This window comes from Lissotriton vulgaris, chromosome 3_1 (genome assembly GCF_964263255.1).
Source record: "Lissotriton vulgaris chromosome 3_1, aLisVul1.2, whole genome shotgun sequence".
NCBI classification, from domain to species: domain Eukaryota; kingdom Metazoa; phylum Chordata; class Amphibia; order Caudata; family Salamandridae; genus Lissotriton; species Lissotriton vulgaris.
The window spans coordinates 343,731,088-343,803,176 of record NC_141689.1 but is presented as its reverse complement, the minus strand read 5'-3'; positions in this window follow the sequence as shown (position 1 = coordinate 343,803,176).

Here is a 72,089-nt window from a genome sequence, read left to right as displayed (position 1 = left end):
GCACAACAGTGTTTAATTAGTCAATATACAATAAAAATAATAACTGCCACCCTTATGAGGATTGACTTTCATTGAAGATGATGTCCCCCATCCACACCTTCTGCCATTGAAAACACTCACTGTAAGAAAGGTCAATACCTGATACCAAGGTAGACAGGAAATCTGGTACTGAAGGCACTATCCGTCATCCGCAATAGCAGGCTATCCAGGGACAAAAGTCACGGATGCTGTGGGAAATTGTTCCTTTTTGCGTGACTAAGCACATTTTCTTACTGAATTGTATTGGTGATTTGTAGACTCTGCACACTGGGACAGTGCTGTCCAGTTCATAATGTATGTTCTCTGACCCATAAAACTTGTAGAAATTAGGCAGTTCCATGATTGGCATATTTAACTCTCCCTTAAGGCCATAGTCAATACAGAAACTACAGCCATGGCATAGACAGTTAAATGCCACCTGTGGACTCTAGCGGTTGCTGGTGAGGCTACTGCTGTGTGTTTGTGTGTTGTTTTTACCTTAACTGTGTACACGCTGATTATCTAGTGTGCTTTTAAACTTTTTTATTGCACTTTCCTACTCGCTGTGCGCATATCGCCCCGTTCCACTGCAGCTCTGTGCCGTTTCTGTGGAGGGCGTTTCTTTCACTTCTCGATTGACCTTCGCTGGTGACATACTTCCAGGTGTTGGATGGGGTGGTCTAGACTCGCTGCTCTCTCCTCCATTTAACCCGATGTGCCAGCAGACGCGCACAGCTAGCGCGCCATCTGAGCTCGTCTACGCCTGGATGACGTCAGACGCTAGACATGCTGCCGGATTGTCCAGTAACAAGCGGACCTATTCCCGCTGTATTTTACTATCAATCAGGAAGAGGGCCAATTCATCCGACCATTTTCAGAATAACTTGCTTTAGGGCCTGTTTTGTTGCAAAAGCTGTGGTTTCAATTCCTGGGTGATTACATCCCCTTCAACTTTCCTATCCCCACCCAGGCACGTCACTAAACTCCTCAGCTTAAACTGCCGCTCCCTAGCAAAGCACTTTTCAGAAGTGTATGATCAGTTGCAGGACGAGTGACCTGACATTCTCTTTCTGACAAAGACCTGGCTCTCAGCTGACATGGTGGCTGAGCCCGGTTTGGCTCTGCCCCAGGGGTTCAGCATTGCGACTCTCAATAGAGAGACGGGAGGTGGCAGCATTGCAGTTATCTTTAAATCCAGCTATACTTGCACCTTGACGAAAGAGGTCTTGGTCGGCTGTGAGTGTGCATGCGTTGGGATCATCTATAAGAACACCTATACAATGTCTGGGCTACTGGTCTACAGCCGGACGGGCCCCTCTAAAGAGTGTTGGGCTGCACTAATTGATGCAGTAAGTACTTTGGCTATTAGATCTGCCAACTTTAGCATTATTGCGGACCTGAACCTGCACCTAGACAACAAATATAGCTCTTAAATTGGTAACTTTCTAGCAGACCTCGTTTAACTTCAGTTAACACAACTTGTCCCAGGCTGTACACATTCTGGCGGTCACTTGCTTGACCCAGTCTTTTCCGATCTTTCTGCCCTCACAGTCAATCCTCCTATCCCGATGAGTTGGTCCTACCACTATCTTGTACCTATGATACTCTTGGGGGTAGAGCCCTTCCAGAGGGTGGTCCGGACGTCAGTCCTAACACGCCCCTGGCACAAATTGGACATCAATCAATTTCATGCCCTCCTCCTTAAACATACCCCTAGCTTGCTAGATGACCCTGATGCGACCGACAAAGCCCTATCCGATTGAATTTGGTGCCCTCTTGATACACTCATTCCTGTGAAGTGGTCACAGAGTCATAATAGAAATCCAGCCCATGGTACAACTGTAAGCTAGCCACTGTTCGGAAAGCATGCAAAAGGTTGAAACGGGCATAGAGACGGGATTATGACCCTGTTTTGGATGGGCACTATCAGGTAACCATCAAGAGTTACCATAGGGCCATCCAGAAGGAAAGGGCGGCCTACTTTGCTGACAAAATCAGAAATAGCAGCAATCCTGCTAAAAGCATTTGCTCAATACTTAACAAACTTAAATCTGCAGGGTCATCTAAAGCGTCTATGATTTTGTCTGACCAGCAATGCGAGGATCTTGCCACCTTCTTCATTTAAAAAGGTTGAGAACATTTACAGACCTTCCCCCACACTAAGATTAGATCTGGCCCTGTTCACAGGCCCTCTGCTACCCCCACACTCTCTGTCTTCCCATGGATCTCTCAAGGTGAGATGCGTACATTATGTAGAAAAATTAAATCAGGTTCCCCTGCAGATCCTTTTAGCGTGAGCAATTTCTTAAATCTCTGCCTCTTCTCCTTCCACCTCTCTGTCAGCTGATCAATATGTCCCTGTTCTTGAAGTTGTCCCCAGGGCCTGGAAATGAGCCATGCTGGTCCCGCTGCTAAAGAAACCCTCATTGGACACTGCTAAACGGGAGAACTTTTGCCCTATCTCTCTCCTGCCGTGGGTGTCCAAGATCACTGAGGCCTATATCAATTCCTGGAATTCCTGGAAAATAACAACACACTTGATTCTTCTCAGAATGGTTTCTGCCCGGGTCACAGCATGGAGACTGCCCTCCTAGCTTTAATCGAACATGTGAAGGGGGCCTTGTCTGTCGGACGCACTTTGGCGCTGATACTATTAGACCTCAGCGCCGCATTCGACACGGTATCCCATCAGATTCTGCTGCAACGTTTGAAGGAGGCTGGCATTCAGGGTCCGGCCCTGGGTTGGTTCACCTTTTATCTTCCTGAGAGAACCTTCAGGTGTCGGCCCCCTCTTTTACCTCCCTGATACACACTATTAAACAAGGGGTTCCACAGGGTTCAGCGTTGAGACCAATACTATTCAATCTATATGTCCAACCTCTAGCAGCAGTTGCCAGGAGTATAGGAGTAATAGCGGCATCATATGCTGACTATACCCAGCTGGTAGTGGCACTCTCTGATGACTCTACACAGGATGCACTTAAGTTCAGGAGTGATCTTACAGCCATTGCAGAGGGGATGACTGCCAACTGCTTCCAGCTAAATGCTAGCAAATATGAGATTTTGCTAGTAGGGAAAGACACTCCCCCACATGCATCAAGCATTTTTTGAGTCGCAAACGGTGCGATTCCTTAAAATCGTCCGTTTGCGATTCCAAAAATGCTTTTTCAGATGCATCATTATTTTGTTAAGGAAATCGCTAATTTTGCGACTTTCCAGAATGCAATTGCATTTAAGGAATCGCAAATTTGCGATTCCTTAAATGCAATGCATCATTTTTTTAAAAATTGCGCTTTTGAAGATTGCAAGTGCAAATTACCACGAGGTTGAAACTCGTGGTAAATTGCGAAAAATGTTTAAAATGTTCAAATTTACATTTTAAACAATGTCATGTTACAGACACACATGTCCTTAGGACATGTGTGTGTGAAACATCCATTTAAACAAACATTTCAGGGGTGCAGGGGGGGGTCCTTTGGACCCCCCCCTGCACCCATGGAATGCATCAACATTATGCGAGTTCAAAATTGCGAATTCGCAATTTCCATTGATTCCTATGGGCCTTTTGGCCCATGGGAATCAATGGGAATAGCGAATTCGCAATTTTGAATTCGCATAATATTTGCGATTCGGTAAAAATTGCGATTTTTACCGATTCGGAAATATTATGCACTTTTTTTGATGCATCCCGTTTTGCGAATCCATATTTGCGAATCGGTAAAATTCGCAAATTTGGAAACGCAAAACGGGAGTTTGATGCATGTGGGGGACTGAGCTGTAGAGTGAGAGTTGGAGGGCTTTGACTTTGGGCTGCACACCGCCCCTCAACAGGTGGTTAAATACTTGGGATTATGGGTTGATTCGACCCTTAGTTTCCTGGTCCAGACTAAAAAAGTAGCTGGGACCTGCTTTGAACTTCTGCATGAGCTCAAACCACTGTTGTTTTTTTTTTTATCCCACAGTCCACCAAGTAATCAGTCAGGCCTCCATTCTATCTAGGCTGGACTACGCCAGTTCACTTTACCTGGGGGCTGAAAAGGGTCAAATCCTACATCTACAAAGGGCTCATAACGCTGCTGCTTGAACCCTACTTGGCCTTCCAAGAACCTGCTCTACGACCAACGCCATCCGCAGAATTCATTGGCTGCTGGTGGCGAAACGCATTGAGTTTAAGTCCCTCTGCATTGCCCATAAAATCATGAATCTTTCCTCCCCAGATATCCCGGCGAACCTGCTCTCACCCTATATACCTACTCGCCAACTACGATCTATGGTCCGCATTTGGGGGTTGTCCCTTGGACGAGGAAAGAGCGAGCTGGTGGTCGCTCCTTCTGCATCCTGGCTGCAAAACTCTGGAACACTCATCTGGTGTGCATCCGCAGCACCACCAACTAAACAGCATTTCACAAAGCTATCAAAACTCAACTTTTTCCTATACTATAGGCCCTGTTTCTTCCAGTATCTCCCCAACTTCTGTTAAAGTTAGTTCTGGGCTGCCCCTTTGCTGGAGCAGCTGTGCACACTATAAAACCTGTAACATAACATAACATTTTGCCATCCACTGGTTTGGCAAAGAAAAACTCTTCTTCTGGCCTACCATTGTAGCCTTACTGCTGCTATTTAAACCTGCAATCTGACTTTTCAAAATAACCATTAATATGGGAAAAGCTTCCTTAACATTATTAGTAAGTTACCTCTATTTAGATCATGTGGACCACAAGATAGGGTGCATGGTATTTAAAAATGTGACATTCAAAAAATAATGTTACCATGTCCCTACAGTGACAGGCCCCTAAAAGCTATCCTCTGAAGAAAACTGGGGTACAGAATAAATGTTCATTCTGCTGCCTCTGGTATCTACTACAAAAATGATTTAACCACAATTTTTAATAGTTATTTAAAATCCAATCTATTGGCAAAGTTTTCTTTTTACTAATTAACTAGGAAAATAATTTTTTACAAAGTTATCTTTTCCCTACCGAAAGCTCCTGGAGGCTCATTTGCATTATGCTGACTGCAGCTGCATGCCAGTACTTGATCTTAATGAAGTGTGCCAATTGCTCCCACAGCAGAGATAATAGTTTAGGCCTGGTGACAGGATGGAGTGGGTGTGGGACATGTGGTCCTTATCTGCTCAGGTAAAATAGCCGTGAAGGTTCAAGGAACTTCATTAGCATGAAAGGGAGACAGGTAAAGCCTGCTCATTTGTTTTTAGTGGAAGGGAAGACCTAAAAAAAGGAAGCCTTTGTAACTTAGGTCCACAGTAGCCAGATAGGCACTAGCCCAGAGGAAGGGTAAACTTGTCCCAGAACCAGTATGGTGTAGCATAGGAGGACAGGACTGCTCATTTGCTCAAACACACCAGCTCCCTCCAAGGGCAAAAGGCTTGTGCCATAAAGGACTTCTTCTGGAACAGTGCATTTGAGCCAGTTTGCAGTAAACATTATAGGATGTTATGCTAAAGTGCATAGGGTAGAGATATGGGCAAAAGACCAATTGAACAGATAAGAATAGCGGTTAGGAATGTTCACTGAGAATATAAATGAAAGAGAAGCGAATTGTGTGTGAAATGCTGATACCTAAATGCTAATAAAGTATGTTTTAAAAAAAAATCTATTGAGCCCTTCATCTGCACTATGTTTAATGAGGGTGTTGCAGAAACAATTGATCATGTTGAATGCTCTGTATATTCTTTAGCTATGGAAAATGTACAGTAAGACTTTTTTAGGGATTTAGAAACTATAGCCCAGCCTCTACATACTGATAACTTTCCTTTCATAGTGTGTGGCCTGAGTACATTTTTATATTGTGTTTGGCTTAAGGACAAATGTGTAGGCATAGACGTATTAGCAATAGATGGAGTAGAACACTGGATCTGGAGCTGGAGCTCGCTTGCCCTGTGGGATTTAAGGCATTTCATAAACCCAGGCCTGGTGGACGAGGAGGAGGGCTTGGAATTGTTTTTAAGGAGGCCTGGGATATTACTCCCCTGGATATAGATGAGGTCACCTGCACTGAAATACTAGGTTTTTCTGTCAAAGATAAGATGGAACATTTGCTTACAGGTATGGTCTTTTATAGACCATCGGGGGCAGTGAATGCACAACAACAGCAAGAACTGATTGAGATAATCGGCAACATGGCCCTCACTCATACCAAATTATTAGTATTGGGAGATTTTAATCTGTGGGCCAACGGGACAATGAACACAGCATATAATAATCTTATCCAGTCTTGTGTAAATTTGAATCTGATGCAATTGGTATCAGAACCAACACATACAGAAGGTCACATATTGGATATAATATTTGCCGAGGAGGGCCTGATTATAATGGATAAAGTCCTGCTGGTGGGCTGGTTGGATCATTATTTGGTCAGATTCAGGGTGGCACCCAGAAGGAAGATCAGACCCTCGGCTAGCGAAAAAAGGAGTTTTTTGGGCAAGGGCTGGAAGGGACTGCTAAGGAAGGCGAAAATGGCCCCTTTATTTCAGTTAGAGACACTGTTCAACCCTGAGAAACAGGTAACAGAGAATTATATAGCTTTCTGTGAGCATCTAACCAGGACAATTGACCAACTAGCCCCTTTAAAGGATATTAGGAAAGGGGAAGACCCTCAGCCCCATGGTATACAGAGGTCTTAAGGAATCACAAGTTAGATTGCCAGATGGCAGAAATACAGTGGAGAAAGCACTATGCTGAAAATGATAAAGTCAGCTGGATGGAAACTTTAATTAATTATAAAAAAGAAATAGCAACCGCCAAAGCTGAATATTATGCCACCTCCATTCTTAAGTCAGCCAACAGCTCTAAGAGTATCTTTAAGATAGTAAGAGATATGACCTGCCCTGATTGCATAAGTAATAAGGTTCCACCTACTCAGGAGCTATGCGATGGATTGGCAAATTTTTTTCAAGAGAAAATCAGTAAGATTGTGGAGGATTTGAAACCTGCGATCCCACCCGGACCAGGAGGGGGAAGAAACATTAAAGAGTTACCAAAACACAAATTATAAACCAAATCCATTGACCCCCAAGCTCACGTTGGATGAGTTTGAGATGCCATCGGAAGAGGAGTTTGTCCGAGTAGCTCTGGGAATTTCTTCGGGATCACTGCTGGATCCCATCCTCCATGAGATATTGAAAGAATTAGGACCAGAGATCATCCCAACCTTACGCCAGCTGTGTGGTCAGTCCCTCAGCAGCGGGGTGGTGCCACCTTGCTGGAAACAGGCAATTATAACACCGCTCCTAAAAAAGACTACCTTGGACCCATACTGCCATAAGAACTATAGACCCTCTTACCATACCCAGTTAAAATCGTGGAACATTTGGTAAGTAGGTCATTGTCTCGTTTTTTGGAGACAAATAATAAGTTGGAAGATGAGCAATTTGGGTTCAGGCCAGGCCATGGAACAGAGACAGCCTTGGTGACTGTCTTGGATAACCTTCGAATGGGGGCCTAGCAAGATTAAAATTGACGATTGACCCCTGTCCGCCACATTCGACACGGTGAACCATACCATCCTACTTGCAAGGCTAAAAACCTTGGGAGTGGCAAGTGCGGCATTGAGCTGGATGCACTCCTATCTGTCTGACAGATTCCAAGCAGTAGCGCTCCTCCCTTTTCAATCGGAATGTACTAAAAATGAACATGGGTACCTCAGGGGTCCTCAGTCAGCCCCATACTGTTCAATGCATACATGTGGCCACTCCTGGATGTTATTAAAACCCACAATATCAGCGTGGTTAATTATGCCGATGACACTCAGCTTATTGTGTCCTTGGATGGTAACCACGCTGATTCCCAGTAAACTTTTCATGCAAGCATGCGAGAAATGGTGATTTGGCTGAGGAACAACTCGCTACATATTAATAATGAGAAAACAGAGATCTTGCATGCAGGGTGGGTAGTGTTCCATCAGTATTACCAGCTGACTCTGGCCGATACCTACATCTGCTCCCCACATTCCAGTGAGCATAGTACGTATTCTAGGGGTCAGCTTTAATGAGAAGCTGAATTTGGAATCCCATGTTAATAACCTTGTTGGAGACTGTTATACTCTTATCCGGGGACTCCACAGAGTGCTACCGCTACTGCCAGCCTAAGCAGGAATCACAGTAGTTAGGAGCATTATTCTGAGTCACCTGGATTATTGCAATGCTCTGCTTTTGGAGTCTCCTGGATACTTGATTGCGAGGCTCCAGAGTATCCAGGCAGCAGCAGCGAAGCTTGCACTGACAAGGGCACATCGTACATCTACAACCCAGGCATTGGCAGAGCTGCACTGGCTTCCGGTGACTCAAAGAATTTTGTTTAAATCCCTCTGTATAGTGTTTAAAGCACTTCATGGACTGGGGCCCAAAGTGCTTCAGGGCAGATTTAAATGGTATGAGCCTGCACATAACCTTCGCTCTTCGACTGCTAATCTTGTTCCTAGGACTAGGGGCCAGATGTAGGTAGCCCAATACCGGTCGGAAACGGCCGAAAATACCGATTTTCGTCCGTTTCCGACCGGTATTGGGCTATGGAGATGTAGGGGCTCAAAATACATACAGATTCAGTAATTGTACCGAATCTGTAATTATACCGAATCGGTAAAATTACAGAATCTGTAAATTTACAGATTCTGTAAATTTTACCGATTCGGTAATTTTACTGATCGGTAAAATTACCGAAACTGTATTTTCAGATGTAGGTAGCACTTTTAACAGTGCTACAGGCCTTTCAGGATTCGGTATTTACCATGAAATACAATTGCATGGTAAATAACGAATTCTTGTGTACATGTACATCTGTGCATATACACCTGTGCCATGTGGCACATAGACATGCCCTTAGGGCATGTCTGTGTGCCACATATCACACTAGCCAGAAACAGGGGTGCAACAGGGTGTCAAAGTGACACCCTGTCCCCCTTGCCAATTCGGTATTTTTACCGATTCAGTAAATACCGAATCGGTATTTGCTATAGAATCCAATGGGCTTCAAGGCCAAATACCGGTATTTTCCGAATCGGTAAATACTGAATCTTACAGATTCGGTAATAAATACCGAATCATTACCTACATTAGATTAGATTCTAAAATACCGAATCGGTAAAATTCGGTATTTTAGAATCGGTAAATCTAATTTACCTACATTTAGCCCAAAGAGAGTAACCCTGGGGGGAAGAGCGTTTGGTGTGGTGGCTGCCTGCCTTTGGAATCTTCTTTCTCTGGAAATAAGGAAATAAGGAAAATACAGGACTTGTTGATGTTTCGCAGGAAAGTCAAAAGGTGGCTTTTCTCTAAAGTATGATTTTCTGGTTCAGCTCTGTAGCCTTTCTGCCAGCTCTTTTCTAGGGTCTTAGCACCAGGATACCCGTAGGGTTACAGTGCGCTCTATAAATGCTAAAAATAAATAAATAAATAAGAACAGAGATTACATCCAATTGCCACCATTTCACATGTATGCCAAACCATTTGAGGTATTTTAAATACTTCAACATCTCATGTATATTTCTTTACGTCCCTAGAGGACCAGCGCAGGTATGCATTTGTCCTGAAATTTATGGATAAAAAGTTTTAATGATTTAACATTGTATTTAATGTTATGATTGCAGAGGTAAAGTACAATTACTTAAGTTATTACAATTATTTGAAGTGGTGGCGCATGCACAGGGTTTGATATTTAATTTTTTTGCAACAGGCTTATTGATTTTATGTTGTACTAGCTTACCCTTGTAAGATTAACAGGAGTGTAACCCATATACCAATTCAGGACTGGGTAGGTAAGGTGCAACAAAGAAACAATGTCCTGAGAGGTTAGGATATGTAGACAATTAAACATGCATGCATACAGCATTACTTGTAAAGAAAGAAGGAGAATACCCGTTGGTATGAAAAAAGATAGTTAATCATCTTTATATTATAACATTAGTTTCATGGTCGGACGTTATACAGTTAGAAGCAGCACTGCATAAATTGAATTGATGACAACCATATAAAACTTGGTGCATAGAAGTGTACAAAGTGAAGGTGGCGACGCAAGTGAAAGTGAACAACGTGGACGGCGCACTGTGAACAAAGTGCAGATAATTTACAGTGAGTGGCTCAGAAGCACATGTGACAACGTGATATCACAGTAAACAAAGGTTCTTTCAATTAGATGTAGAGCCACAAAGGAGGAGTGCGCCTGTTATTTAGGCTGTTAGGTCGACTGCGTTTCGATCCACATTAGTTTGGATTGTCATCAGGACTTGGTTGTCTGAGTTGGGGCGTGCTTGGGTGGATTCCGGTGGCGTGAATCGTCTATTTAGCAAGCCTCCACGAATAGGAGGGGCAGCCTAATACACCTTTGGCTGGGGAAGTCAAGGATCGTCTGCGGCCTGCATTAGGGCACTGTGGAAATCTGTGCTTTTGTCGGCCGTCTTAGATCAGCCGTGTTCCAGCACGTTAGCTGAATAAATCGGCGTGCTGGTGCTCGAGTGAAGGCAAGGGTTTGATATTTAATTTTTTTGCAACAGGCTTATTGATTTTATGTTGTACTAGCTTAGGGAAACTTGTTATGATAACATTCAATTTACATTGTGTCATTTTTATTGAAACTTATTCATTTTGATATGGAAAACATTTTAAAGTGTTGTTTTAATTCTGTTTATTTATTCGAGTGCTTGTGGATACACGGTATTTTTTGTTTTTCCGTCTGGTGCGTACACAAATAAATCAGGAGTTTTCCAAGGCGTGAGCAGGCCACATACAGTTGTCCATGTGAGAAGCACGGATTCTCCAAATCTAGTCCACACACTTGCAGCGATTGTCCTTGTGCTTTGTTGATGGTCATTGTAAAAGCGAACCGCACCGTAAACTGTAAACATTCAGTATTGGAAAGATTATGAGGGCCCTGGGGGGCCGGTGGGCCGATATTTAACACATTTTTACTTTTTTTTTTTTTTGCCAGAAACCTTCGCGGGAGTGTACTCAACAACTTCCCAAAGTTTCATGGCGATTGGATGAATGGTGTAGTAATGCATAAAGGACAAACAGACATACTTTCGTTTTTATATACATAGAAGATTACCTGTAGTGTACATGTAAAGGCCTAATTACACTGATGATACTGAGGGGGGTGAGAGGGAGAACGATTGATTACAGCACCTCAAAGGAAATGTAGGGAGTCCTGATGAACTTGGAGGTACTAGCAGCAACTTTGTTACAGCTCGCAGCGACCGGGCGCTGTAGATAGTCAATACAAACGCCATGTCATGAACATGTGGTACTGGAACGATTTGAAGTGTCGCGTGAATGAGGTTCACATGTTTTTCAGTTTTTGTTGTACAACAAAACCAATAAAACAGATTTTTTTTAAAAGGCCTAATTAATAGACCTGTTTTAATTACTTGTTGTATATTTTTTGGGTGTGGCAATAAGCCTGAACCTGAATAAACAAAGTTTTTTATAATTTTGCTTATTAAATTTCTCTTTGCTTTTATGAACTGCAGTGGGATTTTGAATTCAATAACCTTGAAATCTGTAAATATGCCCCGTTATTACTTGTGTTAGACTGCTATCCATCATATTTAATAATTCACTTCTTACATCCGCCATGATAAATAGCATTAGTCACACTTACAGAGACTGTTGGCTATTCAGGATGCAGCATGGTGGATCGTAGACAACAACACCGTGGATGACAGACATCAATGTAAATTTAATGAATTTCTCATCTAGCAAATTCATGCCAGATACCACTCGTGGTGACATTGCTCATAGTGCCTTGCTCAGTTCCTGCATTTGGCCACTCGCTATACTATTGAGCGGATCTACCTTCACCTTTGTGCGGCTCACAGATTCAGGCACATGGGACATACTTTCAACCGGGGTCCTCTAAAAACAGGTAACCGGCCTTCTTTTGGTCATGGCACCACCTTGATTATGCTTTTGGCATCCAAGAAGCCCTACTTTACCTTCTTCTTCTCAGGTGCTACTTCCTGTGACTACCCATTACTCCAATACCATGCACCATTTTGTTCATGAGGTGAGCCATTATCCTACCTTGCACTGTTTCACCACTGTGTCATCTATTTATCACTCAGGCTTCAAGATTTTCCAATTTTTCAATTTTTTTCTCCAGTTTCTTAAAGATTGATTTCTAACTGTAAGTACTCCTTTATAGACTTTCAATCAATCAGTGGTTTATAAAGCGCGCTACTCACCTGTGATGATCTCAAGGCGCGAGGGGGAGGGAGATGCAGCTCCGGATCAGTCAAAGCCGAACAGCCAGGTCTTGAGGCTCTTCCTGAAGGTGTGCAGAGTAGTGGAGCATTTGATGTTGACTGGGAGCTCGTTCCAGGTCTTTGCTGTGATGTACAAGAATGCTCTTCCACCTGCTCTGGTTCTGCAGATGCGTGGGGTCTCTGCCAGGGCAAGGTCGGCGGAGCAGAGGTTCCTTATGTATTTATCTGCATATATATCGCCGCTCACTTTCTTACTTTCCTATCTTCTCTTTATTCAAGCATGATCCTCAGGCTCGGTTATGTCTAGAGTCCTGATGATAACCCCGATATTTTTTTGTTGGAACGAAACATCGTTTAATTGCGTGCCCCATTCCTATTGCTTACTATTTAACAATGAGCTGTGCTACTATTGTTTTCAGATACACACTTTGATCACTATTGTTCTGTGTATATATTACCCATGAGAGAGCATCAAGCACGTTATTTCACCCACACCCACTGCGCCGTTGCACGATTGTTTAAATAAATAGATCTTTGTTTATTGTCATATATAAATAACAATTTTGTTGGAAGCATTATGGAATGTATGTGTCTAGGGACCACTGTCTTGTATTACAACATCTACCCAAGGTCCCCGACGACTCTGAGGTTACTGTGTTACTTAGAACTAGCAAACTCCATCATTGAGCTGGCTGCCATCCCAATCCTGATGTCACAGGCAGACAACTCAAAGATGACAATGATGGAAAAATGGAGTAGAAGTAAGGCGTAAAAGTAAGTATATAACTGTAGAAGGATATTGGTGGATCAAACCCAGTAGTAACAGAAAAGCAAAGGGTTTCCAGCATCGTCGATGAATGTTTCCAGTGTGCCATAGCAGACATCTGTGTTTTACTCATACTGGAACATGAGGTATATATGTGTGTTGTTCAGTTCCGATAACTGAGGTATCAGATGAATTCTGTAATGATTTCAGATGTGCTGATCGTCATTTCATTTTCCTGTTTTTTAACTATAAGGGCTTCAATCTGGTTGGAGGGTGCGTCGAAACATTGCAGCGTTTCTATGCATCTTTCCTCACTCCGTTCTTTTGCTGATCTTGACTACCCCACCGGAAGAATTCTACTATTAGCCACTTCCAAACTGTGGAATCAGCTACCCACAGAGCTAAGATTCCTGACGTCCGAACCCCAATTCAGAAAAAAACTAAAGACCTGGTTATTCTCACAGATCTAAAGACCCCACTTTACTCCTTCTCGACCCTCCTGAGACTATGTCTTCAGCGCGGGACACCTCCGTCGGAGGTAGCTGTGAGCTCTACAAAATTCTAAATAAATACTATTAGATTCCAGATTCATGGTTTTCTTCTATCCCTTAAAGTTTCATCCCGCAAGGATGTTTTTTCTGCCTTTGGTTTTTTTTTTCCTTACAAAATGGTAGCTTGTCCACCACATATTCCAGTATGTGGTGACATTGTGGCTTCCAGAGACAGCTGCCCGTACATCAGAAGATCCAAACTGGATTACTGGTAAGTGTCCACACCTCAAAATCCTGTCATCTTCTGCATCACTTTTAAGTCATGTGAGGCTGCTGAAATTTAAGATAATAGAAATGCAAAGTACTTGCACATTGAATGATTCCCATTATTTCTGCAGGAGCTTTGCCAGCTGCAAATCATGTCATAAATCAAAAGCTAGAGGGGTGTTGTCATTTGGATCTGAAAAATTATGAATCTCCTTACATGGAACTGTTTCTTGATGTTAATCAATACTACTGCATACTCAGCAAAGCAGAAGGCGTCCTTCCTGTGTTCACACATTATTAGGGCCTGAGTGAGAACAGCAATAAATTATGGTTCTGACAATCACTTGCTTTCTTCCACAATTTTTACTAAAATTGGATCATGCAATAAAATCACTATAGGTACTCATACAGAAATCATTGTTCAAAATCCTCAGAACAAATTAATATGTGCTCCATACTTTTGTTGCAAACAACAATTGCTTGAACCTATAACAGTACTCCAATGCTTACAAATATAGAAAAAGATAACATAGGATATGGAAATGTGAAAAATATTGAAGTTAACCTAATGTATTATTTTTAAATATGTAATTAATATCATTCATACACATATTGTTAGCGTTTATGCATAAACAATTTAGAAAGAATATCAATAATATGTTCCTACAGTAATGCAAACAACGTTTCTGCCTCCCTTGAGCTCCCAGAAGTCTTCTTCAGTATAAACAAAAAAGTAGAATCCAGTTTTCCAACACATATTAACCACTATTCCTATTTTCAGGGTGATGCGCCCTGTTCTTCTAACTGTATTAAAAATAAATCAATTACTAGGAAGGTTACATAGATAAAAAGTAAGACTCTAATTGTCAGTGGACTGCAACACAGACCACAGTACTTGAAAGAAGAAGTATAATTATTTCACAGGAATCACAATATGTCATCAATGAGGATATCAAGATTACACAGAAAGTATAACCGTATTTCACATATCATCATTCTATACTTACTCCAAACTCTCCTGAAAAGGCATTAAATCAAGAGAACAAACTTAGTGCAACCAATGCACAAGAAAAAAAAAGAACATTCCTAACCTACTAACTACTAATCTTGGGTTCCGGAGTATCAGTATCGTGCTACTCGCCGAAATAGCTCTTCAATACCTTGTCAGGGGTAGTAAGCGCTATATAAATACATTCACAATCACACTCTATCAATCCAGGTAACGCACCTGTGTTAAAATGCGGCATTTCACCTGATACTGATTCATGTCGGCATCTGTTGATCACATCATCAGAATAAAGTTATCTTCTTTCCTGCACTTAGCATGACTAGCTCTTGAAGCGATCAGACTTTTGCTCTAGTTATCTTCTGTGCCTCCATCCAGCTCTCTCCAACAAAGTGTAGCCCTTTAAACACATTTCAGTGATTACTAATATGTATATTGATTTTTGCCCAGTAAACTTTTACGAAAGGAGCACCCAGGGATCCTGCCTTGTTGAAGAAACTCAATAAAACATTAAAGATGCCATGTTGGTGACTTGAAGTATTCAATACTATCAGGTTATAACAGTGTCACATAACAGATCGTCCTGCTGAAAGGAAAGGACTTACACACCCTGCAGCTGCCTTTATCTGTATCCCACAATTCTCTGCGATATCTGAGACCTAGAGAACACTTGGTTGTTACCTGTGCCATCTTTCGTTCCCAGCATTCCTCTGCTTCTTGCAAGGCTCCAGAGAAAGACATTAAATGGATGATAGGCAGTACAGGTTCAAAGAGAGAATGTCAACTTGACAGGGTACGCTGCTATCATGCACCAGATTTGGGGTAGTAAGTGATGCCTACAGAGTCAATACACAACATAGATTGTGGATACCTACTCCGTGCACAACTAGCTGTTTTTGACCTCTGCAAGTAGTGTGTTATGGATAACTCAATCTTTGCTATTTATGTCCATGAGACTCTCTGAACCTTAGAGGAAAACATCTCTGTTGATATAATAGTCCTTTCACTCTTTCTCTCTCACCCTCTCTCTTTTCTGCACACATGCACACTCACACTCTCTCTTTTTCACCCTACATCTCTATCCTTCAAATGCATTCTATCTTCCTTGCCCCGTCCAATTATTCAACTTCTACATTCTGCAATTCTCTGCTAAAGCTGGGCTGGCCCTGGCAGATGTAACTCGTGTGAAATGTATATCTGTAGGTCAATATCAGATGCCTCGTAAAAAATCAGATCTCAGGGTGGCACTGGGCAGATACACAAGGAAAAGCAAGGAGGGTGGATAGTCCTGTACAGGTAAGTCATACAGTGAATTTAAGAAGTTTAATTTTTCGCTATTCATTATTCCTTGTAGAAGAAAGTGCCAGTGGAGGTTTCTGTTCTGAATGGGTTACAGCTCCGCTTGGCGCAAAGTGCTCTCGTTTTGTCATGAGTATCGAGTGAGCTTACCTCAAAACACAAAAGTGCCTCTCACTTTTACTACAAATTTCACAGCCTGGTGAGATATGGTATTTATTACCCACACAACTCCTGGCTGAAGGATGTCTCAATTCATCTGTTTTTTCGAAACATTAGATTTACATCATTTATTTAAATGGCACACAAATTACTAGCATCAGAGAAAATGTCTAAATGTGAATCGATGAATAGCTGGCATAGTTGAAAATCCCTGGAGGTGTACTGTGTCTCTCCCAATACCACACAGGGATTAAAAATGCACTCATGTCCAGACCAACCACAAGACCAGGTGGCGGCGTTCCCAGACGAAACTCGCATCTAAACCTTCCCCAGCGCTGACAAGGTGACCTACAGGAACAAAGAAAAACTTTGCTATTCCGGCGCAGTATGAATTTCATAAAAGGGCTGTTTTGAAAACTCTATTCCACTAGAGAAAATACACACTTTGATGCACATGGATTTGCAAAGAGGGGCCGAGGCCTCTTTAAACCTTCCGAAAGAATGGGCATCCTTCCCGCGGCTCAGCGCCCCCGTTTTCTCTCTCCCAGCTTCGTAATGACATAGTATCGTTTCCTGAACCGGGACATTAAAAGTTGACATGGCCGCGGAATCACGGGGCTTATATTTTGTTTTGAGTATTTGTATGCGTTTTCTCGGGCGGTAAGCAGAGCACGCATGGCGTGAGCAGAAAAGAAGCAGGCAGTCCTGCGGCCTTCGCTTCCGAGGAGTAGGTATCACTGTTTCTCGCTGATCCCTACACCGGAGCTTCAAAGGCTTCCAGCGGGAGCGAGTTACTGGCATAGCTGGGATGCTTTGCAGCCCTGGGTAGAGGCGTACTGCTGTTATAATTGGGTTGGAAGGCGCTGCCTGCCTGTCAATCACAGTCATTGGACTGAGAAGAAAAGGGAGGAAGTGCGGAAGCAGCGGCTCCTGATACAGCGAGTCTTCTCCACTTCCTGTCCTAAGCCCTCAACCAAGAGCCTAGTTGGTAACAACCCTAAAGAGTAGAGACAGAAGAACAGTCTGTCTCTGCTAAAGGTTTTGGCCTGGTTTTGAATGAGGATAGACCGTACATACTTGAATTAATTTATGAACTTTGTAAACAGCTTTTAATGTGTTCCTCTCACTATCCACTTACCTCTTTGCTATGCAGCAGCTCTTTCCCACCACATCTTACTGAGGTTGTAGTTTTGGAAAAGTTCAAGCAGCAGGTCCCAGTTTAAAGCAGGCGGACAGACCTTACTAGACACAGTAAATCGCCACAGGCCTATTCAGTCCTGAAATCATCAATCAGAGAGCGTAAAGAGCAGTAATAAGGAAATATCAGGAGGTAAGTGGACACAGCAAATTGAACTGGGGAGCGTCTGGACACATCGAAACGCCGCCGTGAGGGGAACGGCTAAACCTGGTCCTTTTCCACTTGCCGTGAGTGGAACGGCTCGCCGCTCGCCGCTCTTCGCGCCCCACCAGCACCATCACCGCCACAGGGGACTCCATCTCCCAGGTGCCCCGGCGGTTGTGGCGCGAGAGTGGCGCCAGCAGAGCGCCTGGAGGCGTGTTGAAAGACGGGAGCGCCGAAGCGCTCAGTGGGAGCGTCTGAACACATCGAAACGCCGCCGTGAGGGGAACGGCTAAACCTGGTCCTTTTCCACTTGCCGTGAGGGGAACAGCTCGCCGCTCGCCGCTCTTCGCGCCCCACCAGCACCATCACTGCCGCAGGAGACTCCATCTCCCAGGTGCCCCGGCGGTTGTGGCGCGAGAGTGACGCCAGCAGAGCGCCCGGAGGTGCGTTAAAAGAAAGGAACACCTATCGCCCGCGAGTCGCGCGCGGGACAAGGGCGGGGCAGTCTGGGCAGTCCAGGCAGAACGAGGCAGGGCTGGGCCATCCCCGTAAGAAGTAAGATCAGCAAACTTTTATACATAATATTATACTATATTGTATATGTCATTTCGGTTCTAAAATACGGAAGTACATAGAAGTCATAAACTTTTGTTACTGCTTTTCTGCCCAATACCAGCGAGGGTCCAAAGGATACTGTTATTGATAGGGACAGTACCCCGTTACTTGCAATGGCTAAAAATAAAATAACCATGGACCATTATCTAGTGAAAATTGTTAGCAAAATTAACAATGATAGAAGGAAGTCGCTGGGGCGGGACAATCTACCTGAGACAACAACGGCTGTATCAGATGCCAGTGGCGGATCGGACTTAGTCCCCCCTTCCACTGCTGACGTCATTTCCAGCACTCTTATAGTGGAACCCCAGGAGGCAAATATGATAGATCAGGACACTTTGGATGATGACGTACCTGATGATCCTATGGACCCTATAGATGTTTCCACTCACTGCTCACCGGCTAAGAGAGCAGTAAGAAAATGTAGGAAAACAGCTTCCAAACGGGGAGGAACACACCTTAAGAGAAAGCCGGACGCAGATAGGAGGTGTACTCCCAGCCATAAGGGAACTATGACCACTGACATTGGCATTAACATAAATTCTGATCTTTTAGAACATATCTCTAAGCTGCTGGAAGTCAAACTAGAAGTAATTGTTAAGCCTCTAGTGGCAAAAATTGATGCCTTACTACTGAAGTGTCTAGACTGGGGGAGCTTTTAAACCAGACAACCAATGGTGAGAACCCTATAACGCGGGACAGGAATGTTTCATCTAACAATGCTGTACCGCAATTAACGGTGGGGGAGTCAAACATGGCTACAGCTAAGGCGACAAGTGTATTGGATGGTCAATCTACCCAGCCCAAAGTCCAGTCCAAAGTGACCTCAACAAGCATGGAGGGGCCCTCTACCCCCAAATCATCTACAGTAAGGAGAATATGACCTGTCAACCTCCCACCAGCTTGTGAACCATACGTAGTTGTACTTTCAAATGTTCCACTTGTACACCCAGCCGAGTCTAATTTCCGCCAGGAGTCACACGACTAACTAAAGCATAAAACTGTTTCCTGGCTGAACAAAAACTGTGGGTTCCCGATACATTTCTCTGACCAGATACTATCAACTAGACGAGCACCGTGGATTGGAAATGCTAAGAAAACTTGCAGGGGTGATTGTGTTATCGTTAATTTCAGACACCCCCAGCATGTCGCGACTGTATTGCTCAGAGCTGCCTCCTTAAAGCAGGGTGAGAACAGTGTGGGTGTACACCCCTTAGGTTATTTCTATAGCCATTTAGACAAGGCCCCACAGCGTAATAATCCACCAAGGCCCCTTAATTCTTATGGGAGTCCAATCTTTGAGATCACAACGCACAACAGACACCAGGCACTGAGTGCGATGGATCAGAATGATTGACTCACATCAATTGACAAAGTTTGTCTGGGGACAACTCTAAGCAATGAAGTAGACAAACCAAATATGATTAGTCCAGAAGCTGAATATTCAAAGGAGCGGATAGTGGTGCACTTACTGAACCACAATAGGTTAACACATGGGCCCGTACAAATGGCATAGGAAATGGATAAGATTACTAATTGTGTTGATGATATTTGTGATACCCCAGACGAGGGGACTACATGCCAATTAGACATACGTGTGCTTCAGGGTCCTATTATAGTTAATAATACTGTGTATGAAATATGTAGCCAAGCAGACCCTCGGGCCGCTAAAATCACACAATATTCATTGCTGAACGTACCCTCACTTAGACCCAGTGACAAACTATCTTTAAAACTAGCATCATGGAATATAGCAGGGTTAGCAAAGAACCTTCGGGACCTCGACTGGTGTACCCACATTGAGGACCATGATATCATCCTCCTTCAGGAGTCGTGGTCCTTAACGGCTCCACACAGGCTTGGGTTTAAAACCTTTAACTGCGACGCAATTCCCTCAATAAGAGGAAGACCATCAGGGGGCCTGGTGATCAGGGTTAAAGTTAATCTAGAAATAGAAGTTACCCCATTAAATATCTCTTCCCCCGATTTGTTAGGACTAAAGATGGTGACAAGAGGGAATGATACCATATATCTAATAAACATATATATTAGGCCACAGGCATCAAATAAAGAATCTAAGGTAATAGAATTATTAGACTCTTTCTTAGATACCTTAGGACCAAATGCCCAAGTAATAGTAGGAGGGGATTTTAATTGTAAATATGAACCGGTACTGGGCCTAGACAACTTACTTGAAGAGCAGGACATTGCAAGTGATATTCCATACTTGGATGTTAACGGGCTAGTTAAATGCACTGTAGCAGTAACCCAAATCTTTCAGTTAGCTGTAGGTCATGAATTAAGAGCTTGTAATGGCCGTCTGCAGTCTGATAGACCGGCAGCCCCAACCTTCTGCAAAGCCAATTGCAAGACACATATTGACTTTATATTGGTGTCCTTGAGTTTATGGTACTTACTCATTGATCTAAAAATAGATGCCAGAACCGAGAGTGACCACCTCCCACTTTAATTATGGTTAAATTCACAACCCTTTATATCTAATCGAGATGAGGAGGTTGCACGAAATAGTTCCTCAGGGGAGCCACAGATATCTAATAATAGACGTGCATTAAGATGGCCCAATATCCTGGCTAAAGAAGATGTAATGATAAATATCTATAATACCTTTTCTGATGCTGTCACATCTTGCAAGGAACCCTTATTGGGTAGCCAGGATGTCTTAGATCTACACTATAAACTGGTTGATGCTCTAGGCCCCCTCTTGAGTAAAGCTTGCAAAAGAGAAAAGACCCCAAATCATCTAGAGTTGATCAACCCCTGGTATGCCTGGCTTTCACCTTGGGGATACCCAGTACGGGATATCTCACAGGGAAAAGCCAGGACGGGTTCCCAATGCAAGCGCCGAGATGCACTAGGGGAAGTCGAGCGCTATATAAGAACACACATACATACACACATACATACAACAAAGAATGTCGCAAAGCAAAGTCCAATCTCATTCAGGATGTTAAAACCAAAAACTCCCATTCTATAAGAGAATGTAGACATGCTTATAACAAAATTCTGACCCAAACGAAAAAAAAATTGGGATGATGCATTGTGGGAAGACTTACTAACAGCAGCCAAATGAAGAGATCAAGGCACCTTTTGGAGCTTAATATCCAAAGCGAACAGAAAGTGTAGATCTCCTAAGGATGTTTATTTAGATGAAAAAACTTGGTGCAACCATTTTGCTAAACTTTACTCAGAAGATGAAGAGAAATCCAGAGTACAATTTAGAGCTGAGCATAGTGCCATTAAGTTTTAGTTTAGAGGAGACTATGCAGGCACTAGGGGCTATTAAAGCGGGCAAAGCTCCAGGACCGGACAGGATTCCTGGAGACCTATTAAAACACGATGTGGAAGTATGGGGGCCATACATTAACTTTTTATGTAACTCTATAGTGGCTGGAACGCAAATCCCTGAAAGTTGGAAAGGGGCAGAAATTGTAACAATATTTAAAAAAGGAGATCGTTATGATCCGGGCAATTACCGCCCAATTCGTTTAATTGACCTTTTACAGAAGGTTTTTGTCAGGCTTATTTTTAACCGACTCATAGAATGGATAGACGAGACTCAAATATTATCCGAATACCAGGCAGGGTTTAGACCAAAAGTTAGCACAGTAGATCAAGTGTTCAGGTTCACGTGCATCTGCTGGAAGTACATTAACATAAGGAAGGGTAGTTTATATGTGGCATTCATAGACTTGCGGGCCGCCTTCGACCTCGTCCCACGGAATCTTCTGTGGATTACATTACGAGACATGGGGGTGCCAGGCGAGCTACTTAATGAACTCATTCAATTACACACAGAGAACTACGCAAAAGTTAGATGGGGAAAGGATGGTGAATTATCAAAGCCCATACCAGTAAGTCGTGGTGTGCGCCAAGGATGTGTATTGGCACCTACGCTATTTTCATTGTACGTTAATGATATACCCGCGTATCTAAGGGATTGTGACCACGATTCTCCTAGGCTAGGAGATGAGGCAATCACGGCATTACTTTTTGCCGATGATACAATCCTCATCTCACAGACCCCGAAGGGCCTTCAAAATCTGGTGAATTCCTTTAATGGTTACTGCGAAAAGAAGGGGTTGGAAATAAACTAATCTAAAACAAAATACATGTCAATAAATCCACAAAAGTCTTTCAGGAAGAACTTGGCCTTAAACAATCAAAAATTGGAATATGTGGGGAGCTTTAACTACCTAGGTATTACACTGGACAGCAACAGTTCATGGAAGGGACACCTGATAAAGAGTAGGTTGGCTTTCAAGCAAAACTCTATGCCCATCCTTAAAGTGCACGGAGCTAGTGACTCTAAAGCCATCACACCGGCACTGGAAGTCTTTAAAGCAAAGGCTCAATCGGCTGCACTTTACGGTGTGGAGGTCTGGGGGCATTGCTGTAAACATAATTTTGAACGAGATGAAAACCACTTTGTGCGCAGGTTATTAAAAATACCAATTAAAACCCCCCTAGTTCCAGTATTTCTAGATTTGGATCTTAAACGGACAGATCATCAAGCAGCTCTTAGGCCATTGTTGTATTGGGTAAGGTTATGGACAACCCCGGAGTTGTGTAACTATAAAAATGGATTGATAGAAATTACCCAGATTGATGAGTACAAGAAAATTGCATGGTTAAAACACATTGAACTTTGGTGCATCAGGCTAGGGCTATCCCATTTTTGGGACGAACCCCAGAATATGACTTCTGTGTGTAAAATGATTTTAAAAACCACCTATTGGTCTTATGTTAATGACGAGCCATCTCACTTTCCATCTACTGGTATACTGACTCAGAAATTTTTGTCCATAAAAGACAATGCTGCATTCGAATCGTTCATGGATGAGATAAACCCACCACTAGCAAAAACTTTATATTTGCAATTCAGATATGGGGTACTACAGACCAATGCACATACATGTAAATGGGGAGATAGCAATGAGGATGGTATCTGTACCCTTTGCCCACTAAAGACCATGGAAGATGATGCCCATCTATTGTTTTTCTGTCCCGTTTATGCGTCACCTAGACAGCGCTGGATAAAACCCTTGTGTAAAAATGTGGGTGTCAGGACTCATAAAGAGGCTGAGCGTATTATAAGGCCTAATACCTCACAACTGGTGTTTTTTTTTGCATAGGCAGGTTCCTATTCAATGTGTTCCTTACTAGGAAACGTCTTGGAAATAAATTATAATGTAATATTGAAATCTGCAGTTTTCTCCCACAATGTTTAATAACGCAGAATGCACCGAGTTCACTTTTTGTTCAAATTATGTGGTTTTAAAGATTTTAACCTAGGTTTTTACTCTGGCTTTTTATAAGGAATTAACCTTTTTTATGGTTTTAATTAGATTTTATGGAATATGCAAAAATAATTGATTGCACAGAATTAATTGTTACTCTGTCCCAGTATATCAATTGTAATGTCTTATGTGATCAATTGTTGTCAAAGGCATTTTTTTTTAAATTGTTTGATTGGAAATGTTTTTTTTTTTTCTTGTCTGTACTTCCTGCTTTTATGGCTATATTAGCCGAAATAAAGTTGCACTGAACTGAACTGAACTGAAATATCAGGAGGTAAGTGGACACACCAAATTGAACAATTATACACAGCAAAGTCAACTGTCTTTGAGGCAAAGCTCCAAGAACAACATTATAATGTCCGTGTTTGCACTGATGGAGAGCAATGGAAAAAAGCTTAAACATATAATACAATAAACTTCCATTTTCATAAAACAAGAACCACAAATAATAAAATAGGAATGTTGCAAGCGCAACTAACGAAACACATTACAATCAAGCAACTATACTACTATGACGTCTACTGTCACAATAATCTCTTGCAAGAGTACAATATGGTCAACGCTTTTTCCAAACCTGACTGTAATCTCGCGATATGTGATGGTGTGTCTACGTCATGACGTAGAACACACGCACTAGCCAAGTTAATAAAAGGGCATGAGCACGTCCACGTCAGCCTCTTGGTGACGGAGACAGCTACGTGCAGTTACACCTCATACAAGGCTCCTGTATTTATTAATGTGCTAGGCCCAAAGCCCCTGACCGTCACGCCCCTTCATCGTGTCTACACTCCCCCAGTGTGGACACAACCTTGGAGACGAGGGTGGGCGTACCTTCGTGTGGCGGCCACAAGTGTGTTGTGCAAGCTTATGGTGCTCGTGCCCTGTGGCTGGTGCCTGGTACGGCTCTGGTGTGTCGCTTCCCGCCTCTGGAGTGCGACACTCCTGCACATCGGCCCGGTGTGGCCCCGAGGTGAGGCTGCTGCGAGCGGGAGCCGCTGGTCGCAAGTGAGGCCCCGCGACTGCCCCTGATGACGCTCCTGCGCCCTTAATGGTGCACGGCTGGTCAGCGCGTCCCTTCCTCCCCTCTCCCGACTCGCTGTCGGCTACGCGCGGGTGGGACAGCGCATGAATTGGCAGTGGAGACGGCGCCTGCCGCCGCACACACGGTGGCAGCAGAGTGGAGGCCTGGATCGGGCCACACATCGGCTCCCTCCATCTCCGGCCAGCGACCCCTCACACATCGGGAGGAGAACATGGGAGCTACGTGGGGAAGGAACCGAAGCATGACGTGCCCTGCTCAGGAGGGAAGGCAACACGGAGAGAGCACACCCCCGCACCTGCTCACAGTGAGGCACAGTACAGGCTCGGATCTTTGTCTGCCCCAGCGCGCCGAGCACGTGGTCTGTCACGGCGCAAAAGGCGAGTCAGTGGGCAGCACGTCGGATCGGAGGAGTAGGGTGTGTACCCGCAAGACATGTCCCAAATGTCGCAAATTCCCCCTATTGAGCCCTTCGTAGTTGAGGGATCCCTGTCATCCCTGGCGCATAAATGGAAGGACTGGGTGGACCGCCTCAAGATATTCTTTGAAGCCACTAAGGTACACAAAGAGCAGAAAAGAGCAATACTACTCTATTTAGGAGGAAAATACATTCACAACATTGCCAAAACACTTGTGGAAGTGACGCCAAAGAATCACCACACCTTAATAAACGCCCAAAATGCTCACTTTGAGCCCATGGCCAACCAGGACTACAAGAAATTCGTCTTTCGCCAGGCCCGGCAACTTCTGGAAGAATCCCTGGACACCTACCACGCCCGACTGAAGAGCCTAGCCTCAACGTGTGGGTTCCAGGATGAAACGGAGGAGATAAGAGTGCAAATCATTCAAGGATGTGCCTCCGCCAAGCTCAGGGAAAGAATCCTTGAAGAATCGGGGAAGTCCTTAGCCGAGATCCTGACCCTTGGAAGCACCAAAGAGCTACCCAATGCCTGGGCAGCCCACATGGAGGCAGCCCTTCAGGTACCAGTGAAGACTGAACCGGTCAATGCAGTCACCACCAAACCTGCGTCGAGAGGGAACAGGAGAGGCCCACGTGGTGCCGCGGCGGCACCATCCACCACCTGTGGATACTGTGGTGGAACACCCCATCCATCTGCGGACTGTCCCGCAAAAGGAAAGAGATGCTCAGGGTGTGGGCGGTTCAATCATTTTGAAAAAGTGTGCAGAGCCAAGAAATTTCGCAAGCCAAGACCAAGAGTCAACGCCGTAAGAGAGGATGACAAATTGCCAAGCGATATGGACGATGATGAGGAGGAAGAGATGGTAGTGCACAAGGTCCATATGGTCGAGACTGCGGCCCGCAAAGCACAATGTCTACCTCAATGCCATCTCCAGGTAGGGGACCAAGAGATCATGGCAGTGGTTGACACAGGGGCCACCATTAACATCATGGCAGCTGCCCTCCACCGCACCTTACGACCCACACCTCCGCTCCAGCCCTCTGCAATTGTGGTGTTTGCATATGGACAGGACACTCCGCTGAAAATCCTAGGGCTTATGCAGAACAGCAGTGACGCATGGAAGCCAGAAAGTTTACACCCACATCTACGTCACGGAGGACGGTCAAGGCATGCTCCTCGGATGCCGTGCCGCTGAGGACTTGGGGATCGTGTCCTTCTCATTTGGCGTGCATCAAGAGTCCATACAACATCTCCTGAAGGAGTTTGCAGAAGTATTCGAAGGGATTGGCCGATTCAAAGGGAAGGAAATACACCTGCATGTAGATCCCACGGTCCAACCGGTGGCCCTACGGCATCGAAGAATTGCCTTCCATTTGAGACCCCAAGTGGAACAGGAACTGAGGAAATTGGAGGCTGCCGGTATCATCGAAAAGGTGACAGGACCCACTCCATGGGTTTCACCCATTGTAGTCACTCGAAAGCCCAAGCAGCCAGGAGCGGTGCGCATCTGCGTTGACATGCGCCTTCCGATTGCCGCCATAAAGCGTGAGCATCACATTACCCCCACCATTGATGACCTCATTGGTGAGATGGCAGGAGCCTGCTGGTTCTCCAAGCTTGACTTACGACCAGGGTATCATCAGCTGGTCTTTGACGAAGAATCACGCAACATAACCACCTTCTCGACCCACGTGGGACTGAGGCGTTACACCCGACTAAGCTTCGGAATTTCCAGAGCTGCTGAAGTATTCCAACATGTCATACAAGAGCTGATTGCTGACATTCCTGGAGTCATCAACGTCAGTGATGACATCATGGTCCACGCCAAATCTCTCCCCGAACACAACGCCCGGCTCACCCAAGTGCTCAGAAAGCTGCGTGAAGCTGGTCTAATGCTCCATCGGGAGAAGTGTGAGTTCTTGAGAACCAAGCTACAATTTTTGGGATACACGTTTTCCACGGAAGGCGTCAACCCAGATCCCGAAAAAGTGCGTGACATCAAGTGCGCTGTTGCCCCGGCCAGTGTGACCGAGGTCCGAAGTTTTCTGGGGATGGTCAACTACTGCGGTAGATTTATCAAGGACTTGACATCACTCACGGCGCCACTCCGAGAGCTGACGAAGGACTCTGTCCCGTGGGAATGGGACCCACTCCAGGAACAAGCCTTCAAAAGCATCAAGAACGCCCTCTCGGAAGCAACCACACTAGTTTTTTTTTGATCCGGAGAAGATGACTCAAATTGCAGTGGATGCTGGCCCGGTGGGTCTGGGAGTGGTCCTGCTACAGAAGCGTCGACAAGAGGGAGATTGGACACCAGTGGCTTTTGCAAGCCGGTCCCTAACCGCAACCGAGCAAAGATACTCCCAGATAGAGAAAGAGGCCATAGCCATCCACTGGGGGTGTCGCCACTTTCACCTCTATGTGTATGGCAAGCCGTTCACTGTTACGACAGATCATAAGCCATTGGTGGCCCTCTTCGCTGGAACGTCCACTCAACCTCCCCCAAGAATTGAAAGATTGATGCTCCAACTGCAGGACTACAACTGCCGGGTGGAGTATCAGCCAGGGTCCCGCAACCCGGCAGACTATCTGTCCAGACACCCTCGAGAAGCCACTGACAAGGAGAAAGAGGACGCCGCGGACACGGAAGAATATGTCAGATACATCACAGCGAGATCCTGTCCCATCCCCTTGTCGATGCAAAGCCTAATAGAAGCCACTGCACAGTTTGAGTGTCTCCAGCGGGCCAAGAAAATTCTACGGCAAGGAAATTTGCACAAAGCCAAGGAGGACTGGAGGATACTGACCACTCTTGCACAGAGGATCATGGAAAGCCTATATCATGTGAAGGATGAGCTCACTGAGGACACCACAGGTTGTTTATTACGAGGACACCGTCTTGTGATACCCACTGCGCTCACCACAAGATGTGTACAGCTTGCCCATGTTGGCCACCAGGGTATAGTCAAGACCAAATCCCGGCTTCGCTCTAAAGTGTGGTTCCCACTCATGGATGAACTAGTGGAGAGTATGGTCCGATCTTGCCCAGCCTGCCAAGTCACTGGAGACCTCCCTCACCCAGCCCCGATCATAACGGAACCGCACCCGCAGTTGCCCTGGTCCTGTGTGAGCATGGATTTCGGCAGTCTCCTTGATGGCCGGCATACCTTAGTGGCTGTAGATGACTATTCTAAATACCCGGAAGTAGAGATTCTTGGGACTCTCCGTGCCAGTGAAGTGATACCCAAAATGGAGAAAATAATGGCCACTCATGGTCTGATGAAGGAACTACGGACTGACAATGGACCACCGTTTTAAGGGCAAGAACTGTCTGAATACCTCACCAGTCTGGGAATACAACATCGTAGAATCACGCCCCGTTGGCCTCAAGCAAATGGGGGGGCCGAACGGTTCATGAGAACTCTAAATAAAATCATCCGAATTGCTCACGACAAAGGACAGTCCATTGAGTTTGCAATATTCAACTTCCTGTGCAGCTACCGACAGACACCCCACACCACTACCGGGGTGGCACCTGCCCACCTGCTGATGGGCCGGGTCGTCACCGACACCATCCCTCACCATCCTCAGTGGCAACCAGAAAAGCCTGATGACTGCTGGATTGACACAAAGCGGAAAAGAGTCAATACCCAAGTAAGCCATCATCGTAATGCTCAAGAGAGCCTGATCAAGGTTGGTGACTTGGTCTTACTGAAAAACCGATGCCAAGGAGGTAAATTCCAACTCCCATACGAGAAGTTGCCCTGGACTGTGAAGAGCATCAAGGGCACCCGAATTGTGGCAGCGCGGGGCAGAGAGACTGTGACTAGAAACATCTCCCACTTGAAACGGTATCTTGCCACGGCTATGGATCTTGTTGTGATGCCTGTGGATTGTGGGGCAACATCCCTTGCTCTAGCCGTCCCGAGCACCCCCGGTGGTGATTTGGACTTGAGCGATGCCGGAGGCGGGGAAGCTGAAGCAGAGGTGAGCCCTTATACCCCCGCTGTGCCTGCCTCTCCTCAACCTGAAGAGACTCCAGAGGAGGCTGATCCCTCTCTGTCTGGTCGAGGTCTATCCCAATACAGCCTGAGGAGAAACCCTGCACCCTCATCATGACTACGAGGCTATGTAAAGTAAGACTGTTCTTTATTAATTATTTTGTTACCTGAATGGCCTGCTGCAGATGCGGGGAACGACCGTCCCCTAGGACGATCGAAGTTTTGCACCTGGTGGACTAGAATGTGTAATGTCATGTTGTTTAAAACATTGTTGGGGAGGAATGTAATGTTGCGATATGTGATCGTGTGTCTACGTCACGACGTAGAACACACGCACTAGCCAAGTTAATTAAAGGGCATGAACACGTCCGCGTCGGCCTCTTGGCGACGGAGACAGCTACGTGCAGTTACACCTCATACAAGGCTCCTGTATTTATTAATGTGCTAGGCCCAAAGCCCCTGACCGTCACGCCCCTTCATCGTGTCTACACTCCCCCAGTGTAGACACAACACTGACCACCATATAAACATTTCACCACTTACCTTTCAATAGAACATCAAAGCCTTTCACAAGACCTTGAAGTTGATATATTGACATGCCTCTTGATACATGCAAGGAATGGTTCACTCACATCAAATCCCCAGTTACAAATTCTCTCATCAACATGCACATCCTAGAATCATACCCATCTTTTATTTTAACTAGCAAACTGACATTAACCTGGTCATGTATTGGCAATGGATTCACTTTCCTACTAACTGAACTCTTCACCCATCTTGGACACAACTCAGCATGCAACTGAACTGTCTGCCTTGCAAGTTCTCAAAAGGTAACAATTCTGCCAGATAACATGTGATGCTATATGTCCATAGCAAAGAATAAGCTGACTCAAGCACTGGTTTCTTGCAACTTGTTACACACTGTACACACGCAAGTTATTTATTTATGCATTCATGTAGCCAGTTAGCCTGTGGGTGGTGCTACATTCCCATGACAGACAACACACGCAACCACAACTGTTTCATCTTGTTAAAAAAATAAACAGCACCCCCAATGACATAACTAGTTCAAAATGTGCATGGCAAACACATTTTCTAAGAAATTGGTAACACTTTGTGTATCAGTTCTGACCCCAAACTTCACATCACCCACCGTAAAAAACGGCATACGTGTTAGTACCCAAAGGAAGAACTTGAAAATGGCCAAAAAAGTCATTCCACTTTACACAAAAGCTTTTCAGAGACGTCAAAAGGACATAATAAAGGCGAGCTAACCCCTTACACATGTTTTTACCCTCACATATATTTAAGCATCCATTTCAATCTGCCAATAAACATGACACAACACTGTTTTCATTGGAGAGGAACCTAACTAATCCACATGGGCAATCGTCGTCAACTTCCCTCTCAAACTGCCTTTAATTCCCTCTAAGTACAACCCATTTTTATATTGGTACATTCTGATAGATTTTACAATAAGGTTGCAAGCCCTGTGCAACAAAACAAAACTGATGTCACTGCTAGACCTTTGTTTTGTTGAACACCATTTAAAATGACTTAACATTAGGGAAGATATGGGAAGCAATTTTCTGAATTAATGTCACTTCTTCCCGTATCTTTACAAATGTTAAGTTATTTTCAGTGGTCTTTATTCATCCAATCCCCATCCTTAAAGCAACAAAGATGATGTGAACCAACATATTTGCTGGTGATCAAACACCCTTCTTCCTCCTAACCATCAACAATGACGTTCTCTTCTTCTGCTGATAGACTTGTCATACACATTGCATATGTATCATTAGTAGTCCAGCATAAATCAACACGAAAATTATTTTCTATCAAGTTGGTACTCAATTCATAAAATTGTGGATTTAAAGAAAAACCTAATGGATAATAAGTGTTTCATAAAGTAAGTCACCCCAAATTGTTTAAAGTGGTCGACAATCTAGCCAATCCACCTTGTACTGCTCCGGCTATCCCGGTCTCCCAGAAATTGTGTGACGCTGTGGCCTCTGCGTTTGAGGAGAAGATTAAGAAAATTCTGAGCGGACTTCAGATCTCCGGCCAGCCTACATCTTCTTTGCCCCCCCTTGCAGAACCTCCTCCCGCGGAGACCCAGTTTTCCTGCTTTCCTAGTCCTTCTCTGGAGGAATTCTGCCTTCTGGCGAATGGTGTGTCTTCGGGATCACCACTTGATCCTATGCCCCATAAGATCTGGAAGGCATTTCAAACTGAGCTGTTTCCACCGCTCCACGCCATTTGCTGCCAGTCACTGAGCACAGCAGTAGTTCCAGATAGCTGGAAGAGGGCAATTGTTACACCATTGCTGAAGAAGGCCTCCTTGGACCCTTCAAGCCCGGCCAATTACAGGCCTATTTAGCTTCTACCTTTTATAATAAAGGTTGTGGAGAAGTGGGTCACGAAAACAGCTTTCTGGAAAAGAACTCCTGCCTGGATACATCACAGTTCGGCTTCAGGCCGGCTCACGGCACGGAGGCTGCTTTGGTCACCGTGTTGGACGATCTACGAGCGCGTGTCGACATGGGCAAGTCAGCATTCTTAGTGCTGCTCGACATGTTGGCCGCGTTCGACACGGTGGACCATGCAGTACTACTGGACCGTCTCCGGAGTACAGGAGTAACTGGCCTGGCCTTGAGATGGATAACATCTTATCTCAGTGACAGACAGCAGGCAGTGGCACTACCACCTTTTCGCTCTGCCATGCAGCAAGTGGATCATGGTGTCCCCCAGGGGTCGGCGATCAGCCCGATCCTGTTTAATCTGTACTTGCGACCTCTGGTCGCCCTGATAAAGTCATTCGGCATATCTGTCATCAATTATGCCGATGACACTCAATTGATTTTTTCATTTGAGGGTACCAGGGCAATATCGAGAGACACCTTCCACTGCTGCATGGCGGCTACAGCAGAGTGGCTGCGAGCCAACTCGCTTCAATTTAATGGATCCAAAACGGAGGTTCTCCATTGCTCCCTAGACCGTATCCCTCGTCCGCTTCCGGACGATTTTTGGCCTACTTCATTTCATTCCAGGTACGGTAGAGGCTGCTGAGTCGCCCCGTAATTTGGGAGTTCTGTTTGAATCCAATCTGCAGCTTGATGCCTCTGTGAATAGAACTATAGCGGGCTGTATGGGCTTACATCGTGCCCTACGTAAGATCTTAACGCTTCTTCCCAAGGAGGCAAGGGCAGAGGTAGTGCGCAGTTCTATTCTTAGTCGATTAGACTACTGCAATGCACTACTTCTGGGAGCACCAAAAACTTTGATTCTAAAGCTTCAGAGGATCCAAAATATGGCGGCTAAATTGGCTCTGTCCCGTCCTCGATCTGCCTCTTCCTCTGGCGCATTAGCAGACCTCCATTGGTCACCCATCCAAGAGAGAATTTCCTTCAAGGCGCTCTGTCTCGTCTTTAAGGCGTTGCACGGACAGGGGCCGATACCGCTCCAAAACCTTTTTTCCTGGTACCGCGCTACCAGACCCTTAAGATCCTCCTCCGCATTTCTGGTGACGGTCCCCAGGATCAATAGAGTGAGGATGGGTGGCCGTGCTTTTAGTTTCACGGCTGCCACTCTCTGGAACACCATCCCGCTGGCGCTGAGGTGTAGACAAGATTTCATCCCTTTTAAAAAGGACCTCAAGACCTTTTTGTTCCCCAGAGCAATGTAATGGTAGCATGCTTGCAGGATAGACGCAGTCTCAGCGCCAGGATACCCTTTGGGTGGCAGCCGCGCTTAACAAGTAAATAAATAAATAAATAAATAAATAAAATAAATACTTAGAATTTCTCCAAAATAATAATGCATTCTAACAGGAAACATTCTATTGCCTCTCTTGCCACTTACTCTCCCATTCATTCGACACTATTATCTCTGCAACCTCATTATCCTGTCATGCATTACATCTACTAAAATTACCTCAACAATTTTATTTCACCTTCTAGTACCTCGTCAGACTTTATTTATCCACAATATTACCATTCCTTCAACCTATTCTCCTCGTTATGACCTTTGGCGGGTCACTAACCCCATTACTAAATCTATTTCCTTCTAATAACTTTATTTTATTCTATTAACTTAGTAATAATTACTTTATTTTTAATTCATGTAAGAAAAATAAATATAATAAAATATACTAAATATGTGCACTTTGCCTAACCTCCAACTCCAACTATAATATTTTTTAAGTATTTTAATATAGTAATGTATTGCCATTATTAAATGCGATGCAGTGTGAACGTTTGTGTATGTGTTGGTCTTTGTTAAGTACTTACCTAGCCGGAGGGCAATGGAGCACTCAGAAGGTGTCAGTTCCCTGAAGAAGATAGAGGGGCATATTATCAAGCACAGCGTTAACATTAGCGGCAGAAAAGTGCCTTAAAGCGTCGATAATGGGTTTGATAATATGCCATAGAGAATTCCCAGAGAAGCCCATGTTCGCACCAGAACATGAGCTTCCATGGGAATTCACAAGGGCGTGTTATCAAGCTCATTATCGCCGCTTTAGCGACAGTTTTCTGCTACTAAAGCGGCGATAATGTTAACGCCGTTTCTTGATAATATGCCCCTTAGTTTTTGAGATATCCAGGTTTCTGGCCTTGATTGTCCCCCATTAGTGGCTCGTTTGTTTGCCAGATAAGTTGGGGGTTTTCTTGTTGTCATTTTGAGAATGATCTGTTATGGAAGGGGATGGGGGCACTGTAGGTCTTTTAATATAAGGGTGATGCAGTTGAATAGCTTCAAGCCCTTGATGAGTCATGGTGCTCCGTGTAGGGTACCTTTCAGGGATGTTAGGGTGGAATCAGAAAGACTACTGAAAAGGGTGTTGCCGCCTTCCAGATGGAAGAGGACTATAGGTCTGATTTAGAGTTTGGCAAATGGTTACTCCATCGCAAATGTGAAGGATATCCTATCTGAATTATTACAAGTGTCATAGTGCATAATGCACTTGAAATATGATGGAAGGGATATCTGTCATGTAGGTGATATAGTATTGTATCAGCCAAACTTTAAATCATGCCTTAAGACTTGTACAATTGTTCTGAAGTCATCTTCTAGGAGAAACCGCTTCACTTTCGTCAAGAGGAAGAGTTAAAACCAAGCTGTCTTGGTCTTCCTGGAAATGTGTTGCTTGAATGAGAGGCTGACATGAGGGTGACTATGCATGGTCTGTCAACAAGGGTGGCGCCTTGTATGATTAAGATGGAGAGCCAGCCTTGGCCTGGGGTTCTTTGATGGTGTTTTAGTATTTATAGAGTAAGTAGTTTCCACAAGAACAACACAGGACTCAAAACCAGGAATCCAGTCTCTGTGGGGTTTAGCTTTCAAAAGTTAGTTGACACCCAAGATTGAATGATTTTGAGGCAGGATTAACTACATGTTATTTGGTAAAAACATTTTGAGGAGTATTGAGTATCATTCTTGTACTGATGGTTTTTGATGTTGCTGCATAAATCCGATAGGTTACATGTAGACATCTGTGAACGTGTGGATCCTATGTGCATGATTTTGGCAGCGGTTGGTGGATAGGATGAGAATTAATTCAAAATATTACCCCAAAATCACATGTGTGTTTTCAGGGGGTTGATTAGACCTAGATGGCAAAGGCTGCAGAAAGGTCAAGCAGAGCCAGACAGCAGTAGCCATTTCTGTCGTAGAGGAAGAGGGTATCATTGACTACTTGAAGTGTAGCTGTCTCAGTGCTGCCGCATCGTTTAGTGCCCGATTGGTGATCCTGTAGAAGTCTTGCATATGTGATCTTCTACCTGGGTGGTGTCTGCTTGCTCAATGATTTTCTCAATAAATGTAAGTGGTAATGATGTTGGATCAGATTTTGACACTTTTTTCGGGGAAGAAGCGGTTGGTGGTATTGCGTTTGTCAAATAAAGCAGAGGCTTTGGGTTCTTGGAGGGGTTTCTCATAAATCCCTAGGGCTTCTAGTCCTGCAACACAAAATGTAACTTTCGTAGATTTATGCAAAGGGGTAATAGAGCCTATATGCAAATGCATGGTTTTGCTTTTACTTTCTCCATGGAAAAATATTTCCCCTGTGGAGACAATTCTTCCCCTGCCCATCCACCAAACATGAATTGAGTGAATCTTTTGACCATTTCCAGGGCAGAAAAGGGTTGGATCAGGATTTGGGAATTCTCATAAATATTCTGGTTTAGGCAGTGTTCAAACTTCCAAGACAAGTCATACCTATTTACCGCCTGGCTTGGTATATGGTGCATACTAATTTAAATGAAGCACCTTGCACTAATCCAGGCAACCTTTATAGTGATTTTAGTGGTCTTTCATAACCTTTTGAAAGATCTGAAAGGGATCAGGCTTATCTTAAAAGAGTGTTAAGCAGCTTGTTTTACCAGTTTAATCATGTATTGTAGATTAAATGGAAAAGAACCATAGAGTGTACATATAAAAATATGTCAATTTATTACACAACACTCACTAACACATTGGTATATCTCCTACCCAGAGATATAAACACAAATACACAAGAATGCTTCAATTGCAATAAGGTAAGTAGCGCAAAATACAGTGGTCTCCAGGGGGAGACCAAACCATATACTAAAAAAATGGAATGCAAACTGCGGCAGAAATCGGCACTTGGACAAGGAGAGTCAGAGGAGCTGGAAACACAAGTAACCAGCCAAGGTAGGCACCCAGGAACCCCACAGAGGATATGTGCAGAGTGGAAACACAGCCGTGTGGCCAATAGAAGTCAACGGGGAAGTCGCGGTTGCAATTTTGAAGAAGGAGGACCCTTCCACGTAGACCCTGAAGAAACCCAGTGGAAGACAGTAAGTTGGTGAATCGCCCCACCCGTTGATACCCCAGGAACCAGGATACCTATACCCAGGAAGCGGCGTGCATAGGTTCGAAGTGATGTTGGAAATCACCTAAACCAAAATGTAGGACTTCAGGAAAGAAGCCGCTGGAGAATACTGTGCCAGAGTGGAATCCAAGGGTAGATTCTTGAAGTGAAGAACCGGTAAGCAGAGGGGAGAGTGTCTATGCCACTCGAAGGTGACCAGGAGGCATGGAAGAGCAATGTCTACCGATGACAGATGGTTCAGAAGAGTTGATGATTACCTTGTCACTGCACCTCTGAGGACCAGGTCACACTGTGGAAGAACAGGAGCTGTGCATGAGCCGTCCCAGCTTGGAAGTCGAGAACCAGGGGAGTCAGTGCCAAGCGAGAGCACGAACAAGCCTTGGCAGCTACAACTGGTGTACAAAGCAAAGAAGGAGCAGTGTTGGGACCAGCAAAGTCCAAGGGACTCAGAACAAGCAGGGGAGTCGGAGCAAGCCTCAAGCAAGCAAGTGAGCCCACTGTAGCAGAGAAAGACCCTCAAGTGGACACACAGGCCAAAGGCACAGGAGTCGCAAGAGGACCTCAAGCAGCTCCCCAAGAAAAAAGGCCCACAGTGCAGAGGATGTGGTGAGGATACTGTACTTGGTAGAGAGAACTGCTGGAACTTCTTGTAGCCTGAAGATCTCTGGAGTGCAGAGCCAACAAGCCTTTGCAACGGCAAGTCAATGGGGTGCACAGGGGTTTGGTCTCAGCGGTTCCAACAAGGGATACTAGCCTCAAATTTGCAGAGATGACAGGTCATGGCTCGAGGGAGTTGTAGAACCACCACCTGTGTTGCTGAGCCTTTCGAAGTCTGTGGGAAATTAGGAGCAGCAGACCGGTCAGCTTTGTTGTGGTGCCTGCAAATGCAGGGGAGTGACTCTTTCACTCCAAGGTAGATTAATTAGGGTGTCCTTGATACCCACAGGTCTAGTGAAAATTCTTTAACAGACGATGCAGAAAACTTGCAGTACAGCGACACCAGGAGCAGCAGGATTCATCCTTGATGCAGTGTCCAGACGGTTGATGAATGAAGTGGTTTCAGGCTGGAGTCTTAACCCACGACGAATCTGAAGAGCCACCCACAGGTAAGCCCTTAGGTACCCTAGGTAAAGGGTTGGAACAACTATGGGGTTCCTCACAGAGGAAGGGCTAGACAGAGTGGAGGATACTTCCATATCCTTTGTCCAGTTTCGCACCAGAGCAGGAGCCAAGGGCTTCCTGAACTGGTTCAAACTGGAGTATGCAAGGAGGGCACCAAATGTTCTCTTCAAAGCAGTCTGGTGGTGCTGGCAAGTGCCCTCACCCCAGCTACATGCATTAAGACCGGTCTGAGAGGTGGTCACACTTCCCTGTGACAGGAAAATTGTTCCACATTCCTCTGCGTAACCCCTTAAGTGCTGCGTCGGGGCGTTGGCCGACGGCAGCACTACCTCCCCAGTGCTGCGCACGACCATTGGACGTCCATTCAGCACTAGTTCCAATGGACAGCGCAGCACTGGGGAGGGATGTTTACGAGCATCTATGAGGTTAAGCTTGGCTCAGCAGCAAAAGCGCAGAATTGTGTCTGTGGCCCGCGGCAGCACTAGCTTGCTGTCAGACCTGAAAGGCTGTAACCGGAAGTACAGGGAGGGTACTCCAAGGGCTCACACTTCCAACACTGGAATCATGTTGGGGTATGATTCTAACATATTTGATACCAAACATGACCAGGTTTGGTGCAGCCACTATATAATTAGACATCTTGTAATGACTCATATTTACTATATTTATTAAAATGGCTGACTGCACTTACAAATCCTGGAGAACTGACTTCGGGGTTTGTAGCGGTGTCCTGCTCATGCAGGTACACCCTCACACGTATAACCAAGCACCATGCCTTCAGGCCTGCCAGAGGGGTAACTTATAGGTTTTAAATGTAGCAACCTCAGATATAAGAAATCTTATATCTGTTGTAAGTGGTGCTAGCACCAGCTTTCACAGGCTGCAATGGCATGCCTGTAGTGACAGTTTGAGTGGTCTCTCGTGGATGGCACAATACACTTTAGCCCATGAGAGACCCCTGGGGACCTATGCCCTGGTACCTTAGTACCATATATTAGGGCCTTACAAGGGTACGCCAGTAGCCAATTGTGGATGTACACCAGTACTTACCATGGGAAGAAGCACAGCGAATGGGCTCCTGATTAGCAGGGTCCCAGTCAGACTAGTCAAAAATACACTGACACCAACAAAAAATGGGGGCCACCATTAAAGCAGATCCTACTTTCCTACACCACCTTGCTCTAAGGTCTGATACATCTGCGGTATTAAATGCATTTGAGTCCTCCAAGGACCTCTTAGTGAACTACCCGCAAGTGTAAATGATGTATTTTCGGTCATAAATGTATGTTTACAGACGAAAATACCTTTGTGAATAGGCCCTAGTGTGTTTTCTGCTCTTGTGGCATTGGAGTAATGGTGTGAAAGTCCAGACGAAAACAAAATACCTTGATGAATTCATTGGACCAGATTCACAAAGCTGTTTACATCTATGTTTAGCTTACATGTGCGATTGCTTTTTTTAACAAGTGTAAATCTACCTTTACAACTAACAAGACATGGCTTTAAACGTGTTAATAGAATTATACACATAAAGATGTTTGTGAAAGTAAATCCTCTCTTAGGATAATGAGCATTTTAGGGCAGGTTGACACTGAAAGTTTGCGCACAACCACAAATGTATTTGTTTATGAGCATTCACAAGAATAGTCCAGGTTTTTAGGAGTACTGTTGCAAATGTTCGTAAATTTCGAATTAGTGATATCATAGTCTTGAGGGTGCATATTTCATAAATCAGGCCCACATTTTTTATTAAACTTCTAAATCCACGCCCTGTCATTTTACCTTTACTCACTAAGTAAGATCTAGATTGACCCCCAACCCCCTTACTACAAGGCATGTTTTAAGGTGATGTAGGTAGGCGGGTGAAGCGAGCTTTTATTTCATTACAGTGATCTTACCCTTTCTGCTTAGATTTAACTAATTAAGGCATCAACGTGCATGTTTTCTAGATTGATTCTTGACTTACCTATCCTTCTGTGCCAACCTCCTAGTAAGATTGCCCTCACCCTGTGCTTTTGTTGCATTCCAGGGCAATCTGTTTTGACAGATTTAATCATCTTCAGGGGATGAGGTGAGCCAGCATTCATGTTATCCTGCTTAATGTACATTGGGCATATTTGTTCAACACATGGACCAAAGAATGGACAGTTGGAATAAAGAGATAGTATGGACACCCGTAGACTTTCTAAAACAAAAAGTTGATAGCTAAGTTAGTGCAATATGTAGCTGTGTTTAATAGGTAATAAAGATATTGTAAGTAGACCCGCAGACTTTCTAAAGCAAAACGTTCACATCTAGGTTAGGGCAATGTTTAATTACGTTTTATTGGCAAAGAATGGAACGTGTGTTTGACCATGTACGATTATTAGCACATAACCAATACTTTATTCTAAAACTATCTTAAAGTCAGAAATGTGCGACAATCAGATTTCTGCACATTTTTTACAAAAACGCCGAGAACTAATGGAGGTTCATATCCGGGTTTAAACAGATTTGCTTCATGTATGAATGGATGAAAGATCACCAATGAATCACAGGATGCCAATGATTGTGCGAGATCCTGCCATTTTTTTGCGTAGGGTATGATTGTGTATTTTATTTCTGTGTATCGAGTTTGAGTCTAATATTTCAGTTTTATTTTAGCTGATTATTTACAAGCTGGTCATGCTTAGTCATCTTCGTTGCCAATCTGACAGTTTAGCATCGCTGTGTTTTCGGTTTTTTTCTAGATGTTTTCAACTCAGTGGCAGCATTCAAGGGGCAGAGGATATGTGCAGAAGAAGCTGTTCAGAACACTCTTATGCAATCACAGGTAAGGCCACACTTTGACTTTTCTGAGTATTAAATTAACAAAATCGACCAATAAGATCAACAAAACACCCTTTTACCAGATCATATAGCATTGTATGAATTATACTGTGTTTTTGTACTCGGCCCCCTCTGTATACTTTTACAAACTAAAAGGGCTCGAAGTATCTCTAAAAATCACTTATTTAAGAGAATCAAAGGTGCATTCCTATTACTCAATAAACCAGCTTCGAAATGATCGAAGGATGAGCTCGCCTGTCCTGCTGGGAATCAACCCTTGACATTCATATGTTCACAGCAGATGGTGGAACAAACATTGACTCGCTGTGCCATATTGTTGGTTTACTTTCTAACACTTTGATCTTACTCCTGCTGCTTGAAGTTTACTCCCGGAAATCACCTGGGGGTTCCATCTTGGAACAACCTACAAGGTCACCTTCAAAGCACATGCTAAAGGTTGAACTCCCAGGTGAGGGGGGACCTAAATAAACACATTACTTTATGGTAATGTATTCTCCTAAACACTGTCAGATTTTTTGAATTTTACACGTGACTATAGCAGGCAGGTGACCTTCCAAGTTCAGCAGGGGACACTTTAAAGGAGTTCGCACAATGTTATCGTGTGCAGTGAAATAGATGTTCTTAAATCATGATACGATTACTGTAACAACAAACACCACCTGCGCCCATCTACCATACCTTTAAACAATACGAAATGCCAGCACATTTGACAGGTGGGATAAGTTCGGAGTTAACTGAACAAAGAAATACAATTGAGAAATTTTCAGAGAGAAAAAGAAAATCCCTCTAATTTCAATATTTAATAAAACAAAATATGAACATATCACAAATATACATTATGAAACATGCCTCTCACCCAACAAAAAATTGTAATCACAAACATTTCAAAACATCACATACATTATAACAAACAAATGGAACAGTCTGAATTTAGCTGCCCATGAGGAAACACTATTTATCACCATCTATCACATTAATGTAAATTCCTCCCTACTGGGCCTTTTCAACCCAACGGTGCCGAGCTAATTGTGAGAAAAGGTAAGACTGTTTTGTCATTCAGTAACATCTGCCATAGGTGCCAACACTCAATATTATTGCACACCCATTGGCTGGAAATACGTCAACGAGTTTCAAACCCTTTTTGTTTCAAAGTTCTCATCAGGACTCAGAACGGACGATCACTACAAAGAAACATCAAAAAAGTAATATATACATCTCTCCAAAAAGTACTTACATCGTAGAAAAGTTATACTTAAACTACAGCCATCCTCTAGTTACCTCTCTTCCATTTCTTCAAATTTCAAGAGAGGCTTCTAGGCTGTTTAGACCACTTCCTGCTGAAATAACCAAAAACAGGCTTATTACACTGGCTGAGGCAGTGTAGGAAAGTGCCCTTTTGTGCATAGTTACCCACCACTTTTTGCAAGACATCTGATGTAATCTGACTTGATATGTCCTGGGTCCCTGCCAATCAGGTTCCCAGGGCCTGTGTTCTTTCCCAAGACTGTACCTTTGTACCCCCAATTGGCACATCTCTGGCCACGGGTAAGCCCTTTGTAAAAGATACAATGGGTAGCAAGGGCACTGTGACCAGAGAAGGCCTCTAAGGACTGCAGCACCTGTTGTGTCACCTTTAAGGGCCCTGTACCTTAACACCCACAAACTGCCACAGCAGGTCGCATGTTCCGGTGCAGAGAAAAGTGAAGAGTCAACATGGCACACATCCCTGAGTGCCATGCCTGCACCCCATTGGCTGAGGCCTAGGTAAATATTCCCACTGGCCCTCAGGTTAGGATAAAGTGGCATGAGCCCTGTACCCCTACAATGTCTAAGCCCATTCTTAGACATTGTAAGTGTAGTAAAGCCATGAAGAGTATATAGTCTGGGAGTTGGTCATTATGAACTCCACAGGTCCATAATGGCTTTACTAAAGACTGGGAATTTCGACAGCAAACTTCTCAACAAATTAAACCCACACTGATGCCAGTGTGGGATTTAATATATAATGCACTTAGAGGGCATCTTAGAGATGCCCCCTGACAATTGACCAACCCTGTTGTGGTTCTTGAAAGGCTTCCTGTCATCTGCCACCAGCAGACAGGTTTCTGGACCCCTGAGTAGAGAACCTCCGCTCTCTGTGTCCAGAAACAAAGCCCATCCTAGGCAGAGGTGTTATGCATCCTCCCCCAGAATGGGCTGGTTCCACGAAGGGGAAGCTTCAAAAGCCTGCCGCCTTAGGAATCTGAGCCTGCCTTTTGCTGCCCACAGCAACTGGCTCCCACTGGTTCTGCCCCTCACTTTGGGCCGGAGAATCGGCAGGAAAACCAAGCTTGCCAACCCCACCCCTTGGGTGGGGAGGTAAGGAGAAGCACACATCTCAGTCCCCTCTAACTTGAACATGAGGAGACTCTGCCAGTTAGGGAGAGGCTCATACCCCCTGCCACCGGAGGGTAATGGCCCAACACCACAAGGAGGTTTTCCCAGAGATCCTGACCTACGATCTGGTGATTCTTGACCTCCCTCCAGCTTCAAGACGACGACCGCGACTGGAGCTGGTAAGAAAAACAAGACATTGTTGCACCCGATGCCCCAAGGCCTTGGGTGGGACAACTGACGGTGTCCAGGCATCCCCCAAGAACGCAACTTACCTCTCCAGCCAGTGGTCACCTTCAGGAAGTCTCCTTGCTTGAGCCTGCTGAAACTTTGCTGAACCAAAGGTCTCCATTGAGAAACACAGGGTCCCGAACGCCTCCTTGGCACACTGCACCGGGCCACCCCTGTGCCGCTGGTGGTGCTGCTCCTGTGCTGATTTTTGGCCCCTACAGTCCTGACCTTAACCCCAGGAGCTTTGCTACAAAACCCGAGTGGCCTGCTTGTGAGCAGTCCCGAACCGAAGGCCTGTTATTCCCCTTTGGCTAACATTGGGCCCCTGCACTCTGCCCCCAGCAGCCACAGTGCCGCTGCTGGTGCGATTCGAGTGCTTATCTAGACCTTGGGGAACTTTGGTCCTAACCCCAAAAACTCCCACTTGTAAGATGTTTACTTACCTGGGAAACCAATAACCATTTTTTTCCCATAGGAACCGACGTTATGCACATTTGTGCCTAAAATGTTCTTTGTTGAACTGTTGTTTTGTATGGGGAAACAGTAACTAAAACTCAAGCCAAGAAAAGTCTTACTTACATTGTATTGTGAGATCCTTAGGTGAGGTATCTAGCCATACCACCCCCAGTACTACATGTAATCTAAAAGTAATCAAAAGATATTCTAAAAGTAAGTAAGTATTGTGTAATATAACCTGCTTTTTAAAACCATACTAAACTGCAACAATTAGAACAATTACAAATCCATACGAACCTTTGCTTCATTCTCAATTGCATTTCTGTGTAAAGGTTTACAATTGAAAGTTAATTTTACCTACCTGTTCCAAGTCTGGCATGGGTCTAGAAATAAAATATAAGTATACCTTTTCTATATATAGTATATAAAATACAAGTATACCTTTTCTATACTTACCCAATTGGCACAGATTCTGTCTCTGAGTGTATGTAATCAGTCCTTGAGTGAGTGAATACAATAAATGCTTAACACACCCTCTGGATAAGCCTAACTGCTCACCCCCACTACAACAAAGAGTGATGTTAGTACTTACCTAATTTAGCATTTGCTATACCGCTGGGGACTCCTAAGACTCTGTGCACACTATACCTTACTTTGGTATAGTATACACAGAGCCAGCGTCCTATAGCCAGGCACTAAAACTTTGACAGACTTCTGCAATCTTCAAACTCGTATTCATGGTCCTCAACTTTTAACATCCATGACCACACTGAATCTCGCTGGTGGTGTTATTATACTTCCTCAGTTCAACTGCAGCATTCGGAAAAAGCAATACACAGAAGGCATTAATGAAACTCTCCACTCACTAAAACTAGCATGAAGCTCCACATTACACTATCATGAAAGCATGGTACTATAGCAGAAAATCACTCTTTTCACTAAGTACATGGAAAATTCTCTTTGCAAAAAATTACCATGAGTCGGGCTCAAACTGTAGAAGGGCTCGCGTCTCCGTGGCCACATTATTATAACCACAGGTATTCACTAGACTCCATATGGAAAGAGTCTATGTGCCAGACTTCTACTTAAGATATTTTGGATTACATTGAAGCACATAAATTGTGCAAAATATATGTTAAAGTAAGCAATTCTGTATTTAGAAGGTTGGCATTTTTCTGCCTTAGCAATTTGGTGCATGTCACTGGGTCACATTACTGGGTGTAGTTGACAATTGGGCTTTGAGTAGTCCTCCTACACAGCCCCTCACAATAGAGAGCTTAGGTGTGGCTAGATGGTCCATCACTGGCAGGATAGATGGGTGGAGCTGGGCAAAGCCCTACTTACACTTAAATAGGATGGCTCTTGCCTCTGCACAAAGGGCTACATACCCTTTGTAGTTAGTCTGGAGCCAGGACAGTGAAGGCAGGATGCCTGGGGACTTAAGAGGAAAAGCTCTAGAGTCTTCTACCACTTGAAAGGCAGACATGGGTATAAATATTGGACCTCATACACCAACTCTTCAGTACACTTCTGGACCTGAGGATACTCTGCTAGGAAGAAAGACTGCTGTGCTGCTGAAAGGACTGTCACTCTGCTGTACTGCTACCCTGCTGGACTGCTGCCTTGCTGTGCTCACCTGATGCCCACTCCCCTGGGTGAGAAAGACTGGACCTGCATCTGTTGAATCCAAAACCAGAGAGTGCTCCCAAGGGCAAGTTAGCTGGCCTCCAGACTAGAGCCTCAGGGACAAAAGTCTCAAATTACCTTGAACTGAGTACCTGGAGTTTGTCCTTTATGAGTCCTACCCTTCCAAGTGGTGCCACCCCAGTCTTGGACCCTTTTAAGTGGGCTTGAAAGTGCTCAGCCGCCCATTTGTGGATCCAGCCAACGCACCTTCCTTGCTCCCTAGTGCAAACCTGAGCAGAACCGACACATAACCTGTACTGCAAAGGTTTTCCAGACGCAAAGGACTCCACATCGACGCTGCATCTGAACCATCACAGGGAAAGTTTCCCTGACACAGGTCCACACATCGCTCCTCAACGGCAGCCTTGTTGACGACACAGTTTCTAGCATCGCGGCTCCTCTGAACCAAGGCATTGTCTCGGCTGCGTGATGTATCCTCAATGCTGAACTTCGCTTCCCAAGCCCTTCGTTGACGATCTCTTCGACGACGACACAGGACCTTGCATCGCAGCTTCAGCACTCCCCGGACCCAACGCATCACCTCAGCTGTGCGGCACATCTCCCTTGCAGACTAGGATTTAAGGTACTCTTCTACAGCGGGCCTCACTGGGTCCCTGTACACAACTCTTTGTGCTTTTTGGCACTATTTTTACTGAAATCTTCAAAATTGAATATCTCCAGTTCTACTGATTGGAATTTTGTTGTTTTTGTCTTGCTTTATTTATTAAAAATTACTCTATTTTTCTAAACTGACATGGGATTCGTTTGCCGTGTGTTCTCACTGTGTTACTGTTTGAAGTTCTGGAATGAGCTTCCCATCGACATCAGATGAGCCCCCACCCTGCACATCTTCAGGAAGATCCTCAAGACCTGGATCTTCGACTGACCGGAGCGGCCCCTCCTACCCCCAGCACATTCAGACCCTCAGGATTGAATAGAGCGCTTCAAACTCTCTGATTGGTTGATTGACTTTCTCAGGATCTGGGTGTATGCCTGTGTTTGAGAAGATGTGGCTGAAGTCTTTGAGTTGGTGATTCTAGAGTTCATTTTGCCTGCATTTAAATGTCAAGATGGCACAACAATGCTCCGCAATCTATATGTAGTGCTCTGTCTTATTCTTCTCAGGACATCCAGAACACTAGGATGTTGTCGATGTCATTCAGACTATTAGTGATGTGTCCGATTACCCTTCATATTGCATCCTGGCAGGTTTCGGCTGCTGAAGATATTCTTAAATTTAATCTTATACCGGAATAGTCCGAGATGGGTAGTGAATGTAGTGATGTACATTGAGCCCTTGGGGATATCCTTTGTTTAGATACGTTTTGAGAATATTGCTGCTCCATTTAGTAGGGAGATAATGTTGCTCATGTGCAGGCCTGGGTATACCTTCCTCTCTATGGCTGTGTTTGGAATTCACATGTCGATGCATAGGTGGACTTTTTCTTCGGTGTTTCTCATCTGGACTATTACCAGTGGTAAGACCCAGGGTGTGTGGCCACAGAATCGTTCAATAATGATGGTGGTTAGTAGTTCTTAGAATTCCTTTTCAACTGCCTTTTGTAGGTGAAATGGTGTTTTCACGTAATGTTGAGCAATGAGCTTTACGGTTTTGTTTATATGCTATTCAACTTCTATATCAGAGAATAGTCCCTGGTATTATTTCACAATGGGTGTCATTTTGTGTGAGATGGCGACAAAATTGAATTTCTCAGTGGTGGAGAGGCTCATCAGATAGTCAGCCGGTATTCACCCATCCAAAACATGTATGAGGGTTTCTACTGATTGTCCTTGTAATATTAGCATTGTTTCAAAAAATCTCAAAGCACTTTCAGTGTTTGTCAGCCGTATATCCTGGTGTATGTTTTTTGCAGTGTGGGTCTTGGTTTCATTCGCTTGTCCTCAGTGGCTCCAATGTAATTTATTGGTGTTCTGCTGCCTATGATGAATGGGGTTACATGATTGCCTATAACAAGCGTTATCCATGGGTATTTCTTGTTCGGGGATTGTGCAACAGCTACAGTGGGTAAGTATTTGTTGCTTTCACGAGAGCATGACAAGACTGTGCTGTCACAAGAGTCTTGTAATATCATCCAGAGCAATATTATTTATAGGGGAAAGATACATACTAATTTCTTCAATATCCAAAATAAATATTATTTTGGCTAAAGGGTCACACCTAGTAACACAAACACAATTATTATAAGATGGAACAAGGAGTAGCACACATTTTAAATTTGTTGTATTTAAACATATATGCCTGTACCAACTCCAATCATTGACGCTTTTTTCTGGTAAGTCACGGAAAGGCTTTGACAATTGAACAGCTTTCATGCTTGAGTATGTTTTTCTCATGATCTCAGAGAATAAAAGGAAGAAGGACGACAAGATGCATGAAAATAGTCCACCAGTATCTGAGATTAATTAAAGAGGGTGACCACAAAGTACTGAATGGGCTCAGCTGGGACACAATGGGGACTTTGAACAGTGGCAAGAATGTCCGACTGGGGAGTCTGACTGGAGGGTGGTGCAGAAGAGCTGAAAGGCTTTACATCTGTCCTATGTTGAGGACTGAGTGACAGAGCAGACAAGCGATTGGATACATTATGGAGGAGAGTGCCATGGAAGAGTGTTCCTGAAGCCAGGGTGGAGGACGCAGATCAACACCAATGGGTACTGGTCCTACTGGCCACTGGGAAAGGGCTGACCCCAGAGAGGCAAACTGGCACATACTGGTGCCAGGAGGAGGTATATTTGAATGTTGCTTATAATATATATGGGGGAAAGAGGTGGAAGAGTTCTGTCATGGTACAATAACTTTCGGCTCTACCCCCCTCCTGCTCCATCTTCAGCTCCTGAATCGCCCTGTGGCGAAAACAAATGCAAGCAGGATAGAAAGGTTGAAAAGTGATCTCCTGTCAGTAGAAGAGAGCTGCTTAGAGCACTTACTGAAACGTCTAATTATTTTGCCAATGCAATAACCAAAACCAAAGAATACGGAGTCAAAACACAGGACTGCCAAGTATTTTAGACCGATCACATCGCCCACACCTGTCACTGCCAAAATTAGAAGCAGTTCCGAAGAAGCCTAAATCAACCAGGAAACATAGATAAAGTGTGCCACAGATGCTGGCACAGCCTAGAGAATCTAAACAACAGGTGCAGGAGGCAGCGGTGATTACACAATTACTTCAAAAGACACGCTAGATAAAATACTGGACACTATAGCAGCTTACAGAGAAGCACAAGAAAGCAAAATAAACTTAGTAATGACGGATGTTGGAGTGCCACATGATGATCAGAGAAATACATTTTCCAACAGAGTGACAGAATGAAACTCTATTGAGCATGTTACATCCATCCACAGACGTACTTCAGAAGTAGGTAGGTAGACCTTACTGAGTATGCATACTTCCTTGAGTACAGAGCAGAAGATTCAGAAGATAGATCCATTTGCAAACACATTTGATTGGTGGGCTGGAAATATAAATAATGTTAACATGGTAAGCTTCATGAAGAATGGGTTATGTGTTGTAATGCTTGACATGTTTTGCATTCTGGCTCATGCTGTGTGTTCCAGGTCTCCATGGTGATGACTCTGCTGAGACAGTTGGAGACTAGGGGATCGATGAGCTGGCTGTGTTTGTTGGTGGTGTGACTGAACAACAAAAAATGCCTTCATATCTAAACAGTGTTTGTCAGTTAGACACCGGTGACAAGGAGGGCTTGTGGGGGACAAGCGGTCACCACCAACTCCGATGTGAACCCACATGGACTACGGCTAATTTCTACTTACTTTTTTGTGCAGCTACACGACTTTGCAGCACCTGTCACGGCGCCTGCCCATCTGGCGGATCGTTTGGACGTCGTCGTGGGATTCTCTTCAATTTCCGTCCAAACTGGTGAATTTTGCTCTATTGTGGGCTCAGGAGCTGACTGAGTGGCTTTCTGCTCAATCTTGCGCAGCCGCTCGTGCCTTCTCCCGCGCTGTGGACACGCATGTCATCACGCTAGGGATGCTGCATTGCCACCATATTTGTTTCCTTCACGTTGTGTTACTATGGTAACAGCTGCATACTAAACCAAACAAAAGCTCAGTTTTTCATCCCGTTTTCATGTTATTGTGTTTAATGCATTTTCCTTCAACCTTGTGGAAATAACTTTGACAACTGAACAATTGCAAGTATTTACAAGTGAGCAATTGTAAGTATTTATTGTTTATTTATTTTTAACTATTTGTTATTCTGCCAGCATGTCTGCAACCTCTATGAGTCAACCCCAGTGTTCCTTGGTGAGAAAGGTGAACCTTTACTTCCATGGAAAAGATGGAAGAAGTTATTTGATTCATACCTAGTGGCAATAGGTGGCAAAACATTCTCTGCACATAGAAGACAAGTCATATTACTTCGCAATTTAGGAATTGAAGGGCGAAATATCTATGAGAGCATTGATGAAGTACTCATTGGTGAGGGAGATGGTGAACCTGCCGATGTCTTTGAAATGTCCATAAAAATGTTGGAAGCTTACTTTGGCCCACGAATAAATGTTGTGCTTGAACGTCACAAGTTATTTATGAGAGTCCAAGAGCCAAATGAAAAGGTTTGCAATTATATCGTGTTGTTGAAAACATTTGCCCGGACGTGTGAATTCGGAGTCTTGACAGACTCTTTAATACGTGACCAGTTGGACAGATGTACCAACAGCTCCAGAGGGCAGGAAAAGCTTCTGTTGAGAAATCCCATTGTGGAGGGTGTAGAGAATACTTCTGGTTGGGTCAACAAAATGAAAATGCATAAACATATACCTGACGATGTTCCCACTCCCAGTAGCATTCACAAATTGATGCATAAAGAAGTCCTGCAAGACTCTTGCAATGACAATGTCTTTAAAGTGGTCCAAACTCATAGAGCAAAGGTTTCTGCTGAGTCATCCAAAGTCAAATGTTATTGTTGTGGGAGTCTCAACCATACTTCCAATAACTCAAATTGCTATGCTAAAAATTCCACCTGTCACAAGTGTGGGATTAAGGGTCACTACACTAGGGTGTGTAGATCTGCTGGAAAGGTGCGCAATCTGGAGAATGTAGAAACTGTAAAGGGCAACCCTAGAACTGTGATGTTGAATGTAAGAAGTGATGGTGTAGTGGATGCTGATTCCATTTGTATGCCTGAATGTTAAATTTAATTTGGTGGTAAGTTGATGGTTGTTTTAGCTGATTCAGGTTCTTCCTTTATGATGATAAGTAATGAGTTGTGGAACAAGACGTTTCCTGACATTCAAATTCTCTCTCCTGATATTAAACTTGTGAGTTAAGGGGGAGTGCATATTGATGTTACTGGTTAGACAGTTATGAGGATACATTTCAAGGGTAGGGAAACCACTGGAAAAATGTACGTGGCAAAACAGGATGATAATCTTTTGGGCTGGAGACACCAAAGAGATTTGAGTATAATTCTCAATCCAAATGCACTTAATGCCTCTGACCAGGTCATGCTAATCAATGACTGTTCTAGCTCCAATAAGTTCTTTGATGAATTTCCTCAAGTATTTTGTGACAAGCTTGGTCTGTTGAAAGACTTTGAGCACTGTTTGTTCTTAAAAAAAATGCTGAGGAAGATTCCAAATATGATGTTGGCACCCCTGAAAGCTGAACTTGACAGGCTTATGACTCTGGATGTCATTGAAGAGATTGAATCCTCGGAATGGTTGGCCCCCGTGGTTTTGGCCCCTAAGGATGGTGGAAGAAACCTCAGAATTTGTGTAGACTTAAGAAGTCTAAACAAATGGATCTTAGTGGATCGTCAGCCTCTTCCTAATATTGCTGAATCAAACACAATGTTGAGTGGGGCAAACGTTTTTACTGTATAAGATTTGTTTTCAGCATATCACCAAGTAACCCTTCACCAGGATTCCAAATATCTTACATCCTTTGTGACGCCTTTGGGTGCTTTTTGTTTTCTCAGGATGCTGTTTGGGTTAGCCTCAGCGGCTGCTTGTTTCCAGCGTATCATGAAGAAGGTTCTTGATGATATGTGTAACATCTTGTTCTTTCACGATGATATCTTAATTTATTTTTAAAGATGACAACAAACATTCAAGTATATTACTCACCACTACAGCTCTATAGGTATGGGCTAAGGGATTCGGCAAGGTGTGTGCGATGTGGAGCAGATGACGCTGATTTCTATCATGTTGTCTGGTCCTCTGGGACCATCTTTGCGTTTTGGATGGAGGTTGCACGAATCTTGTTGAATGTGGTGCTTGAGATGGTGCCCTGTACGCCTGTGGTGTGCCATTTAGGTTATACGAAGAAGTTGAAACCTGCTAATAGACTCCTAGTGGCGGTTTCTACCCTGATGGCCAAGAGAATCGTGGCAAGGAGAGGATGGGCATTCAGCTCACTGCGAGGGATTTACTTGCATCCTTTCTGGCCAATAGAACCCAGGCGGTTACACTGGGCCCCTACCAGTCGGCTGCTCTGTCGCTACCGTGTGGGGTCCCCCAAGGCTCATCCCTTAGTCCGACACTGTTTAACATTTACGTGTCGGACCTTGCTAGTGTCATCAAAGAGCATGGGATGAGCCTGACCTCATATGCTGACGACACTCAGCTGGTGCTGGCAATTAAGGGCGATGGACAGAAGGTGGCAGAGGGATTCCAGAAGGGGATGATCACCATCGGTGAGTGGATGGCAAGGAATTGCCTAAAGCTCAATTCCGATAAAACGGAGGTGGTCATCTTCGGTAATCTCTCACCAGCATGGTCAGATGCATGGTGGCCATCAGCCTTGGGCACACCTCCATCCCCCACGGTCAAAGTTAGAAACCTAGGCGTTACTTTTGATGACCAACTCAACTTCATGGCCCATGCAAACAAGGTGGCAGCCAACGCACACTACAAGTTGAGAACGGTAAGGAAAATTATACCGTTTCTTCCAGACTCAGCAGCCAAAACATTAGTCACTACTTTAGTTCTGTCATCATTGGATTACTGCAACGGTCTGCTGCTCAATGCTCAGAGTAGAGTCATCAAAAAACTACAGACCGTGCAAAATGCTGCTGCTCGCGTACTATCAAAAAAAAACAAATTTGCACCTATCTCAGATACTTTGAAAAATTACCACTGGTTATCCATCCACAACAGGGTAAAATTCAAAGTTTTATGCATAGTGTATAAAACACTACAGGATCAAGGACCTTCTTTTCTTAAACACCAACTGATTCCCTACAATCCATCGAGAACCCTCCGATCCACCTCGCTCAACCAACTAGTGGTTCAACGTAGTCGAACAGTTTCATGGGGTGACCGCCGCTTCTCAATCGCGGCTCCTAGACTCTGGAACATCCTCCCGAATCACCTGAAAGTCTGTCCCTCTCTTCTTCAGTTCAGAAAAAAACTGAAAACGTGGTTATTTAATCAGTAATCCACATCCCTGTACTGCCGAGATTACAATGCATCTTAGCGCCGAGACGCCCAAGGGTAATTGTACGCGCTTTATAAATATCACAAACATAAACATAAACAGATGGGGCTCTAGGGCTGCCCCCACTATCAAACTGTGGCTCACGGATTTGGCGTACTGCAGAGAGACGCTACATACATACGAGGAGGAGTTACCCGAAGCCTACGGCCCCAAAGACTTTTGGAGCCCTATTACGGTATACATGTTGGCACATCCTGATATGCTCTGAGAGGTGTGACTCCCAGCATGAATCCACTAAGGGCACTGTTGTGATGCTGACCTTGTATTGAAGGCTTTTCGCTCTTTCACTTAGACGCATGGTTAGATTAGTGTCCTGATGTCGAAACTGGTGGTATAGATGGTGAAACACAGCATCTGCTCCAAGAGACCTTATTCTGTTGACTGTACAGTTGCTTACTCATTTCTATTTTGCACCTGGCGGCTGAGTTTTCTGGGGGGGAGGTGGGAGGGTGGAGGGAAGTTGGGAATGGCTATGTGTTTGTAGGTTTTATTGATCAGTCATCTGAGAATCTTGACACTGTCATGATATTGTCCGGAGGTATACACACTGCTATTATCTATGATATTTGTATTGTTGATTGCAATATGTACTGAATACTGCTTGGATGTAACTTGTAAACTGACAAATGGAATAAAAAAAATAAAAAATAAAAAAAGATTCCAAACACACAAACAGTCTTCTTAAAGTGACATTACATGTTCATCATTTTTCATTTTGAAAACAACGAGAGCATTCATACTCTTGCTCCATGGCGGTCTAGTTCATGCTTCTATTTTACATACTCTACCAATAAGCAATGGTGTTATTAACCTAGTCATTAGGCAAATAATTGTAAAGTTAATTTCAGTCTATTTACTATGTCATTATATACAGGCTTATTGATCTTAATAAAAATAAACAATATAATCACAGCCTGAAAAAAAAATTACACCAAACATGATAATGTCCTAAGAAATGTTCTGACAACAAATTGAAATGGAAATTTGGTGTATCATCTGTCACTTATTTAGGACATGTCAACTCGGGGGAGGGCATACTACCAAAACTAGAGTTAGCTAAGAGCATTATCAACGCTCCTGCTCCCACTGACAAAGAGCAAGTGAGGTCTTTTCTTGGGCTTGCTGAGTTTTACTCAAAATTCATCATGGGCTTTGCAAATGTTGTTGCCCCCATTAGAGTTCTACTCAAAAAGGGTACCCTATTTGCCTGGATGGATGATTGCAATGCAGCTTTCATTTCTGTTAAGCATGCTATTGGAGTAATGCCACCCTTGGTCATTTTGATGCAAAGAAGAAGACCATCCTCACTACTTATGCCAGTCTTTGTGGACTTTTTAACAGAGACAGTGGTCCCTAAACAAACAAAATTGATTCAATGAATATAGACTAGATAGTTCTATATTAACGTCCAGCCGGACCGTTTTATTTAATTAGATAATTGATTATATCAAAATCTTAAAAATGTAAGTGGGACACCAGCCGGTGCCCGACTAAACACACTCCACAAGAAGAAACATACAACATAAATTGTAGGCAAAACAAGAGGTAGTCTGATTGGCATAAATTATACACAGACTAATCATAAACTACACATATGCACATATAAAATCTCAATGCATTAGTGACATTTGTGTATGCTGTCGACGACGTTTCGAACTACAATTAATTTAGAGTTCATCTTCAGGACTATTGATCCGTTGCCTAATCTTAATGGCTGAGCTAAATTCGCATACCAATATTACATTATTCAATTTGCCAACAAATAGAAACAAGGATAAGAAAGAAGGGGAATAAAAACAGTACATTAGAAGTTTGCATATCAGATTATCCACAGTGTTTATCACATTTTTTTATAGAAAAACAACTGTATTCTCTCCAGCAATTGTAGTGACAAAAACCAATAATAATAGGGACCTTACAGCCCATGTGACTTAATACAAATCAAAGTAAAAGATTCCATATAACCTTATTATGGGTAATACTGGTGACCCCAGTGTGTGATGCAAAGCTGCAATTAAAATAGCCGTGCACGCCGAGGTGGGAATTTCCTGACACTTTATTGTGAGTAATGATGATGAACAGTACACGATTGCAATTAAAATAACCGTGCCGAGAGCGCTGTGTTTGTAAAGGAAACAAGAACCAGTGTAGTTCGGGAAAACTGGCTGGTTCGCATGCACAGACCCCAGCTCTGTCACACATGCTGTATTGCGACGAAATAACGAGTATTTAACTAGCTGGCGCTTACCGAGCTCGTCAGAATGGTGAGGGGAAACGGCTCGACTATAAGAATAGTGCCGAGTTGAATTCCACCGTTACAATGCCTGGGGGTGTAGAATAGATATGGGGTTATATTTACCCACTGTGTGGTTAAGGCTACTCCGCGTTGGGTTAATTACATGGGCTTACCAGGGATTGAATTGCAAAAAGTCCAAAGCGGTCGGCATACCAACATAAATTAAGGATGCCACGGTCCTGAGTGAAGGTCCGGATTCCTAATGACGGACAACAAAAACCCGCAGGGGTAGTGAGTGACCTGTGTCATATATCGTAAACCAGTGAGTTTAGGCACTATGGTTATTGCGCTTACCAGGTAACCGTTGCGGGAGGGATCCACAATGGGAGTCCAATTTCCCCCATTGAGGACCTGCTACTCTGAAAAGTTTTGGTGAGTGTTTACCTGACGTACCCGTCTTTTCGGGACTTTATCAAGTCGGAATTAGTTCGATTTATATCTAACTCCCTTGATTTCAGGGCATCGGAAATTGGACTGCCAGTTTTCCCGAACTACACTCGTTCTTGTTTCCTTTACAAACACAGCGCTCTCGGCACGGTTATTTTAATTGCAATCGTGTACTGTTCATCATCATTACTCACAATAAGGTGTCAGGAAATTCCCACCTCGGCGTGCACGGCTATTTTAATTGCAGCTTTGCATCACACACTTGGGTCACCAGTATTACCCATAATAAGGTTATATGGAATCTTTTACTTTGATTTGTATTAAGTCACATGGGCTGTAAGGTCCCTATTATTATTGGTTTTTGTCACTACAATTGCTGGAGAGAATACAGTTGTTTTTCTATAAAAAAATGTGATAAACACTGTGGATAATCTGATATGCCAACTTCTAATGTACTGTTTTTATTCCCCTTCTTTCTTATCCTTGTTTCTATTTGTTGGCAAATTGAATAATGTATTATTGGTATGCGAATTTAGCTCAGCCATTCAGATTAGGCAAAGGATCAATAGTCCTGAAGATGAACTCTAAATTAATTGTAGTTCGAAACGTCGTCGACAGCATACACAAATGTCACTAATGCATTGAGATTTTATATGTGCATATGTGTAGTTTATGATTAGTCTGTGTATAATTTATGCCAATCAGACTACCTCTTGTTTTGCCTACAATTTATGTTGTATGTTTCTTCTTGTGGAGTGTGTTTAGTCGGGCACCGGCTGGTGTCCCACTTACATTTTTAAGATTTTGATATCATTAATTATCTATTTAAATAAAACGGTCCGGCTGGACGTTAATATAGAACTATCTAGTCTATATTCATTGAATCAATTTTGTTTGTTTAGGGACCACTGTCTCTGTTAAAAAGTACTACTCATAGGTCCCTAGCAATTGCACCTTGGGTTCCCTTGTTTTGTAAAATATAGTCTTTGTGGACTTGGCACCGTTCTTTCACAGTGGGATGATGGTGGTGAGAAAGTTGTTGCATTTGCATCAAGAGCGCTCAAGAAAGCTGAGGAACACTATTCTTGTATTGAGAGGGGGGCACTTGCTATTGCCTGGGCAATTAGGCATTTTATGTTTTACTTATGGGGTATACCTTTTGTGGTAAGGTATGACCATCGTCCCTTACAGGTGTTTTCCTGAATGAAGAGTGAGAGGTTAACTCCTAGGTTGAAACGTTGGAGTGAAGGTCTAGTAGAATTTAATTTCCAAGTGCAATATCTTCCTGGTCCTGCGAAAAGGGCTGCGGACTGTTTATCCAGGTTGTCAATTGAGGACAGTTGTGAAGTGTGTGATGTTGAAAATATGGGAGTTTTTTGGGTCAAGGAGCCTGCCATCACAGAGGATGAATGGCTGGAAGCAAAGTCTCAAGATGTGTTACTGCCAGTTATTTCTGACTTTGTAGTCAAGGGCTGGCCTGTGTGTAAAAAGATTGACTCTGACCTTTTGCCTTTCTGGTCTGTCAGGGATGAACTCACTTTGCTTCAGAATGAATTGATGCGTGGAGATAGGGTTTTATCTCCCTGTAATTTGAGGTCCAAACTCATCAATCTTGCTCATGAGGGACACTTGGGGAGAAGCCTTACCAAGGCTCGGATTCAAGAGAGGTATTGGTGGCCTGGGATGGACCGCCAGGTGGAGGTGGTGGTCAAAGAGTGCTATCAATGTCAACGAATGATAAGTCTTGTGTCACTAACTCTGCTCCCCTGTCTCCAGTGGAGGTTCCACGTGAGCCCTGGACCAAATTGGGTCTAGATCTTATGGGCCCGTTTGAGTTGTTGGGACCTTCATGGAGGTTTGTTATTCTCCCGGTGGATTACTCGTCAAAGTGGGTTTCTACTAGGTGTGTGAGCACTGTCAGTACTAAGGTAGTGTTGGACTTCCTCAAAGATGATTTTGCAAGTGAGGGTATTCCAAAATTCCTGGTTACTGATAATGAAGTGCAATTTACTTCTCAAGAGATACAAGACTGTCTGAGAGATTTTGGCATAATTCATCAGAAAACAGCCCGTTATGCGTCGCAGGCCAATGGTCTTACAGAGCGCATAAACAGGGTGGTTAAAGCTTGTGTTCAGAGAGCCTTGGAAGCAAGGCTTTCTCTTAAAGAAGTTTTGAGGGACACCTGGTGGGCACATTGTATCACACTAAACTGTGTTTTGTAAAGTTCACCATTTCAACTGCTGAGGGGTAGGTCAGCACTGTCTAAGTTGAATCCTGGATGGTTGCCCTTGAAAGAGGGTATTTCTGTGGATAAAGAGGAGGTTGATGCCAGGGTTAAATCCTATCAACAGAATATAAAGAAAGGTATGATTCCAAGAGGTCTGTGAAGTATCGGTCAAGGCGTGTTGGTGAGTGGGTGCTTATAAATAAACCCAGGTGGCAGACTTACTACTGTACTGACTTTATGGGTATTTGTGTTATAACTTCCATCAAAAGGAATTTGGTGACTGTGCACAAGAGTGGCATTTGGAGTATGTCTCGTCTTGTGAAGTTCAAGGGAGATAAATTGTTGGATCCTTCATGTTCTGGTGCTGGTCTGCCTGAATCCAACTTATCAAAAGCTAATTCCTCTTCTGGTTCTCAAGAAAGGGGTTTTTCTTCCAGGTTTCGCCGGCTACCAGGTTATTTCAAGGATTATGAAATGTATTGATGTTAAGATGTTTTGCTCCGTTTTGCAATTCTCTCCTGTGTTTTCCTTGTGTACTTTTGTTTTTAATTTTCCATTTGTCTTTCTTCTCACTATCTTCTTATTTCCTCCTACACTTCTTGTTCAATTTCTTTTTCAAGTTTTTGTATTTTAAGAATGAGGGATGTGTTGTAATGCTTGACATGGTTTGCATTCAGGCTTGTACTGTGTGTTCCAGGTCTCCATGGTGATGTCTCTGCTAAGACAACTGGAGACTGGGCGACCGACGAGCAGGCTGCGTTTGTTGCTGGTGTGACTGAACGACAATAAATGCCTTCAAATCTACACAGAGTTTGTCATTTTAACATTATCCAATACTGCAAGGCTTGTCAAACTACTGCAACTGAGAAAGAGAGCCCCAGTTGGTCCATTAAGACAGTGGTAGACTAGATAATAAATTTTAGAGAAAGATGGGTCATATAGCAAAGAGCAAAAAAAGAAGAAAATTATGTTAAAGAGAACAATGATGTTATGATGTTTCCTGACCATAAAACAGCTGTTCATCAACAACAGTCGTATTTCCTGGCAAAGAAGTTAAAAAGACCTGCTGGTGTTCCCGGGACTGGCAAAAGATACCACCAACTCAAAGATTAATCTAAAGACATGAACACACTGCTTTCTATAAGGGAAAAGCAGCAAAATGGGCACCACCAAGTAAAAAGAATTTCGCAAGAAACTAAAAATGTAAGAGAAGCAGCAATAGCAGCGGTTAATCCAACTGTTGCTAGGTGAGCCATTGGAAACACCTTGGTCACTGAAACATTCTACAGATGGTACCTCTACATCGGAATGATTATCTGGGAAATGACAGTGAATCACCCAGGATTATGTCCAGATTGGCTGATGACATACTATAAGTATAATAGACCTGGGATACCAGAGTAACAATTGATATCAAACTGCAGTCCAAAACAAATGCTCCCTCTTTGTTTTATCTTCAGCAGTGTCCTATGACATGTGCAATTTATGTTACATCATCCTTATTCACAGCTAGCAGACAGCTCGCTGGAGATACCTGACTTACTCGCCCTAAAACACTCACAACCTTGATTCAAGATGGCTAGGTTTCGAAAAGTACATCATGATTTGGTATTGGTAAGGACACCACCATCTAGCTTCCACTAACCGGCTTTTGATTAACCCACTCAAGGATAACTGGTTAGTTGGCATAGTTCAAATGTAGGTTAGAGGACTTTTCAATGGATCAGTATGTCCCTTCTGGGATACCCTTGTGAGAACACAAAGTGGGATGTTGAGGGTGTAAAATGGTCATGATGAATACATGTGCAACCTGTCAGGCACTGTTTTCAAACACATAGGATCACAGCACTCTAGCAATACAGGTTTCAAACCTAAAATATTCACAGCATGAACAATGCCACTAAATGGTAGAAAATCCACACATTCAAATACATTTCCTGCAGTAGACTCACCTAATACAGGAGGAGGGATTCTAATGACAGAAAAGAGGGGTCAGGTGTTTACTATGGTCTAATCAACATATGCAATTAGTGCCCTTATTTGGGTGGGGCCAAGAATAAGCTTTGTTGCTCATTAAACATACATAGCACATGAAAGGCACTATATTTTTGTCTTCTGTATGTTAAAATGCGAAGATATACTTTTAGAGAACATAGGTGCACAAAACTAATAACAGGTACAGGCTACACTACATTCAAACATGTAATAGCCAAGTTCCCCAGGTGCAGCCAATTTTTTGGGGGGAGTGGGGTGGGGAAGGACAATAGTGTTCGAAAAGTAGACATAAAAAAGTATTACCTCCTCGTTAGTCTTCCTCGCCACATGACTTACATAGTGAGCTTCAGCTCCACGACAGAACCCTCCAAAGTAAAAAAAGCCTCCCATCCCCTCCCAACATGGCCGACCAGTCACCCCTGACCTCTATAAGAGGCGGGCCGGCCCAACCAACAGCCTGTTTTTTTTGTTCTGCGCAATTCTCTCCAGAGGCGCTGTGCAGGTAGGTTGGACCTGCTCTAGCTGGTCCATGGGTTTTGGGTTGGAGGTCCTGCCTTAGCGGTCCCTGGTTCCTGGAACTTCAATTCCCCCCCCTCTTCCTTCCCCCGGTCCTGTGGGGCCGGTTAGGTGCTGCTATAGCGTGCCATGGGTTTACAGGGAGGGGGGGCGGCCGGGGATGTGGGGTTTTTATTTTCATTCCCTGGTCTGCCCCCGGTCGTTAATTGGTAGGGCCCTCGCCCTTTTCGGGCTCTGGAGTCCGGCGCTGGGGGTGCTCCTGTTTTCTTGCTAGGGCTCCGGTTGCTTGCAGGCCCCTTGCGTGGGGCGGCCGCCGTTTCCTTTTTTGGAATAGCGGGCCCGGCCTCCTTAGTACTCGCGCTGTATGCCGTGTGACTGCTAAGGGCCGCAAGTTGCGTCTTGCGGCGCGTCCCTGACTGGCGCGTTTGTGCGGCTTGGGCGGGCGCGTTTCCTTTTTTGTGTACGGGCTCGGCCTCCTTTGCTCTCGCACTGTATGCCGTATGCCGGCTCAGGGCCGCAAGTGCGTCTTGCGGCACGTCCCTGTCTGCCGCGTTTGTACGGCTTGGGCGGGCGCGGTCTTACCTCGGCTTTCTGGGGCTGCCCTCTGGGGCTCTGCAGTGAGTGTTCCTGCACTTCCCTTCTGCCGGTTTGGTGCTCGTTTCGCGGCGCTGGTCGCTGCCGCCTATGACGGGGTTTTTCTTGCCTTCGGCCCGCGGCTGGATGCCGCGCTGGGATTGGCTCAGGGCGCATCCCGCCCCTTGTGGGCGGGGTTTCGCGCCAGGTGCTGCTTGTTGTTTTGTATGCCTTCGGCTGGGTTCCCCTGCTGGCTAGTGAATTTTCCGGGCTCCTAGGGGCCCCTTAGTTTCTCCATTTCTTCTACGTGGTGGTGTGTTACTCTTGGTTGATGGTTCGGGATTCTGCCGCGGCGGGGTCGGTGTCTGACTCCTTGTCTGCAATGCCTTTTTCTGCGCAGTCCCTGCATGTTGCCCTTGCGCAGCGTGATGACCAGGGCCCTTCCTCACCAGAGCGTCCTCGCAGGGACCCCACTTCTGTGTCTGATGCGGAGGGGGAGGAGGAGGTTCTCCGTGGCCGTTACATCCAGGGTCAGGAGCTTCGTGTGTTCTTTCCCACAGCAAGGTTGACTTGGCTTTCCCTCCTCCTGCGGCGGAGGATGTTTCCGTGGATTTCTTTGTGCAGTATCAACGCAAGGCTCCGGACTCCCTTCCTCTGCATGCGTCCGTCGAGAAGGTCATTGAGGGGGAATGGTTGGATGTGGATTAACAGTCCTTCCCACGATATCTGTCTAAGCGTTACGCTGTTGATGAGTTCACTAGAGATTTCCCTCAGGCGGTGAAGGTGGACTCTCTAGTGGTGGGTCTGTCTTCCCAGGGTTCGATCTTTTCGGTGGACGCCTCCCCCTCTGGCCCTGTGGACAAGCGCGTGGAGGCTACTGCTATGCGTTCTTATGCTGCGGCTAATTTCACCATCAGGGCCTCGACCTATTTGTCTTGCACAGTGCAGTCTTTGTTGAAGGACTTCCGGTCCCTGGGTGAGCTCCTGGATCAGGGGGCTGATGTTGTCCCGACCCTTGCCTTGATGGAACGGCAGACGCGCCTTCTGTCGGACATCTCCTTTGACACTCTGGGTGCGGCGGCGGCCGCTGGGGGTGCTGCGATACTGGATCGGCGTCAGATCTTGCTGCGGCTTGGAAGTCCGAGGCGGCCCAGAGGGCTTTGCTCATGTAGATACCGTTTTCTGGGGCTACGTTGTTTGGCCCTCCTCTGGAGGTTTTGAATAAGAAATCTGCTGAGGACCGCAAGTTGCTGGCTCCCATCAAGTCGTCTGGGGCCCGCTTCCCTGGTCGCGGCCGGATTTTCTCTTCGTCATCCAGGGGTAAGGGCAGCGCGCCCTTTAGAGGGTAGGGTCGCGGCCGGGGAGCCCCATTCTTCATCAAATCCCGGTCTCGACCTGCTGCTGCCGCTCCCTCTTCCGCCCCTAAATCCTGACTTTCGGCCGTCTCCCTCCGCGGTGTTCCCTGTGGGGGGGCCGTCTCCGCCGTTTCGTCCCGGCCTGGGACGAGTCTGTCACAGTTCTTTGGGCTCTTCGGATTGTGAAGGTGGGATTTTCCATCACCTTTTCATCCCCTCCTCCGGATTTTTTCCTCGCTACGTTCCTCCCTGGTCAAGTGACGGGCCTTGCTGGCCGGAGTTCAGGTCTTGCTTGTCAAGCAGGCCATCTGCCCGGTCCCGCCTTCTCAGGGGGTCGGGCGTCTACTCCATCCTTTTTCTGGTAAGGAAGGTTTCTGGGGATTTTCGGCCAGTTTTGGATTTGAAGTGGTTGAATTCTTACATTCCACATACTAAATTCGAGATGATCTCTCTGCAGGAAATTCTGCCTCTTCTGGTCGCCTACCTCCATGTCCCGGTCCATCCTCTTTCTCAGTCCTTCCTCCGGTTCTGCGTTGGGAGTTCCCACTATCAGTTCCAGGTACTTCCGTTTGGCTTGTCATCTGCCCCGAGGGTGTTTGCTAAACTCCTTGCACACCTGGTGGGTATTCTTCACCGGGAGGGGATCAGGGTTTTTCCTTGCCTGGACGATTGGTTAATCTCTCCCTCTTCTTTTTCCAAGGGGATGCTGCACGTCGGACGGGTCTGCGAGGTTCTCTCCTCCCACAGCTTCCTGCTCAACGAGCGGTAGTCCCATCTGTTCCCCTCTCGGACTTGGCCTCCTTCGGGGGTCGGGTTCCTGGACCCGGTCTCCCCTCAGCTTCGTTCGGAGTTGGGTTGGTGGTTGGTGGAGTCTCTCCTCTCCGAGGGTCTTCCCTTCTTGGTTTATCCTTCCCGGGTGGTCACGACCGGTGCCAGTCTCCTCGGCTGGGGGGCGACCTTGGGCTCAAGGTCGGTTGAGGGTCGTTGGGATCTCCTTCAGTCGCGCTGTTGGGATCTCCTTCAGTTGCCATGCTCCTCGTACTATCAGGAGTTGAAGGCGGTCCTCCTGGCCTGCCTTCATTTTGCTCCTTCTCTCCGGGGTCACCTTGTCTTAGTCAGGACGGACAACCAGGTTGTGAGGAGCTATATCTATCTCCAGGGGGGGTGCCGGGTTCGCTCCCTTTGGTTGTTGACTCAGGTGTTGTTGTCTTGGGCGGAGTCATCGGTCCTGTCTCTTCAGGCTGTCTATCTCCCGGGGTCCGACAATGTGGAGGCGGATCGTCTGAGTCGGATCTTTCCGTCTTTGTCCTGTCTCTCCCTGACTCCGGTGGTGTTTCGCCGCCTGGTGTCTCGCTTCGGTCTACCTCTGGTGGATCTGTTCGCGGATGTGGAGTCGGCCCTCCTGCCCAGGTTCTGCTCTCTCCTCCCGGTGGGTGTGGCGTGTGGATGCCCTGTCATTCCCTTGGCCCTCCGGTCTCCTGTACGCGTTTCCCCCCATCCCCCTGATCCCTCGGGTCCTCTGCAGGATTCGCATGGACAGGGCCGGGGTGCTTCTGGTGGTTCCCGGCTGGGTTCGCCGCCCCTGGTACCCTCTCCTTTGAGAGCTGGCGGATCAGGCCTGCTGGCAGATCCCGGATCTTCCTTTTCCTTTGAGGGGCCCCCCGCTCCCGGGGTCGGTGTTGCGCCTGCTCCATCTGCAGGCCTGGCTCTTGAGCGGGTGTCGTTGCTTTCCCGTGGTTGCTCTTTGGGGGTGGTGGATTTGCTGCAGGGCTCTCGCAGGTCTTCCACCTTGTCCTCCTATGCCCGGCACTGGTCTTCCTTCTCACGTTGGTGCGGTCTGCAGGGTACTGAGCCCGCCTCCGTGGATCCCTTGCGGGTCTTGGATTTTCTTGCTGAGGGTTTTTTTCCTTGGGTTTGGCCCCTTCTTCCTTGAGGGCCCAGTGGACGGCCTTGCGGGCCTTCCGCAGTCCTGATTTCGACGGGCTGGATTCCCTGGTGGCTTGTTTGCTCCGGAGTTGTTTTCTCCGTCGCCCTCGGACACTCTGCCTGTCTCCCCCTTGGGATCTCCACTGCGTTCTGCGGGCCCTTCGGGGTCCACCCTTTGAACCCCTGGCCTCGGTGGCTATGGATTTCTCACTTTTAAAGTGTTTTCCTGGTGGCCATTGTGTCTGCCGGTCGGATGGGCGAGTTGGGTTCGTTTCTCCGCTCTCCTCCCTTCTTGCGGGTTTTGCCTGACCGGCTGGTTCTCTGTCATGACCCCCGTTTTCTTCACAAGGTTCCTTCCTTGGTGAACCGGTCTTGGGAGGTGTTGTTGCCTTCCTTCCCTCCCGACACGGATCCTTCCCTGTCCTTGCTGGATGTCCGGCGTGCTGTTTTGGTTTCCCTTGAGCGCACGTCTTCCCTTTCCCGGTGTGATAGCCTGTTCGTGACATTTGGTCCCGTTCGTTCTGGCCACAAGCCCTCTCTTTCCTCCTTGAGTCGCTGGCTTAAGCAGGCTATCCCCCTTTCCTATGCTTCACTGGGTTCGGTTGTTCCGGTGGGGGTCCAGGGTCGTTCCACTAGGAGTGTGTCTGTGTCCTGGGCCTCCTTCAGGGGTGTCTCCGCTGAGGAGATTTGTCGGGCGACGACGTGGTCATCCCCCCACATGTTCATGGTACATTATCGTGTTGTCCTCGGTGGTTCGGTTCCTGGGGACTTCTCTGGGGCCGTTCTGAGTGCTGGAGCGGTGGCTCCTTGCTGGCCCTTTTGTTTATTGATTCAGGATTGCTGATTTTCCTGTTTTCTTTCTTTTGTACTGCATAAACCTTGTGTTGGTTTTCTACTTCACCCTGTGGTGTTGTTCTTCTTGTGGTCAATGAAGCCTTTTTGGCTTGGGTATTTGCTCACTATGTAAGTCATGTGGCGAGGAAGACTAACGAGGAGGTAATGCCCCGGTTACTTACCGGTAATCTTCATTACTCCGAGTATAGTCTTCCTCGCCACATGAGTTCCCTCCCCCCCTCCCTGTCTGGCTATCGGCTTCATTGTTTGCTTGGTGGTTCAGGCTGTTGGTTGGGCCGGCCCGCCACTTATAGAGGTCAGGGGTGACTGGTCGTCCATGTTGGGAGGGGATGGGAGGCTTTTTTTACTTTGGAGGGTTCTGTCATGGAGCTGAAGCTCACTATGTAAGTTATGTGGCGAGGAAGACTATACTCGGAGTAATGAAGATTACCGGTAAGTAACCGGGGCATTATCGCCTTTTCCCTCTTCTCCTGTTACATAGATGCCCATGGCTTTAAAAGGTTGGAAGGGTCTTGGTAAACTAGCAGATCTCTGGCAGTCGTATAACCAGCAAGCCCTGCGGCTCCGTTCTGAATCCCCATGCCGTTTGGTTTCACAAATTTACAAAAAGACACAAGAGCTATGCAGTAACCAATATGTCAAAGCTGGAGTGGCAGCGCGATATAGAACTCACGATAGACGATAGTATGTAGACATACTGCTGTGGAGCCACCAATCCTATTTCCCTTAACGGCAGACAGCGGCTCATACAATTCAAATTCCTTAATCAAATATATCACACACCAGTGCGGCTCCATAAATTTGGGCTGCGAGATTCGGACAATTGTGAGAGATGCTGGGAGAGAGAGGTGGGCTTCTTGCACTTGGCATGGCTTTGCCCCCCTATCGCTACTTTCTGGATTCAAGTCAAGTCAAGTCAAAATACACTTTATTCGATTTGATTAAAATCATAAAAGTCAATAAAAACACAATAATATATACAAATTAAAAAGAATACATACAGATCTTCAGTTTTAGCGACACATTAAACAATCCTAAATAGCAGGACATATGTATCAACAATCATGTTACGGCATTACCCTTGTTGAGCCTTGACTTGGTTCTAAATGCTACAACTAAGAAGCTAGCCACAGAATATGTAATAAAAATATTACCTAAAGACTGTAAGTATAACAGGGCAGGCCTGACTTGTATCAAACCGGCTTCTTTTAAAACAGGTACTAAATATTTAATTCTTGGCTCCCTAAATGTACTACAAAACATCATAAAGTGCAACGTGTCCTGAGTGGAAAAATCGTCACATTTACATGGTGCTCCTGATTCCGGGGTGCTCCATTGCTGGAAGCAGCCCAACACATAAGGAATTTGATTAAATCTAAATTTAATTAGGAGGTGTCTATGAAAGGGTTTAGTAACAAAGGTAATATAGGGCTCTAAGGATGGGGAGGATAACAACATGTAGTGTGCTCTTACTGATGTTTTTGTCAGCTCGAGTTCCACCCGAGCCAGCCTTGCATTCTCCATGAAATGTTTTTTGACCCATTTGATATCCTCAACCCTGATAGAAGATGGCAAATTAAATAATCCTGGGCGACCTAGTTTTTCAAATGCTAGTCGAACATATTCTAGCCAGGGGATATTCTTCCTGTGATCAAGAGACATGACGTCCTCCAGGATAACATGATTAAGAGATAGTTCCTTGTCGAGCCGTAGCTTCAACCAACACGTTAGGGGAGCCAGTCTCAACTTGTCTGAAATGTAATCTAGACCCAGCTCTGCGTGCACCGAAAAAGTAGGGGTAGATTGGGGGACAGAGAGAAGTTGTCGAAGAAATTTGTTTTCTGCCCTTTGTAGAAAATCGTGGGACAGGTACCCCCATAAAGGTGCGCCATATGTAGCTATTGCAATGCATTTTGCGTTGTATATTTTTAAAAGAGCCTCCATGGGTCTTGCTCCCAGCCTGTTCACAAACCCCACAAGAGCTGAAGCGGCTCTAGTCATGGCCAGCTTTTTTAGCTTGATCTGTGGGCCCCAGGTGCCCATCTCATCGAAAGTAACGCCCAAGTAGGGGAACGATGTTACTCGGGACATAACCTCTCCTTTACAGTGCAATGGAATAGTTTTATACTCCTTTCGGGCCACCACCATGGTGTGTGACTTCTTGGTGTTGATTTTAAAATTTAACTGGTCCATAAAGTTACCAAATGAGTCTAACAGGCATTGGAGGCCCACCTCAGTGCGAGCTATCAGGACAGCATCGTCTGCGTATAGGAGAGCTGGTATTTTTCTCTCTCCTACACGTGGAACATCCCCCTCCACGGCCACCAGATGTTTTTCAAGCCCGTTTATATAGATCGTAAAGAGGAGGGGGGCAAGGATGCAGCCCTGCTGCACCCCTCTCTCCGATCTGAAACAACTGGTGCACCTGCCCTCTTTTGTCACTCTCACTTTGGCAAACAAATCCTGATGTAGAGAGGCTATAAAATTCACCAGAGAGCCATCCACCCCCATCTCCAGCATGACTGGCCACAATTTAGCCCTATTAACCTTGTCAAAAGCCGAGGAGAGGTCCATGAATGCAAGGAACAAGGACCCCTCCTTGGCGACTGTATACTTGGAGATTAGTAGTTACTTTCTGGATTCAATTTTTTTTCCAAACTAAGCAACATCACTGGCGAACAGATTGGCCCGGACCCACTATTAGCTATACTGAGCTACTTGAAGCGTCTTAAAAAAAGTATTAGGCGTCTAGTAGTCATGGGCTTATTGATAGCTAAACATGTCGTGGCAATGCACTGGGCCTGGGGCCCTCCCCCCTCAACGGCCCATTAGTCCAGAGACATGTTGTTCTGCAACACACAAACAGAACTATATAGCAAACTACTTCCTCCTAGAAGTCGTCCAAAAAACTTGTGGAGTTTATATAATACCTACCTGGCATGGCTGGATAGAGTAAGATACTGCCAAGGCAACATACAACAACTATAATGGGGGACTATTAATCCCATCTGCCTTAAAAATATATATTTTTTTAAAACAGCAAGCCCTGCATTCTACTTATAGCCACTTGTATATGACATGACAGGTAGATGTTATATCCTTCACAGCATGCACACATTAATCTGTAGTGAACACCGAATACCTCAGCTGAACCATCTCTGTCCATAAAGCTCTACCCATTATCCCCTATGGATGTGTGTAACTTGGGCAGATCTAAGACAAGTATTCTCAAGTGGCGATTAATTTACAAAGGGCAAGAGGGGATTTTGCGCATAATAGTCTATATAGTATCGGGAAATTAGTAAGGTACTCTAGTATTTGCTCTAAAGTTGAGATGCAACCCTTGCCTACAGCTGTAACTATAGACAAACTAAGTTTGTCTATTTAAACAATTACAAAAAGATTCTCCTCCTGAGCAATACTAGGAAATTATATCAGAATCAATCCACAAAACAATACTCTTAGATACAATAACAGTAAAAAATAGTGCAAATATTTTCCAATAAGTCTTCTTTATTTCTTCTTTTTCTTTCAGTCACTCAGTACTATTCTTCCATATTTTCATAATATTTTGTTCATTGTCTTTGCCTAGAGTATTGTTATGTGGATTGATTCTGATATAATTTTCTAGTATTGCTCAGGAGGAGAATCTTTTTGTAATTATTCTTAAGTGGCGCCTGCAGGTTGCAGTAGTAGAAGTACCAATAGAAGTACCAATATTTAGGAGCAGTATAAGAGATGAGATATGTCACTACTTTACATAAAACGGGGACTACTTCAAACAAGAGATTAAGCTAGAATTTCTAGAATACTACACTGATTTATACAGAGAGCAAACACTAGCGTCAGATCCAGAATTAGAAGATTACACAGACAGACCAAGACTGGCTCCCATCCTTCCGGAACAAGCAGAGGCCATGTGGCCCCATTAACTGTCGGGAGGTCAGACATGTAGTGTAAGGCACCTTGGGCTTATGGTGCCTCGGTATAATTTTAGACATATATATGGACCCACTGGCCCTCACATTGGTTGATTCATACTCAGTTGCAAAAGAAAGGAAAATTATAGCTAGTTCATCCAAAAAAGCAGTGATGTTCTCACTTTCTGAACCTGGGATGGCGTTTTTCATTACCTACACTGTGGTGCCCTAAGCGAACTCCCTCCTTACTCCTGGTCCCTGTGCCTGCACTGACTCGAGAGTCCCCCTGCTGCCGCTTCCTGCCATCTGCGGGCGCCGAGTGGGGACTCCATTGCCCAGGATCCTTTGCTGGGGCGCCGCCTGATGACCACATCCCCACGCCCGGAGATTTAAAATCCCTGCAGCCCCCGCGTCGCGGGATCGCGCGCGGGTTTGCGCCGGGTAAAGTCCGGGCAAAGGGCGGGCCCTCTGTGGCCCTCGGAGGCCAGAGGAGGCTGGGCTGGGCCACACCCCTAAAATCTTGGACTCTGCAAACATCATTGACCAGGTGATATTGATCCACTTCTGTAACCAACTACATAGTCTTGCATTAACTACCGGACATTGCTGGAAGTTGTTATTATTGTTTTAGCTACCTTATAATATTTGCCAATAATAGATCATGGCCCTCACCAATGACAATGGGGAACTCTTTTGTCAAAACACAGTGGGGTAAGCTTCTCTGGCACACTAGATGGTTACTTTACCAGGGCAGTAGCCGTCCTGGAACGAGAAATTGCCCTCACAGAGGAAAGATTATCTTCAGAATTTCTCAGTGCTAAAAGATCATCCCTGGGCAGTATCCTGAACAGCATAACCCCCGAGAGGTGAATTAGTGAACGCCTTACCGATCTAGGTTTGCCAGAAACCAGTATAGTCTCAGAAGAGCATAGTATCATCACATTGGGGAATAGCACACAGGACAGCATAACCAGCAAAGCTGATAAAAAACAGGGTAACACCCCCCCATAGAGATCAAAGTATGCCCCGGAGTGGATACCTTGTCAACCCACAGCAAGCAACTAGGGAAAAGAAAACGGAGTGGGGGTGTGTAAAGATGCAGACGGGCCAAAATCCCCAAACTTGTGATCAAGAACACTAACTCCCTGGGAACTAATAGTAAAAATCAAGCTCCTACTCAGCATCCTACCGTCCCAGCTCTGCTTAACAACAGGGACCACCCCCGTCAAAAAGTCCATCACTGCTCACTCAGGGAGGGGACAGCTTGATCACACAGATAGAACACCTGGTAAGGACATTTACACTCCCACTCCTAGAGAGACTCAGAGTGGTCAGTGCAGGATTAGATAAGCTACAGCAAACCACCACAGATAGCAACCATTTGCTGCAGGAGTTGGTGGGTAGCAAAAGGTCGCTAGGAGAAGCACATCACCTAAGTTTGGAGAATGGAACCAACAAATTAACTAGACCACCTACCAGCCAATTGCGATCAGCACCTCCACCCAGAAAAATGGACTCGAGGGACACTAGTCTAGCAGAAAGCAGGGGTAGCCCTGAAACCCGCAGAGGTTGTGGTAAAGCACCGGAGGGTTCTAGAGCAGCCCAAGTAGTGGTCCCACACCTAGCTACACAGCCCCAAGGACCCACACAGCCCACTCGCCTGAGCTAAGGTGTGGGTAATAGATCTGTCCTTGACTTACCTCCACAGAGTGCTCCATTAGTAATAGTTCTGGGGAACTTTCCACCGTTGCCACAGGGGGGGAGGGAGGATTTCCCACAGCTCAAAAACAAAGTTACCCATTGGCTAGCAAACAACACCTATAGCAGCCAAAACATAGGGCACAATATAATTATGGCACTCCGAGTCTCGTGGCTGGGCCGTACTAGGAAATGCAGAGATGGTGATTGCATAGTAGTAAACTTTAACAGCACACTACCTGTAGGAAAGATTTTGAACGAGGTTGAAACATGGACCTCAACGCGGGGATATGCCATAGAAATCCTACCCCTGGGGTTCTTTTATAGACCAGGGGAAATACAAGCCAATAACAACAAAACTAGAAGGTATCCCACTACGAGTAGTAACGGGCCAGATGGCTGGAACACAATCCCGGTCAGGTCATTTAGGGGGAAACGTGGGGCGGACCGGAAACCCTATCACATCTGGAGGTCACAAACAGATTCAACATCCTTTCAGGACTAAATGACTGTGACTGACTGAGTGAGTCCACCGCTCTCCACCCCCCGATGGCCTTGACCCCCAGTTCGCCTGTCGCACAACACCCAGTGGCAGGTGGGGCGTAAGCGCCAGCATTGCCCTGGACGGTGTGGGCCTACCTGGTATTCCAGAAATAGACAGGGATTGTGAGGAAAACTCCATTAGAACAGTATGGCCTGGTATATCTGTTGAAAACACTGGGGTAAACACAGAGGGTAATTTAAAATATAACATCCTCTCTTGGAATATAGCGGGGCTAGCAAGTAAGATCTCAGACCCTTTATGGATCCAGTTTGTAAAACACTTCTCCATTATCTGTCTTCAGGAGACCTGGGTAACTGACTGTAATCTTGCCATCGAGGGTTATAAATCATTCTTTGTACCGGCAACAAGCTCTAGTAGCGGACGGGCCTCCGGGGGCCTAGTCATCTTTTTTCCCTGGCATTAAGATGTAGTGTTAAGGTCCTTCCCTCAGGCAATAAAAACTTCCAGGCAATCTTGCTGGGGAAAGAAGAGAATAGCATGTGTGTGATAAACTTTTATAATGCTACCTGTCAGAGTGAGGGCTGTAGGACTACCGAACTGCACAATTTTATCATCCAATGCCGGGGACCTGCTAGAAGGAACATGATGCTAGCCGGGGACTTTAATGTTCACCTATGTGGCGACCCCGTGCTATATACTTTATCAGACATGGGATGTCCCCTGTTACCGGGACTCCTCTTTGAACATACCCCAGAGGGTAACACCATGAACCACTTACTGGACGAGCAGGATCTGCTGTTCTCCATGAACATCACACCACCAACGGTCACCCAAAAAGACCCTACATTCAAAGGAGGGAGCCATGGCACCTTCATCGATTTCATCCTAGTAGATAGAAATCTACTGACACTTTTACCTGGTTTTCGAATAGTCCCTAGTGTCTTTAGTGACCATAATCCAGTCTGTGTCCTGTTAGGTGGAAACCTTATGAAAAAAACAAAAAACAACAGCATACTGCGAGATAACACGCTGCAACCTATTAACGGTGGGAGACGTATCAAATGGAATAAGGTGGTACTGTCTGAATTCCTCGAAAAATTAAAGGAGGCCTGTGAGAAGGACTTCTATACATGTCTTAACTCCAAATCCGAGAGCAATGGAGTTCTTATAGCCTTTGAGAATATTTCCCAAAATGTAGGAAAGATGTTGGAGACACGGGGGGGGAAACCACCTTGGATAAACCCAAGTGGTTCTGCAAAAACTGCTCCAAAGCAGCAAGAGACTTGAAATTAGCCCTCAAAACACTTCCCCGAGACAAAGCACTGATCAGCTCCCTCCGGCTAACTTATAAAAAGGTCCTAATAAAAAGAAAGTCTGAGCTGAAAATGCAGTATGGGAGAAACTGCTAAACCCCCTGACCCTTTCTAACAGGTCCAGGTTCAGTCACCTCTAGAACCGGCTGGGGCTAGTGTAGTGGGGTCAAATATTATGGAGGATGAATGGGTGGATCACTTTGTTGCTATCTTTCAGGATAATAATGTACAACCAGCCCCCTCACATGAGAGGCAAGGGCAGGAGGCATTGGCATTTTCAGTAGATGAATTACCGGAGGGAATAAGCAACCTTTCCAACAAAAAGGCGCAGGCCCAGATGGTATCCCCGGGGTGAAAATTGCAAAAAACACAGTTGATGGACAGAATGTAGAACAATGTCATACATTCACTCCATTACCAGGATCTGGGCCTAAATCCATCGTTTTTTTGCACTCCACACCACCCTGGGTTAGACACTGGCTACATGCAAATCAGCTCTGACCCTGTGCCTCATGGGAACAGTCCAGTCCG